This window comes from Triticum aestivum, chromosome 1D, assembly GCF_018294505.1.
Source record: "Triticum aestivum cultivar Chinese Spring chromosome 1D, IWGSC CS RefSeq v2.1, whole genome shotgun sequence".
Lineage (NCBI taxonomy): Eukaryota > Viridiplantae > Streptophyta > Magnoliopsida > Poales > Poaceae > Triticum > Triticum aestivum.
This window is the reverse complement of record NC_057796.1, coordinates 460,703,863-460,773,926: the sequence shown is the minus strand read 5'-3', so window position 1 is coordinate 460,773,926 and position 70,064 is coordinate 460,703,863. Positions and strand designations below refer to the sequence as shown.

Genomic DNA, 70,064 nt, shown 5'->3' with positions numbered 1-70,064 from the left:
TTATAAGCTTGCAGAATGGACGGGGCTCCGACGCCGACGTCAACGACGGCCGGGCCTGCCACCACCCACGCACACTCACGGCTAGCTGACCAGAAAAGTCCACTTTACACAACGATCAGCCCATGGCAAAATCACATTTCAGACATCTTTTCCCGTAGTCACCCTACACTACACACCTACAGTCAAAGACTGATTGACACGGCATCGGCGTGGTGATGGAATCTCCATAAAAGGCAAAGGTACAGCATCCTAGGACCGAGAGGGTCGGTGGAGGCCTCGTGCCGTGTCAACCCGGCAGTTGCATACTCGAAAGTAAATTCCCCTGAGGCATCCATCGACAAGTGTTGGTCCTTCCCCATACCACGACCAGTGCTTTTTAGTTCTAAATAATGTTGTATCAAACGTTCTCAAGAGAAGAAGCATTTGATTGCATGCTGTGCTCAGGTTCGGATGATATCGCCCGACTTTAATTTGGCCGTCCACAATACCGGAAAGATTGGCACGTAAGCAATACTCTTTATGTGTTAATAAAGCTATATGTTCGAACCATGTGGTTCTTGGTTAGTGACCACCCATATATCCAAGCATGAAGATTAGCTCTTTGGGACAAATCTTCATCAGAAAAGAAACAAAGGGAGGAGAAGAAGAAAGACGATGGCTGCATCATGACGCTTTACACGCACGATGGTCGTGGCCCATATATCCATTGTTCTGTTAAGCTGGCCTAGTAGCAGTAAGCACTTTCTACTTTTGTATAGACTTAGCACTTACAACTTTTGTACAGACCTAGCAATCGACATAGATAGCGGAAATTCTAACGGCACTGGTACCTACCGTCACATTTGTTGCCCTTTGTTACCGCACCAAGATCGCTGTGATGACTTGCAGTATAAAGGTAGCAAATATTTTGCTGCAGGAATACATTGTGATACACTCCGATGTGTGTCCTTGATGGTAGTTTTTTGCCTGATAAAAGTAGAGAAGGACGGAGTGCTCCATGCACACAGATTATCTCTCTCCACCCACTGAAAAACTATCTTTTCATTTTTCTATTGAGATACTAATTCATTGATATCTTTTGAATTAAAAATTATTCTAAAATCTTTTTACAGGCCATGAGAACTTTAAAACAAGATAATATTTGCATATATTTTATATGATTTTAAAAGTCCATATAATATATTTCACTCCTTTCTTAGAAATATATCTCATTCGTTAATTGAAAATTGAGAGTGTGGAAATATTCAGAACACGGATTTCATTTCAAAAACATAGATTTCACTCATTTCAAAACGAATATTTCATTTAATTCATACAAAATAGTTTCACTCATTTTCAAAAAGATCAATTTCACTAGTATAAAACTACATATTTCACTCATTTAAAAATACTTATTTCACTCATTTCAAAAGACTTATATCACTAACTTCAAAAATATTAATTTCACTCATTATCAGAGAGACCGATTTCACTCATTTTAAACAAAATATTTCACTCATTTCAAACAAAATATATTTCACTAGTTTGTGTTACATTGATTTCATTTAATTCAAAGTACTCATTTCACGCAGCTCAAATAATAATTTCACTTATTTCAAAGAATTGATTTCACTTATTTCACAAAAGAAATATACCGATGTACAATGTACAATCTCCAACTCCCCTTTATAGTAGAGATGCCTGTTCTAGCTTATGTAATGTTGGCCCCATGGTTCGTATAGGAAATGGAAGGTTTTAGTTCATTTTTGCCAATGTTTTTGTGATGAGATGTCTCTAATATTGCTTATACAAGCTAGATATCGTCATGTCGTGTTGGTGTGCATCTCGGAGTTCATCTTCATCGCCACTAGGTAAGTGGCTCTCCTACGTCTGCTCCTGTTTGGCTTGGTTGGAGTGGACAAGCTTCTTGACTCCTCCAGTTTGGCTTGGTTGGAGTGGACATGCTTCTTGCCATCAGGTGGTTTTCTACTCACTTGTACTAAAACTACTTGATGTAAAAATGGAGACCAACTGAAAACTTGGAGGAGCCAGAAATGGTGACAACCCGCTATGGTGGCAATGTAGTCGTTTCATAACTATTTGAATCCTTTATGGTCTATATGCAGAAATATAGTGAGGTGTGTATTTTTGGGTGATGTTTTGGTAAATCCAAATGGAGTGATATGACAGAGTAACGGTGGTCATTCAGTGCTTTGGTAGTTAGTCAGGGCTGTCCTAGTTATGTTTGTAGCTTTAGTTTGACATCTTGTTCTATTAATCTTAGACGTCATTGGCATGTCAAAATAGTTTTTGTTCAGCTGGGGAATCAATGAGGACCGAGACTACTTGTATGCGTGAAGTATAGTTGTATGTGCTAAAGGCTGTTGTTTCAGACATTGAATATATTGAGCAATGTTAAATCAAGATAACAATTACATGTATATGCCCCTCTTAACCATCAAGCAAATAACTTGTAGAATATACCAGAGTTCATTTCGAAGAATAGTATATCTTAGATTAATCAGAATTTCCAACCTATTTGCTAAATCTCTTGGTGCACTGCGCCGAGCATAACTTTGACGTTGCAACATGCACGCTGATGCTTCTAGTAAGGATGTATCTCTGCCTAAACGATCAATTATCTACCAAATGGGAGTTTCGAGGGGCCTGAACATTCTGATCACGTGTGGGTCACGGCGCCTCCGATGCCGATCCTGCAGACGATTGTGAGGACATCGCGGCGATCGCGGCCATGCTCGACGAGGCCGCATCCTCCCCCCCTGGCGCCACTCTCCCTCCACCCTTCCTGCCTCCGATGTGCGTATCTGAGGAGGAGGAGAGCGAGGTCAGCCGGGGTAGCATGGAGGTCCGTCCTCCGTCCTCCCCGCGGCTGGTATCCCCGATGCCAGGCTGGGAGGACTTCTTGGTGCCATCGCCTCCGGAGTCTCCCGTGGCTCCGCCCCCTCCCCCGTCTTCCAGGCTCCCCAGGTCTCGGGGCCGTCCTCGCTCGGCCTCTACTCTGGTTTCCTCTGCCCGAAAGAGTGCCAGGCTTGGGGTGGCGTCGGGACTTTCCGGGGCGTCCCCGAACACGGTGGAGAAGGCTTCACGACGTGCCGCTATCCGCAACCTTGACTCAGGTCCGTCTGTCTCCCAAGCCCCTTGCTCTGATTCTGAGGATTTCTGTGATGCATCCTTTTCCGCTCTTGCTGGGGTTCCTCTTGGTCACCTTGCCAAGGTAGCGGCTGATTCGGCTATTGTGTTCCGTGGCGAGAAGTGCCCGGCCCTTGAGCAGCTTGCGTCCCTCCAGGCAAAAGAAATCCTGGAGGGCCACCTCGCAGCCACTAGGGCCCGTGAGGCGGCAGCAGCTGCGGAAGCCCCCACCCCTCCACCTCGCCGTCCCCGTGGTTGTGTCCACCCTGAGGCCGACCCTGGTGAGGTCCGTGGTCGTACTCGGTCTCGCACTGCTCAATTACGCCGTGCTCTTAGCGCTGCTTCCACTGTTGGGTCCAGGGAGGACCCGTTAGGCGAGTGATCATGCGCGCTCTTTTTTGGAACCTGCGGGGCTTTGGCCATGATGGCCGCCGTAGGCAGCTCATAGATTACATGCGTGAGGAGGCCATTGATGTGGTGGCGATCCAAGAGACAATGCACACTGAGTTCTCTCTAGTGGAACTTGAGCGTCTTAGTAGACACCTTTTCGCCTGGCACTGGTTGCCATCTAGTGGGGTGACAGGTCACTCCGGTGGCATCCTTTTAGGTGTGAAGGATGCCACCTTTGAGGTGGGCTCCATGGACCGTGGAACCCACTTTGTTAGCATGGAAGTCTGGGAATGTGACGTGAACTTCAAATGGGAGATCATAGTGGTCTATGGTCCGGCCGATCACAGTCGATCCGCCGCCTTTTTGGCAGAGCTTCATGCCAAGATCTCCTCCGCGACCCTCCCGGTCGTGGTTGGAGGCGACTTCAACCTCCTTCAATCCGCTGAGGAAAAGAATAACTCTCGGGTGGATTTGGCCGGGATGCATCGTTTCAATGACTGGGTCGCGGATCTGGGTCTTCGTGAGCTTGACAGGGTCGGGGCTCATTTTACCTGGACTAATCGACAGGTCTCCCCGACCCTTAGCGTGCTTGATCGGGTGTTTGTCTCCCCGGATTGGGAACTTCGGTTCCCTTTGGCCTCTCTTCAGGCCATTACCCGTATTGGTTCTGACCACGTCCCCCTCCTCTTAGCCTCTATGGATGAACAGCCTCGCCCTCCCCCGCGGTTCCGTTTCGAGAACTTCTGGCTTCGGCAACCAGGCTTTGTGGAAGCCGTCCAGACTCACTGGGTCTCGGCTCGCGCCGAGCCCCATAGGCAGATGTCAATCCTCGATGAATGGCATCATTTGTCCAAACGATCCCGACAGTTCATGAAGGGATGGGGGGCGAACATTGGGAGAGATCTTCGTATTCAGAAGGCTTCCCTCCTCGAGGAGATCCGGGACCTTGACCTCCGCGCAGATATCTCTGGGATCTCCGCGGAGGAATGGATGCATAGATATAATTTGGAGGACTCCCTTATGGATATTTACTCCAAGGAGGAAGAGTTTTGGTGCCAACGCGGCTCCATTAACTGGGTGCTATTTGGGGATGCCAACACTGCTTACTTCCAGGCCATCGCTAATGGCCGTAGGCGACGTTGTTCCATCCCTCTCCTTTGGGAGGGTGGACAGTTGTTTCAAGATCCTCAGGCTATCCGCCTGCTAGTGGACGACTTTTACAAGTCTCTATTTCAGGGACGGCAGCGGAATGGTGTCGCCTTGGCCGACCATATCTGGTCACGCGACCAACAGATTTCCCCCGAGGAAAATGCAACCCTGCTAGCCCCCTTCGATGCTGCAGAAGTGGAGACCGTTGTCAAGGCTATGAACCCGATGTCGGCCCCAGGCCCTGATGGCTTGCCGGTTCGCTTTTTCCAGGCCTTCTGGCCGATGGTCAAGGATATCATCCTTGATCTGTTTAGCGAGTTCTCTAGGGGCACCCTAGACATGTCCCGACTCAACTACGGGATTATCTCCTTGATTCCCAAGGTACCGGGAGCGGCGGACATTAGACAATTCCGTCCGATCACAGTCCTCAATGTGATTTTTCGGATCCTCGCTAAAGGGTACGCCACTAGGGCGGCCCTTATTGCTCCCCGGATTCATCACCCGAACCAGTCGGCCTTCACAAAAGGGAGATATATCTTAGATGGGATCCTTGCCCTCCATGAGATTATCCATGAGGTTAAGAGCAAACACCTCCGTGCGGTCTTTTTCAAGATCGATTTCCATAAAGCCTATGATACTGTTCACTGGTCCTTCCTTCGGGAAGTGTTGCTGAAACGTGGCTTTGACCCCCACTGGGTGGCCCGGGTGATGCAATTAGTTACGAGTGGCCGGACGGCTGTTAACATCAATGGGGAGGTTGGACCTTACTTCATGACTGGCCAAGGGGTCCGGCAGGGAGACCCGATCTCCCCATTCTTATTCAACCTTGTGGTTGATGCGCTCGCCTCGATTCTGGACTTGGCCAAGCGTGCGGGTCACATTAGAGGGGTTTGCCCTCATTTGGTGACTCCTGGGGGTTTGACCCATCTCCAATATGCGGATGACACCATTATGATGGTGGAGGGATCAGATGAGGATATTCAAAACCTCAAATTCCTCCTCCTCTGCTTCCAGGAAATGTCGGGCCTCAAAATAAACTTTGCCAAGAGCGAGGTAATGGTCATGGGATATTCCCAAGGGGAGGCCCAGCGGATTGCCAACCGTTTGAACTGCCGCTTGGGGTCCTTCCCGATGACTTATCTAGGCATGCCCCTTAGTGATGCACGACTCCTGGAAAAGGATCTCCGTCCAATAGTCGCCAAGCTCCAACCTAGAATGGAGCCTTGGCAAGGGAGATGGCTTTCCAAAGCCGCTCGAGTGATTCTAATGAACTCCTCCCTTATTAGCCTACTGATGTATATCATGGGATTCTATAGCCTACATGAATCCCTTCATCAGGAAGTTACCAAACTACTCTCCCGCTTCTTTTGGGCGGGAGAGAACAATAAGCAGAAGTACCATATGGTCAAATGGTCTGAGATCTGCAAACCTAAGGACCAGGGGGCTTGGGGGTCATCTCCTCCAAGCGTATGAACATTGCCCTCCTGTCCAAATGGCTTTGGCGGATCCAAACTGAGGAGGGCGGCCTGTGGCTTCAGATTATACGTGGGAAGTACCTTCGCGGGCAACCATTAGCGTTTGCCTCTAGGTCTGGAGGCTCCCAATTCTGGCAATCGGTGATGTCTTTGTTACCGGTTCTGCGCATTGGGACCTCCATCCAGATAGGCTCTGGGGCTGCCACACTTTTTTGGCTGGATAGATGGGCGGGACCCCGCCCCTTTGCAGAGCGGTTTGTTGCTCTATTCTCTATCTGTGTTCGCCCATAGATCTCTGTGGCCGCGGCCCTAGAGAACCTAGGCGCGATTGCCTTCCGCCGCACCTTCGGGGCGGTCGAACTCTCGCAATGGGATGAATTACTTGAATGCATTGCCCTTCATCCTCCTTCTCTGGAACCGGATTCGCTCTCCTGGCACCTCGAGCCAAGCGGTAGATTTTCGACTAGATCTCTGTACCAGGCGATTGTGCCTACTCCTGGTCCAGTGGAGCTCACGGTGCTCTGGGAGATCAAACTCCCTCTGAAGATCCGTATTTTTTTATGGCAATGGGTGAGAGGACGCCTCCCCTCAGGCACCGAGGTCCGTAAGCGTAATGGACCTGGGGATGGTCTATGCCCCATTTGTCTGGTACCGGAAGATTGCAACCACATCTTCTTCCGGTTCCCGGCAGCTCAGTTCTTATGGAGTTGCTTCCGGGAGGTGGTTGGGGGCACATGGTGCCATGACAACCTCCCGGATTTGTTCGGGGAGGTCTTTCGGCTCCCCGGGACTAGGCGCGCCCCTATTTGGGTCGCGCTAGGTACCCTTGCCTGGTCCCTTTGGTGTACCCGCAATAAATTAGTCATCGAACGAGTGATTCCGTCCCGTGTGACTGATGTGATCTACAAAATGTGTGGCTTCTTGCAGCTATGGAGACCGCTTAGTAAGCGGAGCGACCGAGGCGTCATCGACAACATCATGGCGGGTCTTCGTGCCTCGGCGGCGTCTTTTGCTCCTCCCCCACCGCCTCCCCCGCCCCCTCCTGAGCCAGATTAGCTTCTCCTAGTAGTCTTATTTGGGGCTTGTCTTGCTGTGCCCCCAGCATGATTCTATGACTTATTGTACTTGAAACTGTTGTGTTGGATGCTTGGTGGTATGCTTTATAATATAAAGCGGGGGAAACCCTTTTTCGTTAAACATTCTAATCACGTGGAATACATTATAATGTTTGTTAACCAAAAGGGTGAGTTTTAATCTCACCGCTGATCTATATACAAAATGGTAAACTATAGGGGGGGGGGTTCCAAATCATGCCTCCTGAAAATTGACATCGAAAATTCACTTCACTCCCAATATGCACCCATATCAAACATGAGAGTGAAAGAAGCCCCGGTGCGAGAGTGAATTCTAGCACGCACGATATAAACATAAATAGTTTAAATCCCATTCCATCGTGGCAAGTAACGGCAATCATAACTTTGACGTTGTAATTCAACGGTGCTACAACGCACGCCAATGCTTCTAATAAGGATGGATCTCGACGTAAAATGATCAATTATCTACCAAATGGGAGTTTCGAGGGGCCTGAACATTTTGATCACGTGGAATACATTATAATGTTTCTTAATCAAAGGGATAAGTTTTAATCTCACCACTGATCTACCTACAAAATCATAAACTTTTATAAGGGTGGTTCCTAATCATGCCTCCTAAAAATTTACATTGAAAATCCACTTCACTTCCCAATATGGACGCATACATATCAAACAACTTAGTTATACTACATTGATTTCATCTCGTGAATAAAATGACAGCTATATATATATATATATATATATATATATATATATATATATAGGGATTGACTATTCGTCACCCTGGGTATGTTACGTAAAATTACAAATGTAAAAACATAGTGTAAAATGTACATAAAATACATTTTTTGACCTATATTTTTTTTGTTAATGCCAAATTTTATACAGTAAATCAATATGAATGTAACTATTTGTATTTCAAATGTAATTTATTTATGAAATGGTCGTAAGATTACCTCGGGTGAAGAATAACTTATTCTTATATATAGAGCGAGACAAGCCACGGTGCGAGAGTATATTCTAGCACTCGCAACATTAACAGAAATAGTTAAAATCCCATTCCACTATCGCAAGTGACGGCTTGCAGATTACATAGAAGGAAGCACATTAGAATAGATACACTGTCATTTCATTGGTAGTTTCAGACTGTCAACACTAAGCAACTTGTGCGTGAACAGTAATGTCTAATACTATAGTACACTTCAAACACTGTGCAGTACAAGGTGTTGACGCTTCAAACTCTCTGGCCTCGAGCCGTGGTCCGGCCGGGCGGCAAGTAAAATTAAGAAGAAGCGAGTGTCTGTCACTAGAGGCGGTGGGCAGGGACGAAGCCATCGTCGAAGTTCTGGGAGTAGCTCTTGAGGTCGTACCCGAAACTCACGGCGCATCTCACCCTCCATAAGAGCTGCCTCATGGGCACTGGCGCCTGCCGCCACTGCCCCAACCCGCCGTGGCTCTTTCCCTCCATCATCTTCCGGCTGCTAATGCTCTTCGTCACGTGCATTGATCCTCCTAGAAATGCCATTGGTCGACCTTGATGAGATGATTCGAATGGGAGGTCACGGTTGATATGATTAAGCGCCGCTCTGCTGTGATTGATTAGGTAGCTTCTAATTGCAGAAATGGGGCTCCTCAGCTTCGACAAACGGATAGGGCTCTGACGCCGACCAGAATGACGACCGGGTCTGCCACCACCCGCGTGCACACTCAGCTGACGAGCAAAATCCCCTTTACAGAGGGGAGCCCATGGCAAAATAACATTTAGGGAATCTTTTGCCTTTGCCACCCTATGCTACACACCATACAGTCAGGTTCAGATAAGTGTTGCATCCTCAAAAGTAATTTCACTTGAGGCATCCATCGACAAGTGTTGGTGCTTGCCATGTCACGGCCAGTGCTTTTTAGTTCTAAATAGTGTTGTATCAAACGGTCCCAAGAGAATAAGCACTGGATCGTGTGCTCATGCTCAGGTTCGGATATCCCCCGAATTTAATTTGGCCGCCCACATTACCGGAATGATTGGCATGTAGGCAGATACTCTTTATGTGTTCATAAAGCTATGTTGAAACCATGTGCTCTTGGTTAATGACGACTCATATATCTGATCATGAAGATATAGTTATTTGGGACAAATCTTCGTCGGAAAAGAAACAAAGGAGGAGGAGAAGAAAGTCGATGGCTGCATCATGGCACTTTACGTGCACGACGGTCATGGCCCGTATATCCATTATCCAGGGGAAGACTTGTATAGGATCAGCCTTTTAGGTGAGATCATAGGATCAACTCAAATATTTCATATTTAGACAATCCAAAACAATCTAAAAAAATGTACAACATAGCTGCGGGGTATGTCTACAACTCCAAAAAAAATCAGCTCAAAACTCGATCTACAGTTAGCGATTTGAAAAAGAGAAATTCGATTATGAATAGTATCGGCTTTGGGATGAATAGAATTCGATTTTGTCTTTTTTGTTTCTCCAAGTGTAGTTGGATTTGGGGTCTCCAATTTTTTTCAGAATTTTTAACATGTTTTGTATCTTCAAAATTATTGATCTCATTGATCTCACCTAAGAACAGATCCTATACAAGTCTTCCCCCCATTATCCATTGTTCAGTTAAGCTGAGCTAGCATCAGTAAGCACTTTCTACTTTGGTACAGACTTAGCACTTTCAACTTTTGTACAGACCTAGCAATCTACATAGAAAACGGAAATTCTAACGGCACCAGTACCTACTGACACATCTGTTGCCCTTCGTCTCTGCATAAACTTGTTGTGCTGAATTGCACTATAAAGGTACCAAATATTTTCGGCAGGAATGCATTGCAATACACTCCAATAGGAGTCCATTATAGTAGTTTTTCATCTGGTAAAGTAGAGAAGGATGGAGTGCTGGATGCACTCTCTCTCTCTCTCTCTCTCTCTCTCTCTCTCTCTCTCTCTCTCTCTCTCTCTCTCTCTCTCTCTCCCCGCCCATTGAAAAACTAGCTTTTCATTTTTTTTAGATACTAATTCATTGATATCTTTTGAATAAAAAGTTATTCTAAAATACTATTACATATTTGGATTCCGGGCGACAAGATCGTTAAAACAAGATCAAATTGGAATATATTTTAAGTGTTTAAAAAATTAATGAGACGTATTTCACTCCTTTGTTAAAAACAGATTTCATTCATAAATTAAATACAACGATTTCATTCGAATATTCATAACGCTGATTACATTTAATAAACATTGATTTCACTTATTTTTTAAATGTTACATTTAATTCAACAAAAATAATTTCACTCATTTTCAAAAAGGCCGATTTCACTAGTATAAAAATACATATTCCATTCATTTCAAAACACCGATTTAACTCCCTTCAAGAATCAAATGACGGCGACAGCATGAGAAGCACCGGTGCTGAGAGTGTATTCTAGGGCGACATAAACATAAATTGCTGAAATCCCATTCCATTGTGGCAAGTGACGGCTTGCAGACTACATAGAAGCACATAGATACACTGTCATATTTCGTTCGCAACTAGTGTACGAACAGTACTTTCTAATACTAGTACACTGGGTATTTTCCAAGTCAATTTCTTTTTTACTAATACACTGGTAGCTGAGCTAGAGGAACAAATCACCAGCCTCGAGCCGTGCTCCGGCCGGGCGGCAAGTAAAATTGAAAAGAAGAAGAAGAAGACGCTGCGGGTGTTGCTAGAGGCGGTGGGCAGGGACGAGGCCATCGTCGAAGTTCTGGGAGTAGCTCTTGAGATCGTACCCAAAACTCACGGCATGGCGCTTCGGCCGTAGCACGGCGCGCCTCACCCTCCAAAAGAGCTGCCTCACGGGCGCCGGCGGCTGCGGCCACGACCCCAACCCGCCGTGGCTCTTCCCCTCCGTCATCTTCCGGCTGCTAATGCTTCTCGTCACGCGCAATGATCCTCCCAGAAACGCCATCGGTCCTTGGTGAGTGATTAAACACGGCTCTGCTGCGCTCTTCTTTCCTGATTTGGTTGCTCCTGGTCTGAGATGGATGGTTTGCACAATGGGGCTCCTCAACAGCCGTTTTATAAGCTCGCGGATTGGACCGGGCTCCTACGCCGACGGCGACGACGGCCAGGCCCGCTGACGAGAAAAGTCCACTTTACACACGCGTACTCATGGCTAGCTGACGAGAGAAGTCCACTTTACACAACGATCAGCCCATGGCAAAATCACATTTCGGACATCTTTTCCCGTTGTGACCCTACACTACACACGTGGTGATGGAATCTCTCTCCCATAAAAGGCAAAGGTGCAGTATCCTTGGAGCGAGAGGGTCGGTGGAAGCCTCGTGCCGTGTCGACACAGATGCATACTCAAAAGTAATTTCGCTTGAGGCATCCATCGACAAGCGTTGGTGCTTGCCATACCCATACCACGACCAGTGTTTTTTATAGTTCTAAATAGTGTTGTATCAAAAGGTCACAAGAGAAGAAGCACTGGACCGCATGTTGGTGTTCAGGTTGCCCAATTTTAATTTGGCTGTCCACATTACCGGAAAGATTGGCATGTAGGCAAATACTCTTTATGTGTTAATAAAGATACATTGGAACCATGTGGTCTTGGTTAGTGACAACCCATATATCCGACCATTGATGATATAGTTCTTTGGGACAAATCTTCATCGGAAAAGAAACAAAGGGAGGAGAAGAACAAAGACGATGGCTGCATCGTGCCGCTTTACACGCACCACGGTCATGTCCCATATATCCATTATCCATAGTAAGCACTTTCTACTTTAGTACAGACCTACCACTTTCAACTTTTGTGCAGACCTAGCAATCGACGTAAAAAGCGGAAATTCAAATAGCACAAGTACTTACTGGCACATCTATTGTCCTTCGTCTCCGCATCAAGATTGTTGTGCTGACTTGTAGTATAAAGGTACCAAATATTTTGCTGCAGAAATACATTGCAATACACTCCGATAGAAGTCCATGATAGTAGTTTTTGGGAGATTTTACGGTACATCATACTACAGTATTAATTTAATCCAACGGTTGATGTATAGGGTAGTTTAGTCAATTCTCATTAAGATTAAATTTCTTATCCATAGTCGTCTTCCCCCCCCCCCCCCCCCCATCGTGTCCATCTCCCTCTCATTGCTTCATCGGCTGCTCGGCTGCTTCATAATCCCTTGCCGGTTGTTCGCCCCCGCTGCTCCTCCGCAACACATACGCGGACGCAGCGGCACCCATGCCCCTCGCCGCCAGCTGCGCTCCTCCTCGCCATGACCATGAGCTATTTAGCGCCTACTTGCAGCTAGCCTAGCCACCCACATGAGCTAACTCATGCTTCCATGGCCGAAACGCTCTGCGGTACCAATCCTGCCCATCTTCCTACATCATCGCGCTGGATTCCCGTCTCGATGAAAGCCATAAGAACTATACTGTGCAACCCTTCCCATTGTGCCCTTTTTGCAGAGAATACTACACGTCTAAGCCAGTAGTATTCATCTGATGTACCGTAAAAGGTCTCTAGTTTTTTGTCTGATAAAGGTAGAGAAGGATGGAGTGCTGCATGCACACATATTCTGGTAAAGGTAGACGGTGCGGTTGTAGATGCTCTAACAATGGTAAGATCTCAAAAACAATAGTTGATAAAAAATTATTTTGCTCAAAAAGATTGATAAAAAATATTTGCTCCCACCATCTTCGCTACATAAGCAGAAATAAAATGACAGCAGTAGCGAGAGTGTATTCTTGCGCGACATAAACAGAAATAGTTTAAATCCCATTCCACTGTGGCAAGTCACGCGGCTTGCAGACTACATACGATCACATAGATACGCTGTCATTTTATTGGCAGTTTCAGACTTTCAACACTAAGAAACTTGTGTATGAACAGTACTGTCTAATATACACTCGTAGCTGAACTAGAGGACGAGCAAATCACAAGGTGACGAGGCTTCAAACTCTCCAGCCTCGAGCCGTGGTCCGGCCGGACGGCAGCTAAAATCGATAAGAAAAAGAAGACCACGTGGGTGTCGCTACAGGCGGTGAGCAGGGACGAGGCCGTCATCGAAGTTGTGGGAGTAGCTCTTGAGGTCATACCCGAAGCTCGCGACGCGGCGCTTCGGCCGCAGCATGGCGCGCCTCACCCTCCAGAAGAGCTGCCTCACGGGCGCCGGCGCCTGCCGCCACGCCCCTGACCCTCTGTGGCTCTTCCCCTCCGTCATCTTCCGGCTGCCGATGCTCCGCGTCACGCGCAATGATCCTCCCAAAAACACCATTGGTCGACCTTGACGAGATGATGCGGACGGAAGCTCACGGTTGATTAAACACGGCTCTGCTGCTCTTCTTTCTTGTTTGATCGGGTAGATAGCTTCTGGTCTGAGATGGACGCACAGTCTGCACAAATGGGGCTCCTCAGCAGCAGTTTTATAAGCTCGCCGAATGGACGGGGCTCCGACGCCGATGACGACGGCCAGGCCCGCCACCACCCGCGCCCACTCACGGCTGACGAGGGGAATCCACTTTACACAACGATTATCGACTAGGCCATGGCAAAATTGAGGCATCCATCGCATGTTTGCTCATGTTCGGATATCCCCCAATGCCGTTGTGGCCGTCCACATTACCGGAAAGATTAGCACGTAGGCAGTACTGTCTAATATACCCCTTTATGTGCTAATAAAGCTACGTTGGAAGCATGTGTTCGTGTTTAGCGACGACTGATATCCAATCACAAAGATGTAGTCGTTCTTTGGGACAAATCTTCATCATAAAAGAAGCAAAAGGAGTAGAAGAAAGACGATGACTACATAGTGACGCTTTACACGCACAGCGGTCGTGCCGCATATATCTATTGTTCAGTTATATAAGTTTCAGGATACGGTATCGGCTTCAAGTTCGCGATTGCAGTGACACACGCCACAACACAGAGCTTCCAACAGTATGTACTTTCAACCTCTGTACAGACTTAGCACTTTCAACTTTTGTACAGACCTAGCGAAGAAATCCTCATATATAAGCAGGTTAAAGAAATACTCCCTCCGTGTTTATTTACTCCGCATATTAGAGCTGACTAAAGTCAAACTTCCTAAAGTTTGACCAATTTTATGAAAAGAATATAAATATTTACCATAACAAATCTATATGATGTGGAAGTACATTCAACAATGAATCTAATGGTATTGATTTGTTATTATATATGCCAACATTTTTGTCTATGAATTTGGTCAAAGTTTACAAAAATTTGACTTTGACCAAAGCTAATACGCGAAGTAAATAAAAACGGAGGGTGTACGGCAATAAAAAAGATAGCAAAGGCCACCTACTCAACGCCGAGCAAAATTATAAAAACCTCCACATCTAACAAGAAGTCACTAAGACTACCGAACAAGAATGAAACAACGCCGACTTGAAAAACAACTGAACACCATTGCACCGAACACACCAAACTGTCTCAGAGAACTCATGATCCTATCCTGACATAAACAATGTAAACAACATTGCACAAATAATGAAGAGCCGTGGAGGAGCTCCCAGCCAAGGTTCGTGTTTGGTGGTACTCGTTGACTGTGGACGCTTCTGAGTTGTGCTGTGAGGCCCGGTATGCACACCCGTGCGATGTGTTAGACTACTTGCAATGTTCTGGCATTGTGATCCCTCGACGACACCTCACATCTAGGAGTGTTTTTTATGGCGATGGCCCTTCCGTCTGCTAGCTAGGTGTGCCTTGTCCGGGTGTTGGTTTTCGGGCTGATTTTCCTCAAAAACGTGGTTAACTTGTTTAGATTTTATTATCCGGTTTCCTTTGTAACCTAGATCAATATTTTCTTTGAGTGAGATTAAATTTAAGTGTGGATTTACCACACCCCCCCCCCCCCCCCCCCCGACTCCCCTGGTCACTGTTCAAAAGAAAATCTATGATGACCTATCTTCCAGGTTCCAACCTCCTGGCTAAGGAGAGAAATAGTACGAGTGAACATATTCTGTAAGAGCATCTACAACTGGATCAAAATCCAGCCCCGAAACATTCACGGACGCGTTCGCAGATAGTGACCGGACACCACACAAAAATCGCCCACCGCAACCATGTACCTCAAATATGAAATCTCAAATCCATACTAACCATGTAGATAAAAGAACCTACGTACTACATACATATGTGGACTACTCATCATCGGAGATGTCCACTATCTCTGTCCCTGACTCCGGGTAGATGGGCATGTGTGGCAGCTCCGGCTCGTCGTCGTCCAAATAGAGGCGAAGAGCTCGTCAATCTCTGGCCTCTACTGCCGGATGAAGCGCCGGTTGGACTCCACATATACCTCATCTTGGATGGATTCGAGGATGGCAGTCTGTTCTGCCATCTCCACCGCCTAGGCTGACCTGGTACTCCGCCAGGATGTCCTCCATGCGGAAGCCTGCTCCCGGCTGCTCCTCCTCCAGCTCGCCATGTTGTCTGCTTCCGCATCCTCCTCCTCCATGGGTTGGGGGTCCTTCTCCACCTCCTCCTCCTCCTCCGGCTCAGGCGAATCCGGAGGCAGCCCGGCAGCGACACGAGCGGCGCGCTTGGCCTTGATCATCTCCTCGATCTGCAACCGGTGTTCCGGCATCAACATTGCATAGGTGGTGATCCTCTGCCGGGCCATGGTTATGGGACGGTGGGAGGGAAAGGGAAGCTGGCGGGCGGGCTAGGATTTTGTTGCCGCCGTCCGGCTTAAATAGATGGGCTTGCTCCCTTGGACGGCACGCCGGAGCAGCGACACACGGCGCAATGAATGTATCCGCACCAAGAACCGGAGGAGGCGCCCGTTGGACCGCCGATCTATGCGTGTGACCGCGGGGACCCTAGCGGTCAATCCAACGTGGCGAGCATTCCCGGGGCGTCTGGGATCTCCCCATATCCGCCCCATATATGGGCCGGATATGGGGTTTACGGGGTTGCCGGTCAGTCCGGGCGTTTGGGCCGGGTATGGGGACCTTGGTTGCGTGCGTTTTTTTCTGACCGGGCAACCCGTCCAGGCGTTTGGGACTAGTATGGGGTCCGGTTGTAGATGCTCTAACAACGGTAAGATCTGAAAAAACAATAGTTGATAAAAAAATATTTGCTCCCACCATCTTCGCTAGCATAAACAAAAATAAAATGATAGATAGCGCGACATAAACAGAAATAATTTAAATCCCATTCCACTGTGGCAAGTGACACGGCTTGCAGTCTACGTACATAGAAGCACATAGATACATTGTCATTTCATTCGCGGTTTCAGACTTTTAACAGTAAGCAACTTGTATATGAACAATACTGTCTAATATACACTCGTAGCTGAACTAGAGGAGGAGCAGATCACAAGGTGACGACGCTTCAAACTCTCCAGCCTCGGGTGATGGTCCGGCCAGGCGGCAAGTAAAATTGAGAAGAAGAAGTAGAAGACCCTGCGGGTGTGGCTACCTAGAGGCGGTGGGCAGTGACGAGGCCGTCATCGAAGTTTTGGGAGTAGCTCTTGAGGTCGTACCCGAAACTCAGGGCACGGCACTTCGGCCGCAGCATGGCGCGCCTCACTCTCCAGAAGAGCTGCCTCATGGGCGCCGGCGCTTGCCGCCCAGACCCTGACCCGCCGTGGCTCTTCCCCTCCATCATCTTCCAGCCGCCGATGCTCCTCGTCATGCGCAATGGTCCTCCCAGAAACGCCATTGGTCGACCTTGATGAGATGACGAGGAAGGGATCGAGCTCACGGTTGATTAAACACGGCTCTGCTGCTCTTCTTTCTTGGTTAGGTAGCTTATGGTTGCACAAATGTGGCTCCTCAGCAGCCGTTTTATAAGCTTGCCGAATCGACGGGGCTCCGACGCCGACAGTAACGACGGCTGGGCTCGCCAGCACCCACGCGCACTCGACTCATGTCTGACGAGAAAAATGAACTTTACACAACGATTAGCCCATGCAAAATCTTATTTCGGACATCTTTTCCAGTCGGCACCCTACACTAGCTACATCTACGGTCAAAGACCGACACCGCATCATAAAAAGGCAAGGTACGACATCCAAGGAGCTAGAGGGGTTGATCGGTGGAGGCCTCGTGTCGTGTCGACACAGGCAGTTGCATAGTACCACAAACAGAAGTATTTTTGCTTGAGGCATCCATCCACAGTTGTGGTGCTTGCCATATTTTGGTACTCATACTAAAATGGTTGTATGCATTTTTAGTTGGTGCAGAAGCCGGGAAGTGAAAATATCTCCCATTTAAAGGTTTTGTTTTGGCAGTTATATTGGCGTGCAGGTCTCGGTGAGTTTGACCCGACCCGACCCTCGCGCCGTCTCGCCTAGGGCGAACGTTCACGCTGCCGGAGACCCTCGCGCTGCTGCTTCCCCATCTGTCGGCGCCGAAGGAACCGGGATCTGAACATGGCGGCGATCTCCTGGTACGGTTGGGGCATGGCCGGGAGGGAGCTGCGCGCAGTGGCTAGGGCGGCGCCCCTGGTAGTGCGGTGGCCGCGCTACCCTCTATGACCCGCGGGATCTAAGGTCTCCGGCGATGGTGCACATGGCGGCCGCCATGGATCTGGATCACACCTAGATCCATCGTCAACTCTTCATGTGGATGGTTAGCGGCGCGATGAGGGCTCCGGTGAGGGGATGGAGGATTTCCACAGGAGAATCGGTGGTGGCATATGCCTTCATGGCGAAGCTCCACGTGGTTCCAGCCAGCCGCGAGATCGGGACAACGCGGCTTCCGATGAAAACCGCGCCTGACTGCGGTCTTGGCGGACGATGGCAGTGTCTTTGACATCGTTTCCTTCTCGAGGCATCGTTGTTGCATGTCACATCAACTCGATCAGGATGTTCTGGGGGAAACCCTAGACCTGGGTCTACCGGTTCGGACGATGACGAAGCCTTTGGTGCCATTCTCCATTCTGGGGGCATCATTTTGGAGCAAGTGCTGGCTAGATAGGACAAGAGGAGGAGCGGTGTTACATCTACCGCAAGTCCGGCGGCGGATCCCGGCGGCATTGGCGATGTGGAGTTTCAGCGACGGGCGTGTGTGGATGGATACGCGCAGGACGGTGGCGTCGACAGCGGGCCTGGCAAGGTTGGTGCATTAGTACCTGCTCTGGAGATGGGTCGGTGAAAGACGGCGGCGGCAGCCTCTGAGAGTGCGTCGGACCGATTTATGACCCAGTCCCGGGATTGTGGCTTGGCTGGGGCATCCGGCTTTAGATGTTAGACTTTAGTGCGACGTCTGTTTGATATTCGGTTCGGACATTCGGCACCCCTTCATCAAGGAAAAAGGAGTAGTGAAAGGTGTTACCAACATAATGGCTTCAGGCGTTTTTATGGATAATTGATAAAATAGCTACATGCATCCTTCAAATACAAAGGCCGAAGTATATCCGGTTTTTTCTAAAAAAAAGAGAGAGAAGCACTGCATCGCACGCTGGTGCTCAGGTTCGGATATCCCCGTTGCCGCAACGCGTGCGTGTCCCAGTCTTTGGCCGTCCACATTACCGGAAGATTGGCACGTAGGCAGTGCTCTTTATGTGCTAATAAAGCTACGTTGAAACCATGCATGTGATCATGTTTAGTGACGAGTCATATCTGATCATGAAGATATTGTTTTTTGGGACAAATCTTCATCAGCAAAGAAACAAAAGGAGAAGAAGAAGAAGAAAGACGTTGACTGCATCGCCAGGACTTACGCGCATGGCGGTCGTGGCACATATATCCATTGTTCAATTAAGTTTCAGGATACGGTGTCGACAGCGAGTTCGCGATTGCAGTGACACACGCACACCGCAACACAGAGCTAGCAACAGTAAGCACTTTCAACTTTGTATAAACCTAGCACTTTCAACTTTTGCACAGACCTAGCGATCGACAAACTCCTTCATCTCGAAACAGTTTCGTTGAAGAAATTCTCATATAAGCAGGATAACGAAGAATGGCAACCGAAAAAATAGAGAAGGCCACCAACTCAACGCCGAGCAAGATTACAAGAGGCGGCACACCTAACAAGTAGCTGCCGAGACTACCGAACATGAATGGAACAACGCCGACTTGAAAAACCACTGGACACCATTGCACCGAACACACCATTGCGGTGGAACAAAGCTTCAACCTTTTGATTCTGCTTCAGTTCTACCTACAGGCCTAGCGATGGTAGTAACATTACATATAGGATATAGCACTATCTGCCCAGCGACCAACTTTTCGACATCCTACTAACCTTGTCTCGAAAGTAGAGAGTTAAAGACAGAGCAGTAGTGTTTGAACTGATTTCTATAGGAAGCTGCCCATGCAGCATAATTCAATTGGCTAATCGACACATCACATAAAGGACAAGGGTTGTTGGTAATATGGGATTGTGGTGCATATATCCAAGTCATTTGTGACCTATCATGACCAGTCTTCCGAGTCTCCTAGCTAAGGAGCGAAATAGTACGAGTGAAGGTATTCTATAACAATAGTAAGATCTGGAAAAGAAATAGATGATACAAATATTTGCTCCAAAAAACTTCTCTAGACCATTCTCTTATTATTGTTTCTCTATTAAAACCATGCAATTTAAGTCCAGGAAACTGAAACTTCTAGCGACGACAAGAACATGTCAGAATCACCTTTCAATTAGCAATTCTCATGGATTTGATAACCTAGGTCACCTATAGAAAAAAAAAAGGGGGGGGGGGGGGGGGGGGGGGGGTAGGACTATCTACACGCGAAACCGGATCAAAGGTAATGAGAATGCCTTGGGCATCCCCAAGTTTGAACCTCAGCCGTTCTGATTGCTTGTGATTGTGATGGCTGTTGGAGCTGAACCAGGGAAGAGATCAGGCGATGTACTCACACACACACGAGAGAGAGAGTTCTTTTGCACTGCGTACAACTTCTGCAGCTTTTCTCGTTTTCTCGTTTTATTAACAGCTCAACTAACTAACAGATGATCCTAATCTTGCGCCATGACCAAGCTAAGCGGACACGCCATCCCACGTCCCTTGACCACGCGCAAGGCGTCGTGCTAACGACTTAGCTACTGCCCGATCCAGCCGTGAACAGGCTCACGTTGCATGGACCGGCTTATTTGCTGAAGAACAAACCTAAGTGACTAGTGCGACAGGATTACAGAAATTCCAACAAATCACCACCTAATCCTGTTGCCTACGATTCCTTCACTTCGACAACGCCAAGCCACTGACGCAGTAAGCTAAATCTGACGCGCCCTAGTGCCTTGGTGAGCAGATCAGCAAGTTGTCTTTCAGTCCCAACATGCTCGACCTGCACCTTTCCATCCTCGATGCATTCACGAATGAAATGAAAACGTATGTCAATGTGCTTACTCCGATCGTGATGCACCGGGTTCTTGCTCAGCGCGATTGCTGACTTGTTGTCGATGAACAGCTTCACCATCATGGGGTCATGCCCGGCAAGCTCGCCGTAGAGACGGCTCAGCCAGATGCCCTGGCACGCCGCCGTCGCCGCCGCCATGTACTCTGCTTCACAAGAGGAGAGGGCGACGACTTTCTGCTTCTGTGATGTCCATGTGATCGGGCTGCCATTGAGGAAGAACACCACCCCAGTTGTGCTCTTGCGATCGTTGACGTCGCCGGCGAGGTCACTGTCGCTGTACCCCACCAGCTCGGCTTCCTCCATGGTCCTTCTGTAGCAGCATCCATAGCCAGAGGTCCCTCGGACGTAGTGGAGGATCTGCTTCACCGCCGCCCAGTGCGGCGCGCCCGGCGCCTCCATGTGTCGGCTGACGATGCCGACGGCGTGAGTGATGTCCGGCCTAGTGTTGCAGAGGTAGCGTAGGCTCCCAACAACACTCCGGTACTTGGTGACGTCGATGCCGCCGCCGGTGTCGCCCTTGATCAGCTGCAGCCGGTGCTCCATGGGCGTGTGGCTCGGGTTGCAGTCTTTCATACCTGCCTGCTCCAGCACCTTCTCTGCATAGGTGCTTTGACACAACGTGATCACGCCCTCACGCTGTTTAACCTCGATCCCCAAGTAGTAACTCAGGAGACCAAGGTCGCTCATGTCGAACAGCTGGTGCATCTGCTCCTTGAAGTTCTCGATCTCCTTCTCATCAGTGCCGGTGATCACCAGATCGTCGACGTACACGCCGACAAGCAAGACGCCCGCTTCAGTTGTCCTTCGGTACACGGCGTGCTCCAGGGGGCTTCGTTCGAAGCCCAGGTTGGTGAGCTCGCCGTCGAGCTTGGCGTTCCAGGCGCGCGGAGCCTGGCGCAGCCCGTAGAGCGCCTTGCGCAGCCTGAGCACCTTGTTCTCGTTGTCGGAGTCGATGAAGCCGGGGGGCTGGTGCACGTACACTTCTTCGACCAGCTCGCCATTCAAAAACGCGGACTTGACGTCCATGTGGTGGACTTGCCACCCGGAGTGCGCGGCGAGCGCGAGCAGGACGCGCACGGTCTCCATGCGCGCCACTGGAGCGAAGACCTCGTCGAAGTCCACCCCCTGCCGCTGCACATATCCTTTCGCGACAAGCCTCGCCTTATGCTTCACAATGTTGCCAGCTGGATCCTTTTTGACCTTGAACACCCACTTGAGGCCAATGGCGACGTGACCAGGCGGGAGCGCGGCGAGCTCCCAGGTGCCATTGCTCCTGATCGCGTCCAGTTCATCCTCCATCGCGCGCCTCCAACTAGGATCCCCTCTTGCCTCCTCAACACCGCCTGGTTCCTCCGCGGCTAGCAAGCAGAGGTGGTTCACCTCCACCTGCTCCTCCTCCCAGGCGTCGTCGAGCTCTTGCTCGATGCTAGCCATGCGCCTGTACCGCAGCGCAGCGCCGGTCGCCGCGTCATGCTGTCCTGTGTCACACAACGGTGGCGTCGCCCAGCTGTGGGCGCGCGGGGCCGGCGTGTCCGGCGTTGCCTGCGGTGAGCTGTCCAGGCCCGGCCCGTCGGGTGTGCCGGGCTGCGGTGTTGCGCCCATATCGTGGTGCCCGCCGGTCGGCAGGTCACGGTACACCACCTCAAATGTGGTGCACGGCGTAGGCGTCGCGTCAGCGCCGCCGCTCCAGTCCCATCTCCGGTGCTCCTCGAACACCACGTCGCGCGTGACGCGCAGCTGCTTCGTCGCCGGGTCGTACACCCGATAGGCCTTGGCGCCGTCCTCGTAGCCGACAAAGACCATGGGCGTCGAGCGATCGGCCAACTTGTCGATGCCGGGGCCGAGGCGCTTCACATGTGCTACGCATCCAAATACACGAAGATGATGTACCTTGGGCTTCCGGTTGTGCCACGCCTCGTAAGGAGTTCGTCCATCCAGGCTGCGTGTGGGCGCGTGATTCAGCAGATAGACCGCGGTGCGCACGGCCTCGCCCCAAAAGATCGCCGGCACGCCCATGCTTTTCAGAGGACAGCGCGCCATCTCCACCACCGTCTGATTGCGGCGCTCGACGACGCCGTTCTGCGGTGGTGTGTAAGGGGCGGTGGTGCAGTGTTTGATGCCGTGCTCGTCGCAGTACTCCCGGAACGCGGCGGAGTTGAACTCGCCACCGCGATCGGAGCGAAACGCCATGAGCTTCCTGCCTGGCGTCGCCTCCGCGAGCGCCTTGACCCGCTTGAAGCGCTTGAACGCCTCATCCTTGGACTTGATCACCTCGATCCACATGAAACGGCTATGATCATCAACCATTAACAGGAAGTACATGTTGCCGCCCGCCGTGGCTGGCTTGATCGGCCCGCACAGGTCACTGTGGACCAGTTCGAGCCCACGCTCGGCGCGATACTTGGACGCCTGCAGGAACGGGACACGGTGCTGCTTCCCAAGAGCGCACCCGTCGCAGAATTCTTCGACGCGCTCGATCGATGGCACGCCCTCCGCCATGCCCTTCTCGGCGAGAGCGCGGAGAGAGCGGAAGTTCAGGTGACCGTAGCGTCCATGCCACAGCCAGGCCTCGTCCTGCATGACAGACAGGAGGCACACGGGCGCCGCCATCTTCAGCCTGATGGTGTACAGCCTGTTTCTGGAGCGCGCCACCCGCGCGAGCAGCGCGCGATCGCGGTCGAACAGCTCCAGAACGCCACCCTCGACCACCGTCTTGCAGCCGAGCTCGTCCAACTGGCCGAGGCTTATGATGTTGCTGCGCAGCCTCGGGATCAGGTACACGTCCGTGAGCGCGCGGTGACCCTTCTGGCGGCATTCGAAGACGATCGTGCCGCGCCCACAGATGCTGACGAGCGATCCGTCCCCGAACTTGACCGTGCCCTTGATCGTTTCGTCGAGCGTGGCGAACAGCTCCTTGTCGCCGGTCATGTGGTTGCTCACGCCGGTGTCGAAGTACCACACCCCGGCGCCCGTGTCCACCGGCACGATGCGCTCCTCGTTGAGGTTCACCACCTCAGTCGCGCCCGGACTGTTGCCGCGGCTGCCGCTCGTCGCCAACGCCATGCCTGTTGGGGCGTCATCGCGCGCGCCGTTCTCCTCCGGCGCCGCGTCATGCACGACCTCGTCGCACACCTGAGCCAGCAGGATTGTCGGCTGGTCGTCTTCTCCTTGGGCAAGGTGAGCCTCCTCGCCGCCTTCACGCCGCTCCTAGCGCGGCTTGTGACACTCGCGGGCGAAGTGCCCCCACACACCGCAGTTGTGGCACTTGCCATTGCGCTTCGGCGCCTTGTCTCGCCCGCTGTTGTTGCGCCCACCGCCACGGCCACGGCCACGTCCGCCGTTCCCACCGGAGGAGCTGCCGCCCTGCTCCCTGTCTTTCAGACGGGCGTACCACTCCTCTTCAGTGAGAAGTAGGCGGCCACCCGAGCCGCCGTCGTTGTTGTCCTCCTCCAGGCGATCCTCGACGACGCGCAGCCGGCCGGTGAGCTCATCCACCGACATGGTCGTGACGTCGAGCATGGTCTCGATGGCGATGGCCACCTGAGAATACTTGGCAGGAACAACACGCAGGAACTTGCGAACGACTTTTACCTCTTCAAGTGTGTCCCCGAGCGAGCGGAGAGAACCGGCGAGCCCTAAGATGCGCATGGAGAACTCGTCCACCGTCACGCCATCCCGGAACGAGATGGCCTCAAACTCCTTGCGGAGCTTCTGCGCGTTCGCCTCGCGGACGGGCTCAACGCCGACGCGCTGAATCTTGATGGTGTCCCATGCCATCTTCGCCGTCTCCTTGGTGGCGAGCGACGCGTGCATCTCCTCCGGCGTGGAGCGCAGTATCGCCGCCAACGCACTGCGATCCTCGCGGACCGGGGCATCCCCCGTCGCGACCGCGTCCCAGAGCATCTTCGCCTGCAAGTTCACCATCATGACCACGGACCACTGGGCATAGTTGGTCCGCGTCAGCATGGGCCAGACGACGTCGCCGTCGCCGACCTCCCTGGTGCTCTCCCGAACGACCACGGCGCGTCCTCCACGCCGCACGGGGCTCCGCCCGCGGCTCTGCGTGCGGGCGCGCTGATCCACCACCGGCGTCCGCGCCTGCGAACCACTTCCGCCGGCCATGGTTCTCAGCCCTTGATCGGAGGCTCTGATGCCACTTGTTGGAGCTGAACCAGGGAAGAGATCAGGCGATGTACTCACACACACGAGAGAGAGAGAGTTCTTTTGCGCTGCGTACAACTTCTGCAGCTTTTCTCGTTTTCTCGTTTTATTAACAGCTCAACCAACTAACAGATGATCCTAATCTTGCGCCATGACCAAGCTAAGCGGACGCGCCATCCCACGTCCCTTGACCACGCGCAAGGCGTCGTGCTAACGACTTAGCTACTGCCCGATCCAGCCGTGAACAGGCTCACGTTGCATGGACCGGCTTATTTGCTGAAGAACAAACCTAAGTGACTAGTGCGACAGGATTACAGAAATTCCAACAATGGCATCCCTAATGAATTTAACCTCAAATACAAAGTATAGCTCAAGGTAGCAGCGAGTCCGTCTTAGTCCATCAATAATTATAAAATAGTTCTATTTGTTGTATGTAAGGCATGGCAATATGGTAAAACATTAGCTAAGTAAAGAACACAATCATATGCCCACTTGATCGAGGAGGATCCAAAACTATGCAATTCTATATCAATTATAACAGTTGCACAAGAATCTATCGAAACATATCAGCAGGTAGACACATATGTGTCAATAAAACAATGCTAAGTTGGCTAAATCAAAGCAAGCCTCATGTATTAGTAAGCCTTGCCTCTCGCCGGCTCCGCCGGTCCGCCTCATCTCCTATGGTCCTTGGACCATGGAGGCACGGTGGATCTCGGCCCTTGTCGGCAGGAGGGCTCCGTTTTTAGATGCTTTTTTGAGTTTTGTTAGGGTTTCTGTCGTGCTCAAGAAGACGAGGCGACGGGGCCTTCTTGAAGATGGAATAAGGTCCTCCCCGCCTAGCCTCCGTCCCGGTGATGTTTCAAGCATCGTTGGAAGGCGTGTGGAGGTTTGTGTCCGGCGGATCTCGTGGGATCCGGTCGGCGTTTGTCTTCGGTGGATCCGACTGGATCCGGTCTTCGTTCATCTACGTCTATGTGTCTGCAGGTTGGATCCTTCCGGCCTGTGTTTCTCTTCATCGGCGGCGGTTGTTGTTCTGGTGCGCTGGGCCTTAGCACGACGACTTTCTAACTGTCTACTTCAACAATGTTTGCCCGGCTCCGACGAGGGAGGGGCGATGACGGCGGCGCGCCTTCGGCTCGCTCCAGTGCTTGTAGTCGTCACTAGGTGGTCTACGGACTTAGATGTAAATTTTACTTCCAATGTTTTTTGTACTACCTTGACAGTTAATGAATAAATCGGAAGTTTTCCCGCAAAAAAAAGTTGGACACATATGTACTTGGTGTCTACTTTTATTTAATACAGCTATGCATTTTCCATATATAGCAAAAACATTTTGTTATACATGATTATCATTAAATAACATTTTCTAATATATGTTTGGAGGTTTACTTTCCTTTCATACATATTGTACATTTTTCATATGGAGTAGGAACATTTTTTTATACATGTTATTTTTTTAATACATGATTAATATATTTTTCAGATATATGTTTTGATGTCTCGTTTTTCGAACAGATTATAAATTTTCCGTATACATAAGAAACATATTTCTTATACCCATTTAACAATTTTTTAATAAATTATTAAAAAGTTCAGATATTTGTTTTGATGTCTACTTTTTTCATACATATTGTACATATTTCTTATACATAAGAAACATTTTTCTTGTATACTTTCAGCATTTTGCAAGTACATGATTAACATTTGTTTAAATATACATTTTGAGTACATGATTAACATGTTTTCATATACATTGTATATTTTCGTATGCACCTAAAGCAATTTTTTATACACGTTAAACATTTTTTCCAAATACATGATTAACAATTTTTTGAATGGTATGAATACATTTGAATCTTTGAACAGTTTTTTTGAAAATTTTAACATATATAAGGAAAAAAATAAACAAACGACAGAAGCGACCGGGCGAGCAGCGAGCGTCCGAGCTGCGGACGTTTTTTGGGCAGAGCCCATGGTCGCATAGGGCGCGGCCGAGCGACCTGGCGCCCCCCCCCCCCCCCCCCCTGGAGCTCAGGGCGTTCGTATGGGCCGGCCCATATCTTGTTCCGTTTTCTTTTCGTTTTTTCTTGAGTTCTCCTTTTTCTTTTTCTTTTTCTTTTTTCTTTTCTGTTTCCCTTTTCTTTTTCTTTTTCTTTTTTATTTTATTTCCAAATTCGTGAACATTTTTCTGAAGCAAAATCAGAAAATGTTCATCAATGTGTAAAAATGCTCAATGATTCACACAATGTACATAAAATTCCCTTTTTATTCATCGGATTGAAAAAATGTTCATCAAAATTCAAAATTTGTTCATCGAATTCAAAAAATGTTCATAAAATTCGAAATTGGTTCATTGATTTCAAAAATTGTTCAACTAATTCAAAATTTGTTCATCAATTTTAAAAATCTGTTCTTCATCGTTTTCAAAAAAAATACCACATTCAAAATTTGTTCAAAATTTATGAACATTTTTTTGTATAAAATTCAAAAAATGTTTGTCAATGTGTAAAAATGCTCATTGATTCAAAAAAATGTTCATAAATTACCTTTTTTGTTCATTGGATTGAAAAAAATGTTCAGCAAAATTCAAAATTTGTTCATCAAATTCAAATTTGTTTATCGATTTCAAAAATTGTTCACCAAATTCAAAATTTGTTCATCAATTTGAAAAATTGTTCACGAAATTAAAATTTTGTTCGTCGATTTAAAATTTTGTTCATAGTATTCAAAATTTGTTCATCCATTTTTCGAAAAAAAATCTTGAATACAAATTTTTTTCATCGAGTTTATAAAAATTTAATCGTATTCAAACTTTGTTCATCAAATATTAAAAAAATGTTCATCACTATTTAAAAAATGCTCATATAAATTTGTACGTCGAAATAAAGAAATTTTCATTAAAATTAAAAAATGTTTGTTATTTTGAAATAACGAACACTTTTTTTATAAAATTCGTTTTTGTTGAAATGTGGAACTTTTCTAAATTACGAATTATTTTGAGAAAAAACGAAAAGCAAGAATAGTAATAAAAAGGGGAGCGCTACGCGTCTACCGGTAGACGTCTAGTAAACATCCATTACCTCGACAGCCGTCGGATCTCCACGCGCGAGCCGTCCGATCTAACTCCACGCACGCGGCTCGTCGCCTTCCCGACACACTAATTCCTGAAACAACAAACCAGTTGCAGAAACAACGGCCGCATTGCAGAAACAATCTTGAAACAATGATTGCGTTGCAGAAACAATTCCTGAAACAACGGCCGCGTTGCAGAACCAATTCCTGAAACAACTGTTGCGTTGCAGAAACAACTACCATGTTGCAAAAATTTGGAGATTGCAGAAACAATTCCTGAAACAACGGCCGTGTTGCAGAAACAATTCCTGAAACAACGGTTGCGTTGCAGAAACAACTACCATGTTGCTTCCATCGAATGGTGGTGAGAGAGGAGCGACGACAATCTCACCTCACCGGCGAGGTGGCGCATCGCACGCGGCTGACCGTCATGGTGGAAGCGGGTGACAACGGCGACGATGGTGCGAGGCCTGGCTACAACGGCGCACCGCCACGGCGGCCGGTGACGATGGCAAAGGCCTGCCTAGCCGGTGAGGATGGCTGCTAGCATGTGGCGGTGGCGAGCAAGGGCACACTCATGGTGCAGACCACCATCTTGCTTGTCACTGCTAATTCAGGAAGGAGATTGAGGAGATGAGGATAAGGTACGAGCCATGGCTGTTGCAAAGAATGTGCTGGTGCGGTCCACAGGGGACGCGTGGCAAGCAACCGAGGGGGCGGACGCAAACGTGATTATCCGCCGGGTGATGTATAACGTTTCCCTAATAAAAAAACGAATTAAAAAAACTGAGGCGTTCAGCGCTGCTCATGGGCCGGCCCACTAGGGGCGCAAGGGAGCGGAGGGGTGCGCGCTGGCATGTTCCCTAGCGCGTCACGCGCCATATAGGAGTACGTCACGCGCCATATAGGAGTACCCGCGAGACGTAGCGCTGCCCAGATATGGGGACTTGGACCTTAGTAGCTTAGTGGGCCAATTGGAACGCCCAGATATGGGGGCCTTGCTGCATTACCCCAGTACGAACGACTACACGAAAAAGAAAATCATGTCAAAAAAAAAATCCCTATCGCTAGTTTCAGCAGTCGCAACAGCAATACCGCCGCCGCATGCCCGCACACGCCGTCGCATGTCTGTGTCCATGCCGCCGCACGTTCATGTCCGCGCGCGTATGCATCGCGGGTCGCCAGATGGATGCCGACGAGAATGTCGAATAGATTTCTTTGCTCCCCTTTTTGGCCTTTCCTTTTAGAAATTTATACACTGCATTGATTTCATTGCTCCATGGCCATATTATTAGAACTTTAGAGCCTAGGACACAACTAGAATTTATAATGTAGACTAATTAATTCAATGTCAAATTTTGATATTGTTGAAAATTCGTGAAGTTTGTGTCCCTCACGTATTTAATAAACTAGCTCAAGAGAGATCTTCGAAATAGGCTAGGTGATGATTGACTCGGTGGTCTACTATGTTGAGCGTGAGATATCTGCAAAAATCGAATACAAGCAGATTATGCTATGGTTTCATGCTTTCAAGAATCACCGATGCAATCTACCTTGACAACCTCGTGGGGTTTTGTTTTTTGTTTTTTGCGGGTACTCTACGACCTTGTGTTATTGAATCAACTACAATTTAATGGTACAATATTATCTTACTGGAAGATACAAATATTATTACACTTGTGTTAAGATTTTAGATTCATTCATTCATAATTGTTGTTGCTTCACATATTATAGGCCTCACTTGGAATTTTGGGATGACAACATTATGCAAGCGTGGTCGCACGGCAGACATGAGAAAATTATAGTGCTTCCTAGGTCTTTTTTGGTGTGTTTTCTCATGCTCTCGTAATTGTATTGACGGAAAAAAAATTGAATCATTTGTTTGGTTGAGTAGACTTGCATTGTGCCTTACAAAATTTAGACCTCAAATGTTCGCCCCTGTCCGGCTTGGCTCAAATCCTGGCTCGATCTGCCACGGATTATTCGGGAAGAAAGTGAAAAGGAAGGAAAAAGAGGGGCCTGTTTGAGCCTACACTCCATTTTATTCCTAGATTTGCCACTGGCCGGCAAGAAGAGGGGCCTTTCATCAGTACAGTCACTTGAAGTTTAGGCAGCTCTTGCTCTCTCGATTCAGGAAGGAAACAGCCATGATGTAATGAAGAGGTGACAATTGTCCAATCACTAGTTTTGTATTCAATCAATCTGCCATGTCAATTAGGCTTGCCAGTATGGAGAAAATATGCACCAGTTAATCTGATGCTTGGACAGACTCACTTCCTTCAGAGCCAAAAAAGTTTGATACCATGTCGAACCAAACAAACACATCATCTAATTAAGAACGAAATTACAGACGCAAGAAGGAAGGAAGGAACTAATTCCTTTCTTGCCCTGCCAAAAAGGAAAAGGAACACATCATCTTTTGCCTTGTTCAATCCAAGAATCCCTTCCTTGCCCTGCAGAAAAACAAAAAGGAATACATACCCTGCCATGACGCCCATTTGTGAAAACAAAGGCATCATCTTCTGGATTTGTTCATCAAGCTAAATCTGGAGCTTCCACATGCAGTTTAGCCCACGGGTAGTTGGTCTGGAGCTCCAAACTCTCCTATCGATTCAAGGTAATTAATTTCAGCTTCACTAGATAAGGCTAGCTTTGTTGTTGCTTCCTAGCTATTTTTAGTGTAAAACAGATGGTGCCCTCTGTTGTATTTCGAGTTGCTATACGTGATATTCATTCGTGGTTCAGTTTTGTTTTCACGTATAGCAATGTCATTCTTCTTTGCAAGCCATATTTTTCATTTGCAAGCTATTCGCTGGTGAGTGAATCCACAGCACGTTCGTTTTCAACAGTGAGATGTATGAACCAACTCTTAGAATGTGATTGTTGAATTAAAAAGTTGTTATAAAGAGGAGTAATTTTACTTGCATGCACTATTTTCAGTATAGCAGCTGCCCGGGCAAATCCTGCGACATGGCGGTGGTTTTGGGTGCTTTGGCATCGTACGTGACCAACATGCTCGCCCAAATGGCAAGCGAAGACATAGCCATGATGATCGGGGTCTCTAGTGAGATCAATGAACTAGGCGCCAAGCTCAGGGATCTCAAGAATGTTCTTGCCGATGCCGATAGGAGGACCATCACCGACGAGAGTGTGCGGGGGTGGGTGGAGGAACTGAAGCGTGCCATGTACCAGGCCACCGACATCATCGACCTATGCCAGCTCAAGATCATGGAGCAAGGTCCATCCACGGACACGGGGTGCCTTCACGCGCTCCTCTTTTGCATCCGAAATCCCCTGCATGTCCATGATATCGGCACCCGCATCAAGAACCTCAACCAAAAGTTGGATGACATCTGCAAGTGGGGTGGCAGTTTCAATTTCATCAAGTTAGAAGCCTACCAAGACCGGAAGGCAACTCGATCTCTTGCCACTGATCGCAAAACGGATTCATTGATGGAGAGGTCGGGTGCGGTTGGCGAGAAGATCGAGGAGGACACAAGAGCACTTGTGGAGGTGCTTACAAGGGAGGCAGCTGACAAGGTTGATCACCTCATGGTGGTCGCCATTGTTGGTGTAGGCGGGATTGGCAAGACCACTCTCTGCAAGAAGGTATTCAATGACGAGGCTATCGAAGGCAAGTTCGCTAAGAAGATATGGCTTAGCATCACACGAGATTTCAACGATGTTGAATTGTTGAGTACGGCCATCACTGCCGCTGGCGGAGACTTGCCTGGAGTGGGTGGGGCTCGAGACAAGGCCCTACTTGTCGTTGCTCTCATGAATGCCATCAAGGACAAAAAATTCTTTCTTGTACTAGATGACATGTGGGGTGTCAGCGAATGGGACAAACTATTGATGACTCCCTTTAGCTATGGCGGCCCAGGTAGCAGAGTCCTCATCACCACAAGACATGACACTGTTGCCCGGAGTATGAAAGTTGTGTATTGCCACCATGTTGACAAATTAGGTCCTATAGATGCATGGTCATTGCTCAAGAAGCAGGTCAGTACTTACGCATTCTCGATATAACACCCGTATTTTAGCGTCATGATGTTAATTTGATTTTATATACACTAACATATCACCACGTTGTTAATTTGATCATATATGAACTTGCATACGACTACCACACAGAAGATTCCACATGTTTTTTTGGGAGGGGTGTGTCTGTGTGTGGAAGGGGAGAGGGGATAACATCCATTCATTTATCTAGCATTGTTCATTACAATCTAAGTGCGCACATGTTGCTATGTTAACTGGTAGAGGGTTCCACCAAATGGCAGCCACTCCATTAAGTTGGGAAAACTCCGCTTTCTTGTGTGCAACGGTGTTGTTATTTCTTCCCATCTTGTTCACCTCAATTAATTGTATTCCTCTACCAAAGATCATCAATCTCCATGTAATATCTCTATACCCAACATGTTTTCTTTTATTGACTTCATGCTCGTGATCACCGCCGAGCATTAAAGTCCGCATAGTTTTATTGCTTTTGCCTTAAAAAAATTGTAAAACGAGTTCACCAAGATGATAAATGAAAAGGAATAAAAATACAACGAAAAATATTTTGGTACGCCTTCATATGCATAATGTAATCTTTAGAAAATCAATATGAAGTTGATTCCACACGTATGTGTGGCAATCTAATTTATCATAGCGCATGCCTTTTTTTATCTATTAGCTTATTTTCTTGGTGATCTAGTGCACTGCTTGTAGTAAATAAAAAAAGAGCACACACCTAGCCATTGCCAACATATCATGTACCCTCGTTAACTTTATGTGTTATAACTGCTTGCAGGTACTCACATCAGGAAAAGATGAACCCGAGCTTGACATGCTAAAAGATATTGGGTTGCAAATTATAGCAAAATGTGATGGTTTACCACTTGCTATAAAAGTTATGGGGGGGCTCCTATGCAAGAAGGAGAAAACACGACGTGATTGGGAAGACATCTTGAATGATGATATATGGTCAGTATCTCGAATTCCAGAGGAGCTAAACTATGCAATACATCTTAGCTATGATGATTTGTCCCCTTGCTTACAAGAATGCTTTCTGCACTTCTCCCTTAAACCTAAAAAGACAATACTAAGTGTCAATGAAGTAGTGTCCATGTGGATTGGTGAAGGGTTGGTTAATGGAGGCTCGGGTATTCTAGAACTTGAAGGAAAAAGGTACTACAATGAGCTCATATTAAGGAATCTTATTGAGCCAGATACAAACTATCCTGGCCAGCTTATTGGAAATATGCATGATGTCATTCGCTCATTTGCTCACTTTGTCGCTAGAGATGAAGCGTTGGTAGCTCAGAGTGGAGCTACTGCTAAAGACAAACTTGGATCACATAGTTTTCTTAGGTTGTCCATAGAAACCAAAGGAGTTGAATCAGATGAATTTGAATGGAGAGATTTAACAGGGAATAAATTATTGAGACTGCTAATGTTATCTGGGAACTTCAAAATGCAGCCCGGTGATTCCTTGGTTCCCTTCTCAAGCCTACGAACTCTATTTATAGAATCCGCAAATTTTACAGCATTGCTTGAATCTGTGTGTCAGCTGAAGCACTTGAGGTATTTGTCATTAAGAAGTTGCACAGATATATCAAGACTGCCAGAGAACATCCATGAGTTGAAATTCCTCCAACACATTAACCTTGAAGGTTGTGGAGGCATTGTAAAACTTCCTGATAGCATTGTTAAGCTACAAGGATTGAGGTATCTTTCAACTAATGACACCCATGTAAACAGTATTCCTAGGGGTTTCCGTGCTCTAACAAATTTGTGGGTACTATTTGGATTTCCAACATATATGGATGGTGATTGGTGTAGTTTGGAAGAGTTGGGGCCTCTTTCTCGGCTTAAGGAGCTTGGATTAAAGAGTCTAGAGAATGTATTAGAGGCCTCGTCCATTGCAAAGGCTAGAGTAGGTGCAAAACAATATCTGACTGCACTTACCTTAGAATGCAGCAGCAGACTAGGAGATGATGGGTTGCTCAAAGCCCGAGTCTCTAACGAGGAACACAAAAAAATTGAGGTGGTGTTTGATGTGATATGCCCTCAGCCTTGCTTAGAGTATCTTGACATTAAAGGGTATTTTGGGCGTCAACTTCCAGGATGGATGATGTGGACAACAAAAGTACCACTTAAGAACTTGAGGACTCTATGGATGACAGATCTATCTTGCTGCACCCAGCTGCCTGATGGATTGTGTCGACTCCCATTTTTGGAGTTTTTACAGGTCAATCGCGCTCCAACAATCAAGCGTGTTGGTGATGAATTCTTGCAACCCCGAAGTCAGCGTCACCATCATTCATCTCAGGCGATGGTTGGCTTTCCAAAACTGCACACACTGATTTTAAGTGGAATGCTGGAATGGGAGGAGTGGGGATGGGAGGAGGAAGTTAAAGCTATGCCCGCTTTGGAGGAATTTTTTCTGAAAAACTGCAAGTTGCGGTATATTCCTCCCGGTCTTGCCACCCATGCAAGGGTTATGAAAAAATTAACCATCGGTGGCGTCCAGTGCCTCCAGTCGCTAAAGAACTTCACTTCTGTAATTCACCTCATCCTGTATGACTTACCCGACCTGACTAGCATGTCTAATTTTCCCAAATTGCAAAAGCTTTGGATCAACCACTGCCCAAAACTTGAGTTACTACGTAAGATGAATTCACTTCGGAGGTTCGTGCTTATAGTTAACTACAATGAGAAACAACTCCCGATGTGCCTACGGACTATACAACCAAGTCATTTGTTGCTGGACTGCAGTCCAGAGGTGCTCGCTTCCATGGCTTTGGGAAAGTGTGGCCCCGAGTGGGATAAGTTCCGTCATATCCAGCATGTCGAGGCTTATGCAGATGATGAAGGGATTGAAAAGAGATGGCATCTATTTTACTCAAGTAAACCGTACGGCATGGAGACAAACATCGATATGCAGGTAATACATATTGTTGATCGTTGCTCTTTTCCAATATATATATATATATGATTAATCTTTGTTTTCTTAATCTCTAGTCATCTTCCATTCCATTCTAGTAGCTCATCACTATGCTAGTGCCTAATACTCCCTCCGTTCTGAATTACTTGTCTTAGATTTGTCTAGATAGATGTATCTAGACAAATCTAAGACAAGTAATTCGGAACGGAGGGAGTATATACAATTCCTACCATTCATTTTGCTTGCCAGGAGTGGTCGCACGGCGTAGCCGCCATCCGAGCTAAAGCCGAAGCAACGGGGAAGGAACGATTTATGGCCACCGCTCGTGCTGAAGCCAAAGCAATGGAGGAGGCGCGCGTCGTGGCCGCGGCACACGCCGAATCCATCGCCCTTGCCAAAGCTAGAACAGCGAAGAAGGAGCACGATGTGGCCGCCGCCCGCGCTGAAGCCAAAGCAGTGGAGGAGGCGCGCGCCGAAGCCATCGCCGTTGCCAAAGCCAGAACAGGTAAGAAGGAGCACGGTGTGGCCGCCGACCGCACTGAAGCCAAAGCAGTGGAGGAGGCGCGTGTCGTGGCCGCGACACGTGCCGAAGCCGAAGCAGCGGAGGAACAACACGCCGCCGCCCGTGCCAAAGCCAGAGCAGCGAAGGAGGAGCACGATGCGGCAGGCTCCCGCGCCAAAGCCAAAGCGGTGGAGGTAGAACAGGCCATGGACGCGGCCAGTGTCGAAGCGAAAGCAACGGAGGAGGAGCGGTGTTCGCCGCACCCCACCGAAGCGAACGTAGCGGAGGAGGAGCGCAACGTGCCTTCCGCCCACGCCAAAGTGAAGCCGACACCTTCGAGGACCACGCCGCCGCCGCTGCCACAACGCCGACCGATGTCTAAAGAGTCTCGCCTTCGTTAGCCAGTTAAACCATGTAAAAGATGTCGATAAGCAATGTCATTCCCAGTATAGCCTAGTTCAACTATCTAAATCTCGTGTGTGAGACATTTTATCGTGTAAGTTTCATCTTATCTACTCTCTCCCTATCAAATACAAGATGATGTTTTTTATAGTGCCAAAAAATGCCTTATACTTTGATACAGAAGGAGTATATATGAACGGTGTGGTTTTTAGTTCTAAATTTGAAATTGCTTATTTGCAATGATGTGAACTTGCAAAAAAAAAAAGACTTGTGATGTGTCATTTTGTTTTGTTTGAAGATATAAGAAACGCACGTGCGGCCTCCGCGGAGAAGAAACCACGAACAGCGCTGGGTAGGAGAGAGAGATCCATCCATGTACAGGGACGGCGCCGCCGCCATTGTCGCGATTATTGGCCAACAGCCTGAAGGCCCGATCGTCAGTCGCCATCCATCCTCATCCTGGGCTCCCCTCGATCCATCTTCCCTCCCTCTACACGCACGAGTGCACTGTGCTGCCCACCGGAACGTGTTGACTACGGCTCGCCAGCCACAGCCTGCCAGGTGCCCCCTCCACGCCTCGCCCATTTCTTCTCCCAATCGGACAGCTGTCCGCGAGGGTGGGCTTCATTCACCGTGCGTGCGAGGAGTGGGAGCCCAGGAGGAGGAGGGAGGGAGAGTGCTCGCCGTCGCCCGGTCTCCGGGCCCCTTGGTCGTCGGCTCGTCGCCGTCGTCGCCATCGTGCGAATTGCGTGGGTGAGTGCTGTCTGCTTGCTCCCAAAATTTCTAGCCCTGGGGAGGCTGCTCTGCTCTGCCCTGCCCTGCTTTCTCAAGACCCTCTGTTCTGTTCAAAGCCGGTTCGGCTGCTAGATCTGCTAGATTTGTGTCGTCGCTCACTTTCAGCAGCTCGCATCTGAAACCATGGCGGAATTCCCTTCCATGCCTAGGCACACTCACCGCACATCACGCTGTAATAAATCGTGAGGTAAACCGACGTTGCTCCTCTGAAGTTGCCACAGCATTCCAAGTGGCCGACTGACTGATCTACATACGGTCCTTCAACCCTCATCACAGAAATTCCAACTCCACCAATCACCAATTCACCACAGTAGTACCTTTCCCAAGTAAAAATCCATTGCTTTCACATATAATTCTTGATCCTGAAATGTTTCTGCCACACCATCCATTCCACCCATACTGTTGTTCTCTGCATATGAACAATCAGGACAAATTTATCAGTTCAGTGCCGGGACAAGCTTTGCTTTCCTTTCGTGCCCTTTTGGGCTCTATCTATTCCCCGAACCATGCCGCCTTTTGGACTTTGGCAAGGAAGTGTACTAGTACCCGTCGACGAACATCATATCTAGCAGGTTAGTACGTACCAGAGAAAACATTCCTCCTTCACATCACAAGGAACATTCTATGGATGGCTTCTTGGTGGGCTGCCTTCTGTGGTTTTCTGGACTTCCTCTTGCCCTGGAATGTTTTGATATAGAAACTTCATCTGTCACTTGGTAAGCTAGTGGTACCTTGTCCAATTTAAATCGCCCTTTTGAGGTTGTAGTACGGGGTTCTGCTTGAGTTGCTCTTCTTTACTGGCAACAGCCTAAAATATACTCCCTCCGTTCCTAAATATTTGTCTTTCTAGAGGTTTCAAATGGTGACTACATACGGAACAAAATGAGTGAATCTAGAACTTTAGTTTTTTTATTTATGACTGCGAAGATATTTTAAGTTTTAAACTTTTAATACAGCATCAGGAAACAATAATAGGTTCCTTCAAATCATCCTGTCCGCTATTCCGTTAAATTTTCATATATCTTTCCCGTTTAGAAGGGTTCGTTATGTGTACTCAACCAAACTGTTGTTGTCTTTGTCACACTTTCTCTGGTTAGAATATTTTTTACACCCTATTTTTCAGATATCGAAACTAACATAATAGCAATTGTACTTTCACCCCTTCTTTATGTTTATTTGTTACCGATGTGTGTATCATTCTTTTGCAAGGACTTGGGATTTCAATGTGTAAACTCATATATCTCTCTCATGACTTGCTATGATATTTTGGGACCCTTTCGTATCTGAGTTCAGTTATGTCACATATAATACCTAGCGATCGTGGATTAATCCTAGTTAAGGTTCACCAAATTGATTGCTAGATGTTTTTGTTCATTTGCAAAAAGTTCTATTGTATTTAGTTTTTCTATGAGATTTTTAAGTTTTAATGGAGCATACCGAAGTGGTCGGACCCTGCGCAAGCAGGAGCTACGTGCACCAGGCTGCCATTCTAATGGAGCATCCCGAGAAAAAGATTCCTTCAAATCATCCTCGTCTGTAGAAGAAACTCATTTTTCTTAACTTTTCAGATATCTTTCCCTGTTTGTAAGGGTTCATTACATGTATTCAACAAAACTGTGGATGTTCCTGTCACACTTACTCTGGTCAGAATGTTTCTCACACCCTATTTTCCAGATATGGAAACTAACATAGTTACAATTGTAATATGATCCCTTCTTTATGTTTATTTCTTAGTGATTTGCATTCTTTTGTCAGGAATTACTCAGGTTTCATTGTGTAAACTCATATTTACCTTTTCTTTCAGACTTTTGCAACTAGTACTGTAATTCTGTAAACTTGTGAAGAAAGGCTACTCGACCCAGTAACTCAATCATGTCAGACTGTGCCAGGAATAGATTCAATGAGAAAGAAGACTTCCAAGTTGTTTTGGGCAAAGGAAATCCTGGAGAGTCATCTTGCCAGCAACATACCAAGTGGATGGCACACTGGACCAGAGCAAGCAGCAGTCCATATGGCAAGAGCTGTAGTCCTTTGGAGGATGACAACAATAGGACCTGCACAAAAGATTCTGAAACTTCACCTTTTGAGCTTAGGAAATCCACTGTGGCCGAAAGGCTAATGTTGGGAAGAAACCATGAAGGAATTTCAATGAAGAATGTGCTGCGGTTAGACCCTAACATGTGGGATGTGGGGCATGATGCTTGGCAAGAAGCTGAACAAACCAAAACTGAATGGCGAGATGGGCATTTTCAAAGCTGTAAGATCCAGATGCAGAAAGATGAAAATTTCTATGCCAAGAGGGTAGTATCAGAAACACTTTCCGTTTGCAGGCTTTCAGACCTACCATTGGATTTTCAGAAACTTGTGAGCTCAGAAGAGAACCCTGATGATTCACATTGGAACCAGATTCCTATGTTGTCATTCAATAAGAAAGTTGAAACTATACTCAGACCAAAGCGGAAGTATGCGACCGGTACTGTGTTCGATGATCTCTTTGTGCCACAACAAATTCCGAAGCTAAACGTGGCTCCATCTCGAATGACTGACATGGTCATGGATCATTGCAAACCTTCACGGGGCATCAAATATCTCCTAGAAGACCCTACCTGTCTCGTTTCTGATCATTCAGGGAAGAAACTAAAAGTAGACAGTAACTCATCATCAGATTGTGGAATGGATGAGCAGGGTACAGGTCACTATTTTGCAAACCCAAATCAGGAGCCACTCGGCAGATGTGGCGAAAAGCAGTTCAATCTTTCAGAAAACAGTGACAAGGGCCAAACAGTTGGAGGTGCGCCTCAGAATCACAAGTCAAGAACACCTACTAGACTCAGAAAACATGAAGTTGCTGCAGGAGTCATGCTTTCCGCGCCAGCACTTGGTAAAGAATACGAGACCATACCAATCAATTACTTTATGAAGAGCAAGCAGGATGATGAGGACTTTTATGTTGCAAGTCATTCGATATCTGATAAGCACCATGATCTGAATACCCACAGAATGGAATATGCAGCGAATGTAACGGACTCCTGCATGTTCCCTGATCCAGCTGCAAGCATACTGGCAATGAATAGTAAGGGTGGCGCGGTGACCCGTGAAAGACAACCGGTCGACAGATTTACAGATTCTGTTGAACAAAACGGTCCCTGTTTATTTGAAATGCTGACAATCCCTTCCAAATCACAGAGTACGTACCCGATAGATTCGCTGTCTTCTTGCAGTCCTTTATTTGGAGCCCAGAACCAATTCTCACCTAAAGCTAAAACGATGCGTGGAGATTCACAACATGTGTCAAAATCCTCAGCAGGTGAGGGATTATCCTCATATAATGTAATACTATAATAGTATTAACTAAGAGTATTTCTTTGGTACACAGTGATAGCTCAAACTCATTTTTAGTCATTTTTGCTGTCATAATGTGTTTTTTGGTAATATTGAAAACTGAAGTATCAGTCAAATAGTATCGCTCACTTTTTTGTTCTGGTATTTTGCAGGCACCGCTTCATCGTTGATGCAAAAGGTATCAGTGCTGCACTTGCATATCACACTAATGGCCTGTCTTGGGCATAAAAATGAAACACGCTGAGCTGTTTTTGCTAGGGCCTGTTGTTATACTGTTATTTATTATATGATGAAAACTCATAAGACTTTTATCTTGCATGCAATTTTTCTGCATCCTCAACTTTGCTTCTCAGAATTAGCACTTTGGTTATATATCACAACTTTCTGCCTGGAGTATAATTCTACTTGCTTGGACCGTCTCATCTTGCACCTTGTATGCTTGCTTACGTATTACTTCATACGATTCAATATGGCAGTTCCTTAAAAGCGGCGTACTTCTCTGTAGTTTTGGACCTGTATCAATTAGTTCACACTGGAAGGGTTACCTTTTATTGATACTGATATTCGCATTATGAACAAATGTACTACAGGACAATGGCTGCGCAGAAAGAGCAAATGAGCAGCTGGCAACTCTGTCCATAGAAGGATCGCCAAGATACAACAAAGAAAACATATTTCGTAATGTCAGTGTCAATCACTCGATGCCGGAAACAGAAATCATGGACTTGGACCCCCCGCTGTTCCAAAGCAGCACAAGAAATCAAGTCCCCAGTGACACGGTTCGGTCGTCGGCGGGTGCCGATCCAAGCGAGAAATGGCTCAAGCGCCTGCTCCATGACACCGCGGACCCTCATGTCCACCGTTCCAAGAGGCCCAGAACCGGAGACTATCTTCCGGTTGGAGGAGCAGGTGGAATGTCCGGCACCGACATCGCCGACCATGTTGAGGCAAGGTGTGTTCGCTGCTGGATAGGAAGGTTGTGCCGGGGTGGCGTCGCCCCTGTTCCGCACGGAGAACAAGGGCAGGGAACGAGAGCAGCAGCGGAGCCTGACGTCGCGGCCAGGGAACTTGGAGGCCATTTCCCGAGCATCAAGGCGATGGCGATGATCGGGCGGATGATGAGCAAGGCCCGGCCATTGGATTATCAGAGGAAGGGGCCTTGTGTTATGTGGAAGGCAGAGGAAGGAGCCTGAGTGGCTGGCTAGCTTTTTAGTTCTTCTGTTTTGTGTGGTGTACTGGTGTAATATTTGCCGCTACATGTCATGTGGTTTGTTCTAAAGAATGTAAATAAAGTGTACAGTATATGTGTGTAATGTCAGCTATAGCTCGTCATATGACCATTTTTTCCAAAGGGCCATTGGTCAAACTTTATTAGCGGCCTAAACTGCTATCCTGACTGTACTTTTCCCTTCTCGCTAATAAAGCTTGACCAATGGCCCTTCAAAAAGAAAATAACATTCTAAATACAGATCAATGAAACCGGATGCAAGGCCAAGTGAAACTGAGTTTACGCTTTGGCTCCACAACGGTTCATCCTCAAAACTTCAAAACGCAACGCACTTGACATTAAACTATCGATTTCATTAATAGTCGCATTTAAAAAAAGTACCATTAGAAAATGTTGATGACATTTAGAAAACTGTAACATTTAGAAGAATTTTTTTATAAAATGTAGGAAGTAATCGTAACATTTAAAAAATGTTCATTCGTTTCAAAAATATGTTCGTGACATTTTAAAAGTATTAAGAAAATTACAAAAAATGTGTTGTATCATTCAAAAAAATGTTGAACATGTATTTGTAAAATGCTTAACTTGTATCAAGAAAATGTTCAGAACATCCATTTGAAAATTTTACAACATGTATCAAAAACATGTTCCAGATCTATATGAAATATATATGCTTAACTTAACACCAAGGATATGCTGGTTAGGAGACACTGGCGTTCGAATCAGGATGATAATCTTTGCCTCATCTGCAGTGAGTTGGCGTATGAGAATAGGATACATCTATTTTTTCACTGCACCTTCAGCTGTAGAATCTGGAACTATTTGGGTATTGATTGGTCTGGAGGTTCAGATATCCTGCAATGTCTCCTGCACGCCAGGTCTAACTTCACACACCCTTTCTTCGTTGAAGTCATACTCACAGCAGCCTGGAATATTTGGATCCGGTGAAATGGCAGAATTTTCAGAGCTGAGAGAGCTACTTTCAGCGCTTGGAAGTGTAATTTCATCCATGACATTTCCTTGCTTGCTCACAGGGTGAAGGATTGTAACAAGCCGAAACTTTTGGCTTGGATTGATTCTTTGTTGTATAGTAAGTACAGTTAGTTAGCTAATAGGTAGACTCTTTCCCCTTTTGTTTTCCTTCCTTGTATAGTTTGTTATACTTGTACAGTGGATCTTTTTTTAATAAAGGGCTGTGAGGCTTTGCCTCACAGTAAATATTCAAAAAAAAGGTAAAAATGAAAAGTAAAAACATAAATAAAGAAGCACAGAAAACCAAAAACCGATGAAAACCAGCATGGAAAAATTGAAAATAAAACCGTGTGGAAGCTAATTGGAATTGGTTACAGAAACTTGTTAAAGCTGCTCCCCAGGGACCACAATGGGCCGGTTCATGTGGCCCAATCGCCTCACAGTAGGTGAGATTCCTTGGGCCAGGCCTGACAGTTGATCGTTGATACTTCTTCTTTAGCCGAAAAATGACAAGCACGCCGTGGCCCACGCCTTTGCTGACAGTACTGTGCCATTGCATGAAATAGCTCCGCACCGTACGGAACTGGGCTAGAGTACGCCCGCGTACAGCACATAGAAACGACACAACACAATCACTCTGTCGCTCGTACTAGGACGGAGCTGACACGGCCACAGTCGTTGGTACAAATACTCGAGCCGTGCCCGTGTCGCCTGCACTGCGCGCCACGTGTGCTCCGCCGTGTAACGGTAGGAAAAGAAGAGGAGGAGAGGAACCCTCGGATGCCGTCGATCGCCGCACGCTTTTGGGGTTCTTGACCGGACCGGAGGCCGCATTGCACACGGCTTGAGCTGGCTTCCAGAGGCACGTCGTGAGTCAGTCGTCAGTTTTTCCTAGCTGGCAACAGCAAGAAGACCGGGCGCGTGCGTACGCAGTGGCACCTACCAACACACACGGCCACAGCACGATCCTCCCCGCTAATCAGCAGGGAGTCACACAGTAAGCATGGCCAGCCAATCATCCCAACTGCCAGAGTTGGACGGGACACGTCAAGAGTCCACCACGGCATGCATTGCCACCAGGCCACGCTCTTTTTCCTCCCCCTACACACAGCATTTCGTCACCGGTACAGTAGTGATGGAGCAGGTGGTAATGGATGGATCCGGTGCTGCGCCTTTGGGAGGGGAGGTTCTAGACTGTGCCCGTGTGTAGTGTAGGGTGGGTCCCATATAGTATGTTTCGAAATTTGAACGGAGTGGAGTGGATTAGTAGTGATGAGTGGTGGCAGTACATGACATGACGACTGCATATACATTGCATACATACATACAGTGGTGCGGTTAAGAAGCAGACGAAACAAATACTCCAACTCTCTCAATCAAGAAGAAAAGAATTCACTCACTCACCCTTCGGCTCAGTTCAGTAATCAGTAAGTAATTAAACTTACACACAACCCCTTCTCCTGCTGTCACTTTTTACACTAGCCTATCTCTCTCTCTCTTGGCGATCTCGGATTCTCGGTGTGCGTGGCCCCACCGGGCGGTGTCGGAGAGCGGGCGCCGCCGGGACCCTCTGAAAATCGGCGGTCAAAACCCTCCACCACCAAAGCCTTCCGTCCGGTCCGTCTCTCCCACCCAGAAAAGCACCAGCGGCTCACACCACCATGTCGCAGCGTTGCATCCTTGGCAGCCGCATCAGCAGCGGCGGCGCCGACGGCTCGTCCACGCCCTTGGCGGTGGCGGTGGCGTCATCGCCGTGACCGTGTGATGTCTGGTCGGCGAGGAAGGCGCGGATGGCGGCGAGGCCAGGGCCGCGGACGTCGCGCTCCCAGGATGCCGACTCGGCGGCCGGGCCGGCGCCGGCGAGCCGCGCGCGGATGGTGGCGGAGGCGTCGAGGCGGCGCACGGGCCAGCCCCAGGCGTCGGCCATGCGCCGGATCTTGGACACCTGCGCCGTGGCGAGGAGCCTCGTGTTGGCCTTGATGTCGTCGACGGCCGCGCGGAAGCTCCTGCGCCCGGCGAGGTACTCGCCCAGCTCGGGCACCCCGATGGCCTTGCCCAGCCCGGGGGCGTGCGCGGCGCGCTCCTGGGCGGTGGTGGCGGCGAAGTACTCCCGGAGCTCCTCCACCATGCCGGCGCCCACCATGTCGTCCACGCGCCGGTCCAGGTACTCGGCGAGGAGCGCCTCCTCCACGTCCACCCAGAGGAGGCAGCAGGGGTACCGGAGCGCCGGGCGGTAGCAGCGGTCGAGGGAGAAGGGGTCCTCGGGGAGCGCGTCGTCGTCGGCGTCGGGGAGGTCGGCGAGGAGCGCGTGGATGAGGGAGTTGGAGCCGCCGGCGACGACGGGCAGCAGCCCCCTGGCCGCGATCGAGGCGACCTTGGCGGCGGCGAGGGAGCGGAAGGAGGAGGGCGGGAGCGCGCCGGCCTCGGGGGGGACGGCGCCGAGCAGGTGGTGCGCGACGCCGCGGCGGTCGGCGAGGGGCACCTTGTTGGTGGTGACGTCGAGGCCTTGGTAGAGCTGGATCTTGTCGGCGTTGACGACCTCGCCGCCCAGCGCCCGCGCGGCGTCGATGGACAGCTTGGTCTTCCCGGTGCCCGTGGCGCCGACGATCACAACCAGCCGCGGCCTCCCCTCCTCCCACCCCGATCCGCCGCCGCCGCGGGAGGAGGAGGAGGAGCAAGAAGACGAGGAGGAAGAAGAAGAGGTCATTGCCGCGGCGCGCCAGATCCGCAATGGGCGGCGGCGGGGGCAGCGGGAAGTGGCGAGCGCTCCTCCTCCGCGCGCGGCGGTGGTGATGGTGGTGGTAATAACCCGATTAGCGAGGGTGGTCATGTGGCTAACGCGGCAGCCAGGGCCCCGAGGGATCCTGATTAGCCGGGAATCACCCTGTGTTTGTCCTTTGCAAAATACGCCTCCCGCTCTCAGCCCCGACCACTTTATTACGGACCCTAATCGCTCCGGCCGTGGGTGGAAACAGAATTTGCGCGCAGCGGGAGTTTGATTTTCTGTTTTGCCGCGCGGCCGATCCTGCTTTTCCCGGCGTTTTTCTCTACGGGTTTTGGGGGGGTTTCTGCTGGGGAGACGCCGAGATGGGGGTCTGTGGGCAGATCGCCGCGGCTGCTGCTGCCGCCCGTGTATATATACCGGAGAGCGGCGGAGGGAGGCGGCAGTGGATGGGATTTTGCTTTGGAGGCAATGTCGTGGCAACGATGGACATGACAGCAGTGCAGCACACGTCGGGGATCTTAATTTAAACAAGAAACAAAAACACTTGGGTCTGTTGTGTTTTGTTTTGCTGGGGCTTGGGCCATCTCACAAATGATTGCGTCCGGGTCATGCGTCTTGGGCCGCAGGGAGGCAGCTTCTGCGACCAAAACGTCGTACCCCGCCGGTACTATGCGGAGACAGGCGGTTAAAATAAGCGGGAACATTCCGTCCAGGTCGGGCGTGCGGTGGCCGGTGTCGCATGTCCCGGCGCCCGGAGCTGTTGAACCGGCCTCGCCTGTTCCCGGCGAGAGCACGCACGCACGGCACGGCACGGATGTCCCCGCCCGGCGAGAGCAAGGCGTGGGAACAGCGCTGCTGATTCGGGGCGGGCCAGTGTGCCCACTTGGGTGGTGCCACCCCTGGTGTCGTGTCGGGTCCGCGTGCCTGCGCTGCGCACGGTCCCGACGAAATTTTGTTCGGTTCCCGGATCGATCCAGCCCAAGTTGGCATGGAGGTCGCCGCTTTCCCCGGCCGGGTCGGCCTCTCCCGCGTTCGCACCGCAATATGCCGCTCGTTTTCCCGCCATCTCGAGGGCGACGGGCAACGTTCGCCTTGGGATGCTTCGGTTTTGTTTGCGGTGCAAGCAAAGGCAACGCACCGTCGTACGGTGCGGTGGTGCGACCTGGGTTGGCTGGGTCCTCGCCGTCGGTCGCTCGGTCGGTGACGGTGATGGATGCCGTTTGCGTTTGACCTGGCCACATGCATGGTCCACTCCGCTGGCGGATCGGACCGGACCGGACCGGACCGTATCACATCCTCCACCGCACCGCCGGGGCGAGAGGTCCAAATCAGCCGACGACCTTCGCTTGCCACTGGTGGATGGATTCGTACACGTCTCTCTGGGCAACCTTTCTTTTCTTCCTGCCATCCTATACGTTTCCCTCGCCCGTCTTCTTACCCCTGCATGTCTAGGGAAAACACTTGTCATTTCACCATCTAGAGAGATATGCAAGTAGAAAAAACGTGACTCCCTCCATCTAGAAATGCATGCATAAACTCCCACGTTTCTTAAGATTGTAAAGTTCAAACAAAAACGTGAGTCCCTCCTCTAGAAATGCATGCATAGACTTCCACGCTTCCTAACATTGTACACGTACAAGTCTTCAAAACAACTAATCCCTGCATCTATACTCTAGTCTAGTCTAGACTATCATCTTATTAGGTCAAGAATATTATTTTGCAAAAAAAAACATTATTTTATTAAGAAAAAAGGGGGAAACTATTCTCCATGGTAGAGGAAGGAAAATAGTGTTGATTTTGCATGTAGAGGAAGGAAGTTGCTTTTTGTACCCATGGCAAATTTATATCATGGTATATTCGGGGTCCTATAAAGACATACAAAAATTACATTTTTGTACCATGGCAAATTTACTTTGTACTCCCTTTGTCCCATAATATAAGAGCGTTTTTTACACTACTTTAACATACATGGCAAAATTACTTCAATCGGTCATGGCAAATTTACTTTTTACTTTTTCATGCAAACTTTTACTTTTATTGTCATGGCAAATTTACTTTACAACCATGCAAAAATATTACTTTCATCGTTCATGTGAACGTTTGCTTTCATAACACCATGGTAACTTTACTTTATGAAACACAATTTATGGTGCACTTTTATGTTCTACATGATGCCAAATTTAATCCACATTTTTTGTGTCTTCATGTATGTAATTAAAATACCTTATAAATTAAATCCACTTTTTTTTCCAGCGAGTACATATGCAAAGTTATATAAAATTATCTTTTGGGCCATTGCAAAAAGAAAGTTGAGCATGATTTTTCTTTTTTTGCTTTTAAAGACGATGGCAAAAACAAATCCATGGGCTATGGCAATTTTCTTGTTTGAACCATGGATTTTTTTACTAAACAATCCATGGTATCTTGTTCTTCATTCTCTATCATGTCAAATATACTTTTCTTTATTTTTAGACCTCGGCAATTTTTTCCATAGCATGGCAAAAACTGGGCTTCATTAATCACATCAAAAAATGGCGAAAACTGGCCTTTATTAATCACAACAATAACTAGGATTTGTTTCCCCTTTTTTATTAGTCACAGAAAAACTGACCTTTCTTTTCTGGGGGGAGGGGGCATTGGATCACGCTGGAAGCTGGTCGAAGCGAACATTTTCGTTCGCTCAAATGATGAGTTCCCAGGATATCTCCATATCAAACGTCAGTGCCATATTAGGGTCCATCTATAAATAAAGGAAATATACTAACCCCCACATCTAGAAGTACAGAGACCCGCATGTTTCTTCATAACGAGCATTCTGCTCAAGAGGAAGGGCGGTAGTAGAGGCATCATTGTGAGATAAAACAATTATGGTCTGCTATATGGAAGCTGAAAGTATTACCAAAAATTCGGGTCTTCTGGTGGCGTGGCGTGCATAGAGGGGCATACTACCGGATCTTATGACACTAAAACACCGTCATATCAAGGAAATCGACAGTTGTGATATGTGTGAGGCGATGGGAGAGGACCTGATGCATACTTTGATTTCATGCTTGCATGCTCAAATGTATTGGGATGCAGCAAAAGGAAGTTTTTCATTTGAAACTGCCTTTACTCCACCCGCTGATGTGGGTGAAAGATATTACATTGCACAAGATATTCACTGATCAAGAGTGATTTCAAGTCATCACAATTATGCATGCCATTTGGACTGCTTGAAATAAATGGACTCATGTCCATGAGACTTCTGATCCAAAATAGGCATTGAAGTGGCTAGGGACGATCTTGCCATGATCGCTTTCCCTGTGCTCGGTACTAACATATTTACTAGCCATTGATGGAGACCACATGAAGCAGGTTGGATCAAGATAAACACTAATCGGGCACTGGATGTTGAGGCCCGTAAGGGAGGTGGGGGAGGTGTGGCGCGATCTCACCTTGTCTTTGTTGGTGCTTGAAGTAAACCTCTCCCAATCCCGGGTGTGACACACCCACTGGTCAGCAGACGCTCGCCCTTCGCGAGGGAGTGATTTTTGCTTAGGTTTTGGGGTCCTCGCAGGTGGAGATGGAGACGAACTACTTAGCGGTAGTGAACCTTTGGTCACGGCGCAATAGCGATCACTCTGTCGTAGAGCATATCCTTGATGAGATAGGGAGAAGCATCATCATTTGCTTCTTTTGTCGGTTCCGCTTGTTGGTAGGGAAGCTAACTCTGCAGCAGACTAATGTGCTAAGCTAGCATGTACACTTGATCTGTCTGATTTGTTGGTTGTCTGAGAGCCCAGACTTCCTTGTTCAATGCCTAAGGGTGATTGTAACTAAACTTTTGTTAAGTAATAAAGCTCCCTAATTTTGACGCGAGAAAAAAGATAAAAAAAGGCTAAACACATGAACGTTTTACAGGGTTGTTATGGAACATTCCAATAATACTCTCCCCCCTGATTTTCACCCGGGTGGGGCCTCAGCCTCCCCCTTAATCCAATTAAAAAGCGTCAGGTCAATCTCAGTTCGTAGTCCTTAAGTAATCTTCCGTTGATGTAGCATTCCTCATAAAAGATTGTACACATACAAGTCTTGATAATACTAAACATTGCATCTAAAAAAAGTTTCGGTTCTATATCAAATAGTTCATGAATAATCAAGTTAACCCTCAGTCAAAGTTAAATCTTCATATAGTGTGTTGATGGATCCCGCACATCTTCCTCGCCAACTTTATTATGGAAGGCTCCGTTTTGACCCCAAATGCAGGTTATTCTCTCTGCCCATCTTGCATAATAGAATCCTCGTGATATGTATGATGGTTATGAGTGGATGAACCTTCATATGGTCAATCTTGCCCGAGGGCCTCAAGACCGCCTCTCGTTTTGTGTAGAGATTGCCCCTTCACTAGGGAGGTTTTGCAAGTCGTTCTCTGATGGGCGGACTATCAACTCCTTTGTGGTGCATCGTTGGCACCTTCCTTTGATCAATGTTTGGTTGGAGGCGGCTCTAAACCACGCTAACAAGAACCTTACGCAGAGTGCATGGCTTGCTAATTCATAACGCCGTGCGAAATGCACATAATGAGAGGAATCTTCGTATTTTTTCAGAGGTGAGGGGGCGGGAGGGTAATTTACGCTGAAAGTTGCCCACCTGGCTTTTGAGGACATATCCGGGGGGACCTTGCATTCGGTTTGTTCGTCGTTAGGTGTTGTGAACAGCTACGGGCGGTAGTTCTGCATCAATTGATGACATTTTCCTTTTCAAGAACATATGATTTGATAAAAATAAAACAAAGAGCATACCATTCGTTAACGACAACCCAGTAAAATGTTTTGTTTCGATGTTTCTATGAAGGAAGCCATCACCGACTGCTTTTTGTTTTTTGTTGTCTGTGGTTGTTTTCAAGAAAACGTTTTTGTCCGTTGATACAATGTTCAGTGACAAATAAAAAATTAAATCATCTATTTGGACAGAAATTTCGGCGAGGAGCGTGGATGAAAAGCAGGAATTGACACAAAAGGAGTCATCAACGCGGCAGTAACAAAAATTACTAGACGATGAGTAGTCGCTTTTCCGACGGCGGGCGATCCAAATGAATGCGTGCAGGAGGCCTTGGATTCCGTGCGTTGAAGGGAGCGAGCTATAGCAGGCTCGCTGGCCATTGATCGGCGTGCAGAAGCCTCTTCCCCCATAGACAGATCACGGACGGTAGATGCCTATCCTCCCAACAAAAAAAGCAAAGGAGTCTGCGCGGAAGAATCTGGATTTCTCCGATGAGCCCCCGAAACGATGCTACGCTACGCACGGACCCATCACTTCGTGTTTTCCCAGGACACTACACAGTCATTCATTCGTTCACGTGGATGCCCAACAACTATTCATTCGTGCACCCGTACGCCGTAGCTGCAGCCTGCAGGCAGCCACTCAGGCAGGGAGGGAGAAGCAGGGTATCGTGCTGCTTCTCGTCCTTTGGGTGGTACACTCACCGGGGCCCAGACTACGCAGGCTCTCGGCCATGTGTTCCTTTCTGCTACGCAAGACAAGTCCCCAAGCTTCTTTCTACCGGTGGTCCGACCCTGGCTTGTACCGGAGTGTTTTTTTACAGTAGCACGTCGTTTTCACTTTCAATGAGATTTGGATGATTTTTAACACATCTAGTTGTTTTTTAAAGATGTCACATCTAAGCTCCTATAAATAACGCAGCAACAAGGAAAAAAAAAAGTTAAGACAAAAAAAATAGACCACAAACATAATGGACACAAGGTTAGATGTGACATAATTATGTCACATCTATATGTGTCCTAGACAGAACCTTTCAGTATTTGTGTTTCGGCCAAAATATCTCAGTCATTTCAGTCGTACACAAGAACTCAAATATTCTCAAAAATATTTTTAAAGTTTTCAAAAAAAAAATTGAATTTCAAGTGAATCTTTCAGTCCTTTGGCTGAAATGCAAACTGAAATTTGGTAATTTCAGTGGGTGCTGAAATATTTCTCGAACAGAAATTTAAAACCATGGGACTGCACAAGTGATGTGGTTATTGTTTTAATTTAGAGTATAGTATACTACTTTACTTGCACGACGGCGACAAAATAAACCCAACTATAAAGTGGAATATTAGGTAATTCATTCTACAGCATCATACAAGATGATGATGCAAGTAGCAAGATGAGATATGCGAGGACTTGTGCCTGTTGACCTTTCGAGGGCCGACAAAACATGGTACGTACTACCGCACTTGCAAGAAGCAGCATCCGTCACGCGGAGAACATTTGAAAATATTACGTAAACTTGGCTGGAAACCAGATTGGGCATATCTAGCACGGTATCAAAATCCGGTGGGAAAAGGAGAGAAGAACACCAAAGCCAAGGTTAAAAAGGCCTCCAAGTTGGAACCTGGAGGCAAATCTAGTACCGCTACTATGGATTAGGTAGGGTACACAGTCAAAATGCGCACAGTACACAATTAGTCGTGAAGAGAGAATGCAAATGTTCATACGCCACAAATTAAGTACTCTCTCCGTTTCAAATTACCCGTCGCAGAAATTGATGTATCTAGAACTAAAATACATCTAGATACATCCATACCTGCGACAAGTAATTCGGAACGGAGGAAGTAGTTATTAAGCATTGTTCAAAAATCTCCAAAGTGGGATATTTACGCGTGCGTGCGGGGAATATTTGTGGTGTTTGGCAGACAAATTCTGCTATACCAAAATTCATGTGGAAAGACGGTGGCCGTACACCGGATCCGATCATACGAAAAGTGAGAGATATGATGCGATCACGGATGTAGCTAGGCCTTGCTTTGATGTTCATCAGTAGTAGAGAATATATGGTGCATGGTATTTATGCATGTGCTGCTTTTTAGCCATGGATCCAAGTGATAAAGCACGCATCGCCAAAAAGGAAGTACTATGGCTATGATTCCTTGCGGCCCAATTTGTTTTGTGCGGCCAATCCAATATGGAATGGAATCAGGATGTGAATGTCAGTGTCTTCTCGTTGCAAGATCGTCGCTCACGTGACTATCACTGGGACACGTTTAGAAAATAATTCCTCTGCCTTAGCTCAACTATATATGAATGTCTTATCAGGATTTCACCTTTGTTGTTGTTGTTGTTGTTGTTGTTGTTGTTGTTGTTGTTCTGATTGGAGCGTAGTTTCTGTCTGACTAAACTCAGAACAGCGTCCCAACCGTGGAAGCACCAAAGATCCGAGTACCAGCCCCGTCGATGGAGGGGGCCAAGATGGGCGACCGCACAGGGCCCCCCAAAATTTGGGGCCCCAAATTACCAGGTATTAGGCTTAGGTGATTTAATCCACCAGCAGCTAACCAAGCAAAGGCCTAGGAAAAGCGTATAGAGAGCCCACGCAGCAGCAAAGCCAGCCCACAGGTCCTCGTACATCTATCGACCTGTCATCGATCGCTAACCCTAAACACAACACGCCGATCGGCTTTGCTTCCGCCAATCGCCGAGGACGCCGTCGTCTGCTGACTGCCTTCCACCGATCGGCCAGGACGCCGTCGTCTGCTGACTGCCTTCCCCCTCCATGGCTGCCCCCAGTCCTCCAGTACTAGTCTACTAGGTATAAATGTCTCATCTGCTTAAGCCCATCCCTCTCTTTGATTACTAATACTTGATTAAGCTTGACCTCCCCGATGCTAAGTTAGGAGTAGATGAGTAGGTTAATATTATTTGTCCACGGCGCTAGGTATTGGTACTCCAGGCTGGCACTAAATTAGGTTGACAGGGACCGAATTAGGATGAAATTGAGATTGTCCATGGAATCTTTGTCATGAATTTATTTGTCAACAAAGCCAAGTTAGGAGTAGTATGGAATTAACTTTGTTCCTGATCAGTGGTAATAAAGTGAGAATTTGTTTTAGTTATATTAGTTCTTCTATCGTGTGAAAATTTTGAAATAATTTTAGGCCCTATTTTGATTTTTGCCCCGGGGCCCCGAATTTCTGGAGACGGCCCTGCCAAGTACGTAGAGCTCCAATCCAGCCATACAAATTATTTTTGGGAGATGTCTTTTTTTCGAAAAGGAGAATTACCCCCGGCCTCTACATCAAACGATGTGCACAACCATATTTTAGGGACATGTTTGGTTACATCATATATTATTATCGACTTTGGGTGATCACCAACTCAAAGCTTACACGGATGGAGACGTGCGTATCCAGGATAGATAGATAGATATATGAATCTGTTCGACGTACGTAGCAATGTAGCATCTGCCCTAGCTTCCACTTGCTGAAAGCAGCTCTTCGTTCTTCATTTTTATTATTTGATGGGATGGTGAAAGCTCTTGTTAACGACAAGCACACGGAACAAACTAAAATTACATGTCTGATTGAATAATAATTTCCGGTACGTGTCTATGTCTCACCTCTGCATCACGCATGCGTAATTCAGTTAAGATGACAAAAGTTGCCGATATTTTCTTCCTTTTGAAGTTTTGGGTACTTAATAATTTAGCTAACCGATCGATGGATCGATGTCACGTACGCATGCGTGCGTGCGGGCTGCAGTTGAAGCCATTAATTTACAATCTTGTATGCACCGTCATGTCCCGTAAATAGCAATATTTATCTGACAACTGTCCAGTGTTATGCTAGTATACATTATATATGTGCATCGATGCAAGCAGCTAAGCTAAGCCAAGCGTGCCCGGATTAGAATATGGAGGTTGCTAATGGCTTGTGACGGCAATAGATCGCTTTGCCTAGTTAACTGTGGCCATCATTCCCTAAGTGTCGAGCGTACACTGGCACTCATCTATTAGAAAAGAAGATGCATAAGCTTTTGAATCAAGTTGGAGCTAGCGTGACCGATTTAGCTGATTGGTAACCGGCAAAAGGAGCATATAGTGTATATTATCCTTCTGAGGGCATTATTTAGAAGAAAAAAAGGCTAAAGATTTGTGATATTTCACTATCAAGGACAAGCGGTTTAAGTACAGGCAAGCGTCTCTTCTTTCTTGATGTGGGAGAAGATAGTGGTAGGCATCACGAGCCTGTTCCGGAAGACCCTAGCATTACGCTCATTCCAAATTTCCCAAGAGACCGGCATGATGATTGAAGCGGCGGATTTAGAAAGGTAGCATTGCGGTCTGAGACCGCCTCCCACCGTCAAAGACAGAGTCAAGGTACTACCAAGAAGCAGGGTTAAGGGCATCTCCAATGCTGGGCGCTTGGAGAGGCGCCAGGGATTTTTTTCTGCTGATATCCCGGTCGATGGGCAGTTGGAGCTGTCAAATCCTGGCATCGGAGGTTGCGTCGGACGCTTCCTTCCTTTTCTCCCTCGCATGGGCCGCATAGTCAGTTTAATTAACGTACAATTAGCGTCCATGGTTAGCATCTGGCGTTGGAAGGTCAGGCTCTTAGATTTTTCTAATTTAATACTATTATTTTGTTTCCTTCGTAAGCGCCTGGTCAGGCGCCTGGCATTGTAGATGCCCTAAGGTCATTGCCAACCAAGCCAAAGTTTGATCATGTTCCAAACCCGCACGGAGAAGCCGCATTTGAAAATAAGGCGAGACGCGGTCTTCGGATCACGCTTGAAAAGTTGATAGACCCCACAATTTGGCCATCCTTGTCTCTTTCCAGTTGTGCTGATCCCCTGTAGAACTGGTAGTTGTTTACTTACGAGTGCGGCGAATCTGCACCCGGACTCAGCTGCACCCGCGCTCACGGAAAAAATCAAAACAAATAAAAAAAATTCAAAAAATTCCAATTTTTTGTGTGATAGATAATTAGATGCGTGAGGTTCGCTGCAAAATTCAACTTGTTTGGACATTTGAGCGAGTCTGTGCAAAAAAGACAAAATCGGGGTCTGTGAAAAAGTTTACTGTTCACGAACTGTTTTGACCGATTTGTCTTTTTTGCCGAGACCTACTCAGATATCCAAATGAGTTGAAATTTGAAGCGGACCTCACGCATCAAATTATCTACCACAAAAAAAAAGAAATTTCTTGAATTTTTCTAGTATTTTTTTTAATTTCTTGCTGACCGGGTGCAGCTGAGCCTGGGCTCCAGGATGAATTATCGTTTACTTTACCAGTAATGTATACTATATAAAATGCGCGGCTAAGACTCCGGTCAGAAATGATTGGCCACTTAGTTAAGCATAACAAAATCGCCTATCAATGACAGCACGTACATACATGTTTTTTTTTTGGAAGACGAATTATCCAGTTGAGAACACCATTGACTCTCCATGGAAGAAGAAAAGACATGGAAAGAGAGGCGCGCATTATAAAATAGAGTACCAACAAGATGAAGAAAAAGTTTGATGGAACTGGTCAAGTATATATGATCCGGATGAGGCCGGCCGGTCTTAGTATAAGTGGTTGCGTCGGGTCAGTGGAGGCAGCCGTCATCTTGGATGCGTTGGCATGTCCCTGGCCCCATCTCGGAACATCACACATTGCGCACAAAGTTAAACCTATGATGGGTAGGAGGAGCACTGCCGTCTGTTAGTAGTAGACAGTAGACACTGATGCGCTGTGCTGCCCCCTCCTGCGCTTGGACCCGTGTTCTCTCCGGGCAATTGATTTTGTGATCCGTAGCCACCCGCTTTATTATCGGCTCCCTTCGTCTTCTCTGTTTTTCGTCACAAAGAAAAGCATATCACAACATGTCCGTTTTGATCGGAGCAGATAACTCTTAAGTCTCTGTAGGGGTGCTTGCTTGATGACCTGCACTGCATCAACTCTAGCACTCCCTCCGTCGAAAAAAGCCCGCCCTTCAAATGGATGTATCTAGTTAGTGCTAGATACATGTATTTGAGGAACAAGCTTGGGACAAAAAATTTCGGACGGAGGGAGTAGCAGTGAGTAGTTAGAATTCAGTAACCTTTATTGTGACGATAGAGCGGGGAAATTATCTCCAATCTACATTCAGAAGAACGTTCAGTTATCTTGCTCACGTTCCTTTTCATTGAGGCAAAACCCATGGATTATCTTGCCCATGTTCCTTCTCTTAAAACAGAGAATTCAAGCTATGGAGCTCCTGTAGATTCGATCAACCACCCATGCAAAGCCGGTTGGTATATTGATACCATGATCTGGGGTAGGGTAGTAGCAACACAAAAGATGAACCCGGGTGAAGGTATCAGTCAATAATAACAGTAAACTGAGTTCAAAATGCTCAACTTGGGATCGCTTTTAAAAGAATTCTTCCAAACTCACAGCCTCGTAAAACTCCGTAATCACCCAACCATGTTTTTACAAGATCCCTACAGGTTTCTGCATGGCATTTCTTCCCTGTCAACCATTCACAAGAGAACATCATTCAGTATTTTACTGGGCTAGGAGCTCAACCCTCACTCACCTTCCAGATTCTGGTCAAGGTAATACGTGCCTAAAAACATTTTTAGTTAGTACTGTAAGTAATAAATACGATAAAGGAACCCCTGTGTCCACACAGAATCGGTTCTTTAAGAACGAACAGGCTATACCAAATGTTTGTACAGATCCTACAAAGGCTAATCATGAGAGTCGACAACTAGGAAGCGGTCCATCTATCGACTTGCAGCAGCCTATTGATGTGAGGCACTTCTCTGGATGTTGCTTCACATCAAACATACACAGGCTTCAGATCAGGCCTCCCGATATAGCGACCCAGAGAAGGACATGACCGCGCCGCGACCAGTAGTTATAGTTGATCCTCTTGTGCACTGCTGAGGCTGCTGTGTGAAGATGAAACCACACACCATTAACTCTATATTGCTCTATTGTTGGGAACCATGTAGTCCATATTGTGAACACACAAAACAGACTGTCTGAACATCCAAAAAAAAATTCACTGCCGTGGCAGAGCGTGCGATTCCACCTAGTTGTCTTCATCTTCTGAATCTGATTCATCCTCTTCCTCTTTATCGTAGTCCTCCATACCCTGATTTGTTCCACGTAAACATCAGGACATCATTGACCAATGAATGAGATGAACTAGGAAGACATGATACGATAGGATACATAATCATTACCTCATCATAGCCCGTTGTATCGTCTTCACTTTCTGAACCTGATCCATCCTCGTCCTCTTCATCGTAGTCCTCCATGCCCTATTTTGTTTCGCATCACATCAGAAAATCATTAATCGATGAACGAGATGTACTAGGAAGACAGATACGATACATAATGCTAGTGTAAGTATAGTCATATGCCTCACTGACTCTAGTATTATGCAATTTATGTTGCTTCAAAACCAGTTATTATGAAATTCCAGAAGGTTTTGAAGCACAAGTTAATATGAACATGGCTTGGAAGCCAGTGTGGAAATCTTATCTGCTATTGCGTTGCTAGTAAAGTGACAAATAATAATGGAGTGTCTTTTCTACAACTCAAACAACAAATTACTAAATTTGGATGAGACAGTTAGCCAGTTATGGGTGCGGAGGGTATGGCCTAACATAAACATACTGTCTTAATGGACAGAGAATAAGAAAAATTACATACCAAATCACGCTTCATCTTCTTCATATTGATTTCCAGTTGCTCTATATGCTGGCTTAGGGCCTGCATGACAAGTCATGAGTTTAAAGAAAAACAAAAGGAAGTCAACTCTTTTACATGGCAACCTAACATAAGTGAACTTACCTCATGGCGTTGCATTGCAACTGCGCGTTTCAATGCCTTAGCCTTTGTTAAGAGATTTCTAGGCCTTATGTTAATAGGCCTCCTATAATTCTTTCCACGGTAAAAAATAAGTGCATGGCCCTTGGGAACTCTTTCGATTGCAACTAGTATACCACCACTCTCATACTCTAGAAGTCGTGCTGTCTCCTCAACAAACGCCAAGGTCTTTTGCTTTGTAATCAATTTGACAACTTCCCTGTGCTTCCAGTGCAAGTGCATATTTTCAATGACGCCATCAAAGACACCACGGATTCCTAATGTAAATAAAGAGGATAAATCAAGTACTCAATAAAAATGGTTAATCATGTTCTAAGGTGATTGTTCAAGAAACTTACCAACAGGCAAATATGCTTTCATTTTCAGACCAATTCTACGGAAAACAGATCTCTCCTCAGCTGTGATCATTTCTCGGTCATCGGATGGGTTTGCAAGGATCATAGAAGCTTCAATCTTTGATAATAACTTCCCTGCTCTATGTATTTTTGCTTGAGCCTGTATATTTAAAGAAGAAATCAAGGAAGAACAAATAACTAAGGTTACAAGATTATGTCACACTAGCATACCTATAAAAGATAAGCAAACTCAACTTCATAATTACAAGAGCAATACAAAATAAACATTTCAATACAATGATATATACACTGAAAATGAAACATTCCAATTTAAGTGGAAGCCCATTTTGCCTTCTGAAGCTACAGTTCTTATCTAAGAACAACATATATAAATTACTTACAATGGAAAGCTTGTGTTCGAGTCTTCTGAAAAGCTTTTCCTTTTCTGATCTAAAAGACGCTTCTTTCATCTCTTGTTGCTCCTTAGAAGTTACATTTCTTCCCCAACGGGCTTGCGCCTCCTGAAATTCAGCAAGAGTTCCTACAAGAGCATGCCCATCAAAACCATCCTCCGAAGAGTGTTCAATGGAAATGGATCTTCTCTGCTCCTCTAGATTCTGGATATCTTTTGTCAACTCCTCTCTTTCAGCCAAGGCAGCAGCAACAGATGTAGGCAGGAAGTCTTTTCCACGATATATTACAATGTAATATTTATTTCGAAGAAGCAGGGTACCCCCTGTTAGATTCTGGACGTACAAAATTGGGAAAAATTAGCAAATGCATGAGAGCTTGTAGAGGTTACAAAAATAATAGAAGGACGAAAATGATCTTTGGAAACATGCTTTTGAACTCATTGTAAACACCACTAACATGTAACATGGGAATATAATGCTAAAGTGTGCAAGTTCTCAAAGAAAATATGCTCTTATTGAAGCATGATGCTCTATGAGAACACTTCATCAGCAAGACTATTTTATTGGTACAGGATCCAGGAAGCAAGTTCTATTATGTGCAACACGATTTTGCTGCTAATATTTTATGATTCAGTAAGTGCTGGGCATGGTTCAATCCTTTCTACATGTTTACTTGAGCTGAATTCTGATGGTGATTTTTAGGAACTCTTGATATTGCTAATTGCTTTGGTAGTGAAAAGATAAACTTCATAAGAGACTGAAATCAATGAAACTTGTCTTGGACAGTCTTTTAGTTGCACTTATCATGCCTTAAAAGTCTTTAGATGATATTCAGTTGGGACTCAGCTTAGCTACTAAGGACAAAATACAGTCTGATAAGAACAAGAGTTTCCAAGGTCCATTGATACAACTTTTACGAAGTAGCCATGCCTATCAATGAGAGGGAACAACAATAAGATGGTATCCAAACCTTTATTTCGTCTGACATTAGCTTATTATTTGTGTTCTGGATTCCACGTTTGACAGCTATTTTCACCACCAAACTCTTCTCCCAAAGCTTAACAATAGCCGCGGCCAAGCCTTGATGATTCCGGTTTCTCCCTTCAATGAAGATTAGGAAGCAATAAGCAGTTGTTTAATGCCAGCAATAAAAGCTGTGATGAGGAAATGATATTCGCACTATCGAAAAGCAATACCTAGAGCAAAATGACAAGGGAGGTTCCTTGCTAACTTTCGCAAATTAGTCAGCTCTGAGTTGGTAAGGCTTGTGCGCATTCCAGTTGGAAGAACTCTAAATGGCGCTTTATAACCTGGAATTGTTTGAGGCAGCAAGTCGGCATCCACAGGTAAAATTCCTGTTCCCCACCAATCCACGAAACGAGGGCCCAGCTCATCAAGCATTTGATTGAACTCCAGCTCTTCTTCCGTCATGTCCTCTGTATTGTGCAGATCCAATATGGGTGCATTATCATGTTGAGCAGTTAGATCCTTCCCCTGATTATCATTCTCAGCAGTGCTCGAGCCATCGGGGATGAACAATGTACTATCTTCACCCTTCCTCGGTGACGAGGTACCGTCAAAAGGTTGAGATTTCAGAGGCCTCGTGTAATTGCTCCCGCGGTAGACAACCATAACACTCCCAGCCCTCCATATGATCAGCCCTCCTGTCCGCCGCTGATCAATAAAGACTGAACATCAAATTCACTGGAACAAACAGAAGATTGCAAGTCCAATTGCGACAACCAATAATTAGACTGAACATCAAATTCACTGGAACAAACAGAAGATCGCAAGTGCTGCATTATTTGATAATGCAGGGGCAGAGTACCTCGACAAGCTCATGGGCAGTCTTCATGTCGTTGGCGAGGTCCTCGTGGAACTTGAGTCGGACCAGCTCCGACTTCCTCCAGGCGTCGTGGATCTTCTCCGTGATGGCCTGCGTGACCCCGGCCTTGGGCACGGTGATGCGGTCTTTGAGGGTCATGCCCATGCCCCGCAGGCGGCGCAGCTCGACGTCGTCCATGGTGAGCTCCGCCAGCGAGGGCGCCCTGACCCGCTTCCTCTTGACCCCGTCCACCTCCTCGCCGTCGCTCTCCCGGTCCCTCTCCCACGGGAGGACGGCCTCGTCGAGGCCGGAGGCGGCGAACTGGCGGTCGGGGCGCGCCCAGCTGCGGTCGAGCAGGTCGCCGAGGCGCTCCCTGCCGTCGAGCGGGGCGTCGGCGGGGGAGGAGGGCTCGTCGTCGTCGGTGCCGAGGCCGAGGTTGCGGAGGCGGTGGACGATGCGGTCGATGGAGGTGGAGGGCGCGTGGCCCGGGGAGGGGGCGGGCGCGGGCGCGGGCGCGGAGGGGTCGGCGGGGGCCCACTTCTGCATCCATGGCGCGCCGCCGCGGCTGGGCGCGGGAGGGGCGCGGTTGCGGCCGGACGAGGAGGGGGCGGCGGCGGCGGCGGCGGTGGGGGAGGCGGAGGAGGAGGCGGGGCGGGAGAGGGAGAGGAGGCGGAGCGGGAGGAGGGGGCGGGAGGAGAGGCGGAAGGAGTGGTGGAGGGGGAGCTCGGAGAGCGCCATGGTGGTGGCGGTGGTTGGTTGACCCGTGTGGGTGGGGTTGGGGGTTTGGCCTAGCGCGGTGGCGCCATGGATGGGGGTGAGAGGTTTTGGGCCGGCTTGGTTCGGTGGCGGATAAGGCGGAGGGGAAAGGGAAACAGGGTGGGGATATTTTTTTAGCGGGTTTGGGCTTTTGTGGATTTAAACGGGTTTGAGCACCTGCTTGCGACGTTTGTCTAAAAAAAAACCTCTTTGCGACGTGGGCAGTTCAGAACGAGTGGGAAAAAAAAAGCCACCGAGCCTGCCAGAAAATTGGAGAAGGTTTCGAAGGCTTGTGTGAACGTGATTGGAGATGGTACCAACTCTTACTGGTTGATGAGCAAAGACTGAAACCAAGGACCCCCTCGGGCGGCACGGGTGAACCCTAACCGCCACCCAGCAGGGCCCCCTCCGCCGCCCTCCTCCGCGTCGTCGCTGCCGGAGGGCCGGCCGGCGAAGCCGCGCCGGACCCCAGGATGGTGGCGGCGGGGCGGATCTGACGCGCTGCACCCCCTCCTCCCAGAGCTCCCACCCATGGCGGCGCGTGCTTCTTCCCCGAGCTCCTCCCGTGGCCACGCGAGCACACACCCCCTTGGTCGCTGGCTGCTCCGGTGGATGCCGTGTGGCTGCCTTCGGGGCCCTTCCTCGCGCCATCATGCGACCGCGTCCCTCCCCTGGTCGGGATCTGGAGCTCTGTCCACTGGCCGGCTGCGACGTTCCCCGGCCAGCTGCGGCTCCTCCGGCGGCCGGGCGCACCCACTGCCATGCGGCTCCTCTCCCCCACCCCTCGCGAGCATCGGGTCGGCCCCCCTCGGGCGACGGCCTTGGAGGCGCGGGCGGGATTTGGCTGCGCGCGTGCTCATCACCACATTCCGAGTTATTTACCCAAAACCACCACACTTGAGGCTAGGGTAACAACTTGGTACCATATTGAAGGTAGGGCACAAAAACCACCGGAAATGCGTCTAACCTGTAACACAAAGCATTGATTGTCTGATAAGCTCATGCAAACAGCTAAACTGACAAGTTGGCCCCACTTGTCGGGCTGACGTGGCAAGGACTAAATGCAAAAAATAGATTAACCAATTTCCATGGCAAATGAGCTGGCAGAGGAGGCGTGGGTCCCACGTGTCATCCACTCTTCTCCTTCTTCCTCCTCCCATCTCTCTCTCCCCCCGACGCCACCTCCTGGAGCTCTGTCGTACGGGCGCACCGCCAGTGGCGGGGCCCTGACCGCAGGCAAGAATGGAGCCCCGACGCGGACAGGGGAGGACTACTCGCAACAAGCATCTTGGCGGCGAGCTCGCTCTGGGCGCAGGCGACCTCGCGTCGTCGCCGCCATCCCCGGCGGATCCATGGGCATCCTTCTGTCCGGGCGTGAGAACCGCCGCTGGTGCTGGAAGGAGAGGCGGACGAGCCCCCCTCCCCCGCGGACGCCACCTTCCGGAGCTCAGGCGTATCCGTGCGTCCGAGGTCAGCCATGGCTGACGACCAAGGTCAGCGCGGGAACGAGCTGCTGCCGGATCTCGCGGGAGTTATGCTGGGCGCGTGTACGTGCGTGCGTGCTCGTGGAGTGGAGCGCGGGTGTAGGTGCGTGCGTGCTCCTGGCGTGCAGGTATGTGTTTGCTCGTGTTCGGCTGCCATGGCCATGGCGGCCATGGAGCTCTCAGCTCGCACGGGCACTGATAGCTCGGGCCTCCACGCCGATGGGAGCGACGTCGGGCTACGAGGCCTCACCCCCGCCCCACCACGGTGCTCGCCGGTGTGGGCATAGTCGCCGGCGTCCGACCGCCCACAAGCTGCTCGATGTAATGTCGCATAGAAAAAAAAGGATGAAGATGATCATGTAGTTACAAATAGGCAGGGTCCGCGTCTCATTTTCCACCTCAGCTGGTCAAAGCTTTTTTTATGCTTGGTCTTTGCCACATCAGCTCTGACAGGCGGGCCCCACCTGTCGGTTTCACTGTTTTCGTGACCAAATTCGAGCGTCAGTGCTCCGCGTTACGCATTAGGCTCATTTTCGGTGTTTTTTGTGCCCTGCATTCAATGTGGTACCAAGTTGTTACCCTAGCCCCAAGTGTGGTGGTTTTGGGTAAATAACTCCCACATTCCCCACCCCCCGGCAGGGGCGAGTTCTGCTCGGCGGACATGGACCTGCGCCCCTTCCTGTGTCCATGGTCGGCCGGGGCGGCTCAAGGCCCGGCGCACCTTGGGAGCTGCGCTCCTTCCGACTCCCTTGGCTCGCCGGTGCCTCGATGCCTTCACACCCCCACCCTGTTGGTGATTTGGTTGGCCGTCCATCCCGGTGCGCCTTCGATTCCGGCATACTCCGGGAGCCGCGCCCCCTTCCGGCTCCTTGGTTCGTCGACGTCCTTGCTGCTCCGGTCCCGGCGACTTGGATCTGCGCTACCTTCCGGATCCTGGTTTGCTCGGGCCTCCGGCCACCGACACATCATCCACCGTCTCTCATTCCGCCCAGCCGCCTACCTGTCCACCTCCGTGCCCTGTCCGTCCCTCCGCCGCTTCGTTGCTCGTGCTTCCAGCGTTGCTCCTCTTCTTGTGGTCATGGTTCAGTCCTATGCCCGACTTCCTCTTCTCCGATTCGTGATACGTTGGCTTGGGATTGCTTGAACTATGGCCAAGGCGAAATCCCTGCATCATTTGCTGGCAGCGGCGACACCTGCGGGTGCCGTACCCTTCTTGGAAGCGCTATCACGGCCATTATCTGTGCCCCTCCTCGAGCATCAGGGGAAACCATAGGTCCGGTTATCCGGATCGGACGGCGATGGCGTCTCGGCGTCGTTCTCCTTCGTGAAGGCGCTGCCTTGGTTGCTCGTGGCGTCCTGGATTCTGGATCTGGAGATGTTGGTTGACGTGTCATTGCCCTTGCGTCCGTGTCATGTGTTGTACCACATCGTGTACTTGTTCTAACTCCTTCTATCAATGGAATGATACCCAAGCTTTGCGTATTCGAGAAAAAAAAGGTCGATGGTCACCTCCATAAGATCAGGCTTATGATTGATACTCTTAATCAAAACATTGCATAACTTGAGCTTTTGACCCAGGTTGTAGACGATCAACAGGCCATGATTGAGGAGATGAAGGCGAACCATGGTATATGTGTAGATGTTTCATCTGCTCAACGGGCCTAAATTTAGCTCACTGTTTTGTGATTTCCCTAAAGTAGGTAATTAGTGATGGACTCTATCCATTAAATCTCAATCATGTGTGTCAAAATCCAGAACATGAAGCATGTATGCCTATAGCTAGCCCCTACAAAATAGCTGGAGAAAGACAGATCTGTCAGTGAGAAATAAAATTTCAGCCGTGTAAGTTTCCAGCCATATCAATCCTCGCTTTGAAACTTTCGACAGAGATCGATCAAGGAGCTACAGCTGTCTGTCAGGCTCGAGAGCCAGCAACACAAACGGCAGGTACGTACCGCCAACAACAAGACCAATGATGCCACGTTGGACACTAATGATTTTAGACCAGCGATGACTGACAACATTCGAGATTCGTCGTCTTATAAGAGGAACATGCTTTCTTGTAAGTTTGGACCAAATATTGAATTGCCAAATATTTGAATGAGGATGATGATGCAGATAGCTTGAAATTCATCCTAGTTGGTCGAACAGGGTCGCCGGAGTAAATATGGGACTGACATGTTCCGCAAATAACCATTGATACTTGGTGAAGCCATCCACGTAACCTAATTCCGCCTACAAAATTCACATATTAGCACCCTTTTGAATTGACGACAGATTACCCAAACTTCTATATCACATGTACCTTCAAGAATCCCTGTTTCACCGCTTTAGCAGCCAACCCCCATTTCCTGCCACACCGACCGCTCTAGGTCAGAACCAAAGTAGCCTCCTCCTTTGCCACCATTCTGAGCAGCACCGCCGGCATAACCCCTATGCTTGACACCACCCCTTGATACGTCCATTTTGCATCATGTTTTCTTACTGTTATTTATAATGTTTTTATCCATAATAATGCTTTTTGGAGTAATTCTAATGCCTTTTCTCTCATAATTTGCAAGGTATACATCAAGGGGGAGAATTCCGGTAGCTGGAAATTTGGACCTGGAAAAGCTACGTCAGGCCACCTATTCTGCACAACTCCAAAGAAGCTGAAGCTTCACGGAGATTTTTTATGGAATATTTAAGAATTATTGGAGAAAATAACTACCAGAGGGGGCCCACCAGGTGGGCACAACCCTGGCGCTCCCTGGTGGGTTGTGCCCTCCTCGGCCCACCTCTGGTGCCCATCTTCTGGTATATTTTGACCTAGAAAAAATAAAGAGATGACTTTTGGGACGGAGCGCCGCCGTCTCGAGGCGGAACTTGGGCAAAAGCACTTTTGCCCTCCGGCAGAGCGATTCCGCCGGGGGAACTTCCCTCCCGAAGGGGGAAATCATCGTCATCATCATCACAAACAACTCTCCCATCTTGGGAAGGGCAATCTCCATCAACATCTTCAACAACACCATCTCATCTCAAACCCTAGTTCATCTCTTGTGTTCAATCTTGTTACCGGAACTATAGATTGGTGCTTGTGGGTGACTAGTAGTGTTGATTACATCTTGTAGTTGATTACTATATGGTTTATTTGGTGGAAGATTATATGTTCAGATCCATTATGCTATTTAATACTCCTCTGATCATGAGCATGTTTATCTTTGTGAGTAGTTACTTTTGTTCTTGAGGTCACGGGAGAAATCATGTTGCAAGTAATTATGTGAACTTGATATGTGTTCGATATTTTGATAGTATGTATGTTGTGATTCCCTTAGTGGTGTCATGTGAACGTCGACTACATGACACTTCACCATATTTGGGCCTAAGGGAATGCATTGTGGAGTAGCAATTAGATGATGGGTTGTGAGAGTGACAGAAGCTTAAACCCTAGTTTATGCGCTATTCCATAAGGGACCGATTGGATCCAAAAGTTTAATGCTATGGTTAGAATTTATTCTTAATACTTTTCTCGTAGTTGCGGATGCTTGCGGGAGGGTTAATCATAAGTAGGAGGTTTGTTCTTGTAAGAACAGCACCTAAGCACTGGTCCACCCACATATCAAATTATCAAAGTAGCGAACACAAATCGAACCAACATGATGAAAGTGACTAGATGAAATTCCCGTGTACCCTCAAGAACCACTACAAAAAAAAGACACATCCGTGACATTTTGGGCCGAACGAAAAAAAATTCTGTCATACTTATGACACTTCTATGACGATAATTGTGATAGAACCCGGTATCATCGTAGATGTGGTGGGCTCCTACTTTATGACAAAAAATCATGACAGAAAATGGGCTTTTCGTCCTGGGCGGGCCGGAGACGCAGTTGCATGACATTCTTTGGGCTGTCCATGACGGAAAAAACCGTGGTAGAAGCGAGGGCTAGGAAAATATCGGGGTGTTCCCGGTTACGGTGGGTGGTCGGGGCTGAGCGATGCGCATTTCTCTCATACACGCACGCGCGTGGGTGCGAGGCGTTGGGCTCTAACTGAACCCGAGCGAGGCGTTGGGCTCTATCTGAACCCGAGCGATTGCACTGCAGGCTACGCGTTACTGAACCCGAGCTATCGATCGATGGCTGTTAACTGAACCCGATCGAGCGATTCCTTTGCTACTGCTGCTAACTGAAGCCGATTAATGCTGCCTCTGGATGAACAGTGAGCGTTGCTGGGGGGGTTTGGATGAACAGTTCCCGGTGGGGGTGGATGAACAGGACCCCGTGGTGTTGCCTCTGGATGAACAGGACCCCGATCGATCGAGCCGGTTGGGGCTGGATGAATAGGACCCCGTGGAGGGCTAGATGAACAGGACCACCCCGTGGAGGGCTGGATGAACAGTAGACGTGGAGGGCTGGATGAACAGTAGCCCGTGGAGGGGTGGTTGAATAGGAGCTCGTGGAGAGGGCTGGTTGAACAGTAGCTGGTGGAGTAGCGCGCGGTGGAGGCTGGATGAACAGGAGCCCGTGGATGAACAATTGCAGGTGGAGGCTGGAGGAGGTCGACGGTGGATGAACAGTAGCCCGTGGAGGCTGGAGGGGGTCGATGGTGGAGATGAACAGTATCCCGTGGAGTCCTGTTTTGCGGTACGCCACACCCCTCCCAATGAACAGGACCCCCGTTTTGACCGTAGCGCTCCAACACAAGTCCATTTCCTCCGTTTTGCGGTACGCCACACCCCTCCCGATCAACAGGACCCTCGTTTCGACCGTAGGAGGTCTGTTTCCTCCGTTTTGCGGTACGCCAGACCCCTCCCGATGAACAGGATCTCGTTTCGAACGTGGCCTTTCGAACACAAGGCCGTTTCCTCCGTTCTGCGGTACGCCAGGCCTCGTTTCCATCGGTTGTTCCGTCCAAGCCCTCCCGATGAACACGACGACGCATTCCGTTCCGACCCAGCCAGTTGTCTCCCCATGAACATGACGACGACGATGTTTCTCCGTTCTGACCCAGCCATGTACACGAGCCCTGGCCGTACGTATGCGCGAGTAGGCGTTCGAGACCCTGCCCGTATGTACGTGTGTGGCTGTATTTTCTTTCTTGCACACCGGCCGCTGTACGTACGTGTACATGCTACGTGCGCGCCTCTACTGCGACACGTGCGCGCCTCTACATGGACCAGTATGTACGTACACGTTCGCGACCAGAATGACAACGCTACGTACGCTTCGACCAGGTGGGTCCCGACTGTCAGGCACTTCCTTGCGTGCGAAGATGTAGCTGGTGGGTCCCAGCAGTCAGGGGGCAAATCATTTTTTTGCCCGGACGCACTTCCTTGCGTGCGAAGATGTCGCTGGTAGGTCCCAGCAGTCAGGGGGAAACATTTTTTTTCACAAAATACGGTTGCCCGTCCGGTGGGTCCCCACTGTCAGGTGCAGGAATAATTATTTTGCGCGTAATAAGGAGGCACTTCCTTGCGGTTGCCGTGGACCCAGCTGTCAGCCTCTCCACGTACAGTACTCTTCCGATGGAAGTCGATCATTGACCACATTGACCACGCCGCGCCGAGAGCACCAAGGCGGTGGACGACGGCGAGGCCTAGGAAGGGGACGACGCGGAGCCAGGGAAGACGCGGCAGTGGATGCCCACGCGGAGAGGAGTACGAGGGTTCACTGGTTCGGCTGCGGTGTGAGGCTGCCGTCGCCGCAGAATAACAGGGGGTGTGGGTGAGTAGAGGGATGGCCTGGCCAGCGGTGGGAGTAGTAGGGGGCGGTGAGGCCTCCGCGGCATCGCAGCCGGCCACGGGAGGCAGGAGCACGAGGCACGACCAGCGCTGGTTTGGGCGGCTGGAGCAAGAAGACCAGAGGTTGAAGAAGCACTACGGCCGTTGGATGGACATCGTACGGTCACTGGAGCTAGAATCGTGCATATTGACTAAGTTGACAAAGCCCTCCGTCCCCGTCAACTTAGTAGGCCCACAAGTCAGTCTGCCACTATACTGGGTCCCAGCTAGCAGGGGGAGTATTCCTTTTTTTTGTAATAAGGAGGCACTTCCTTGCGTGCGAAGATATAGCTGGTGGGTCCGAGCTGTCAGCGGAGGTAACATTTTTTTCGCGAAATACAGAGGCCCTTTCGGTGGGTCCTAGATGTCAGGTGGAGGAATCATTATTTTGCGCGTAATAAGGAGGCATTTCCTTGCGTGCGGCCGTGGACCTAGCTGCCAGCCTCTCCATGTACAATCCACTTCAGATGCATGTTGGTCGTCGACCACGTTGACCAGGCTGCGCCGAGAGCACCAGGGCGGTGGACGACGGTGAGGCCTAGGAAGGGAACTACACGGAGCCAGGGAAGACTCGGCAGTTGTTTCCCACACAAAGGGGAGTACGACTGTACGAGGGTTTACTGGTTCATCTGCCGTCGTCGGAGAATAACAGCAGGTGTGGGTGAGTAGAGGGATGGCTAGGCCAGCGATGGGAGTACGGTGGGGCGGTGAGGCATGCGCGACAGCACAGCCGGCCGCAGGGAGGAGGGAGCAGGCAGTCCCGCCGGCGCTTGTTTGAGCGGCTGGAGCAGGAAGAGCAGAGATTGAAGAAGCACGACGGCCGTTGGATGGACATCCAACAGTCACTTCTTGTGCGTCAACCTTTTTTATAGGAAAGCCTCAAATCTGTGGAAAACAGCATACAACCCATCTGCCATTATTTTAATAATTTACAGCCCATTTGCTAATTCTTAAGGTTTTTTTGGAGCCCATATTCTTTTTGTTAGCATTACAGCCCATATTGTGGCCACGGTTAAAAAATTATACGAAATTTTGCATATTTCGGTGCGGTCCGAACTGTTTTTAATCCCGAAATTTCGAGTCACATTCAAATTGATTTTAAAAATAAATGTATATCAATATAAAATCCAACAAATTATCCACGCATAAAAATCAATGCAATTTAAAATCTCAAAATGAAAAAAAGAAATTTGAAACTAATTGCCGGTTTGATGTGTTTTAAAAATGTACAGCCCATTTCTCATTACTGATAGGCCATTTTCTCGGCCAGCCGAATGAAGCTCTCCTCGTCTTGAAAGATTTGCAGCCCAACAGGCCTGACAAAGCGACTTACTTGGCAAATCACAAAAAACTGGGTTGTGGCCGTGGACCCAGCTGTCAGCCTCTCCACGTACAGTACTCTTCTGATGGAAGTCGGTCGTTGACCACATTGACCACGCCGCGCCGAGAGCACCAAGGCGGTGGACGACGGCGAGGCCTAGGAAGGGGACGACGCGGAGCCGGGGAAGACGCGGCAGTGGATGCCCACGCGGAGAGGAGTACGAGGGTTCACTGGTTCGGCTGCGGTGTGAGGCTGCCGTCGCTGCAGAATAACAGGGGGTGTGGGTGAGTGGAGGGATGGCCTGGCCAGCGGTGGGAGTAGTATGGAGGCGGTGAGGCCTCCGCGGCAGCACAGCCGGCCACGGGAGGCAGGAGCAGGCGGCACGACCGGCGCTGCTTTGGGCGGCTGGAGCAAGAAGACCAGAGGTTGAAGAAGCACTATGGCCGTTGGATGGACATCGTACCGTCACTGGAGCTAGAATCGTTCATATTGACTAAGTTGACAAAGCCCTCCGTCCCCGTCAACTTAGTAGGCCCACAAGTCAGCCACACACTATGGTGGGTCCCAGCTAGCAGGTGGTATTCATTTTTTTTGTGCGTAATAAGGAGGCACTTCCTTGCGTGCGAAGATAAAGCTGGTGGGTCCGACCTGTCAGCGGTGGGAACGCTTTTTTCGCGAAATACAGAGGCCCTTCCGGTGGGTCCCTGTTGTCAGGTGGAGGAATCATTATTTTGCGTGTAATAAGGAGGCATTTCCTTGCGTGCGGCCGTGGACCCAGCTGTCAGCCTCTCCACGCACAGTCTACTTCCGATGGTGTCGTTCGTTGACCACCTTGACCACTCCGCGCCGAGCGCA

General features: G+C 48.4%; 6 protein-coding genes across 7 annotated transcripts; 2 read left to right on the top strand and 4 right to left on the bottom strand.

Moving 5' to 3' along the window:
- Positions 1-10,685: 10,685 nt before the first annotated feature.
- On the bottom strand, positions 10,686-11,246 carry LOC123175504 (uncharacterized). Its single transcript, XM_044590221.1, has one exon. It carries the CDS (start codon positions 11,178-11,180, stop codon positions 10,938-10,940), a length of 243 nt encoding a protein of 80 aa, XP_044446156.1. The 5' UTR covers positions 11,181-11,246; the 3' UTR covers positions 10,686-10,937.
- Positions 11,247-12,977: 1,731 nt separating this feature from the next.
- Positions 12,978-13,820, bottom strand: LOC123175487 (uncharacterized). The gene has a single exon (XM_044590217.1). It carries the CDS (start codon positions 13,792-13,794, stop codon positions 13,255-13,257), a length of 540 nt encoding a protein of 179 aa, XP_044446152.1. The 5' UTR covers positions 13,795-13,820; the 3' UTR covers positions 12,978-13,254.
- A 16,191-nt stretch (positions 13,821-30,011) lies between these two features.
- LOC123175471 (putative disease resistance protein RGA3) lies at positions 30,012-35,607 on the top strand. The gene is made up of 5 exons (XM_044590216.1): positions 30,012-30,409; positions 30,733-31,794; positions 32,588-34,723; positions 34,973-35,286; positions 35,391-35,607. The coding sequence occupies exons 2-5, from the start codon at positions 30,763-30,765 to the stop codon at positions 35,605-35,607; spliced, it is 3,699 nt and encodes a 1,232-aa protein (XP_044446151.1). The 5' UTR covers positions 30,012-30,409; positions 30,733-30,762.
- A 568-nt stretch (positions 35,608-36,175) lies between these two features.
- Positions 36,176-41,082, top strand: LOC123182946 (uncharacterized). 2 transcript variants are annotated; one of them, XM_044595647.1, is made up of 4 exons: positions 36,176-36,380; positions 38,227-39,729; positions 39,917-39,942; positions 40,355-41,082. In XM_044595647.1, exons 2-4 carry the CDS (start codon positions 38,295-38,297, stop codon positions 40,955-40,957), a joined length of 2,064 nt encoding a protein of 687 aa, XP_044451582.1. In that variant the 5' UTR covers positions 36,176-36,380; positions 38,227-38,294; the 3' UTR covers positions 40,958-41,082. The 2 variants fall into 2 exon arrangements, with proteins under 2 accessions (XP_044451582.1, XP_044451583.1); XM_044595648.1 differs by lacking the exon at positions 36,176-36,380 and adding an exon at positions 36,434-37,138.
- Positions 41,083-43,340: 2,258 nt separating this feature from the next.
- On the bottom strand, positions 43,341-45,383 carry LOC123175463 (adenylate isopentenyltransferase). Its single transcript, XM_044590214.1, has one exon. The coding sequence runs from the start codon at positions 44,792-44,794 to the stop codon at positions 43,616-43,618; it is 1,179 nt and encodes a 392-aa protein (XP_044446149.1). The 5' UTR covers positions 44,795-45,383; the 3' UTR covers positions 43,341-43,615.
- Positions 45,384-56,097: 10,714 nt separating this feature from the next.
- LOC123182945 (CRM-domain containing factor CFM3, chloroplastic/mitochondrial) lies at positions 56,098-60,723 on the bottom strand. Its single transcript, XM_044595646.1, has 9 exons — positions 59,891-60,723; positions 59,259-59,736; positions 59,033-59,163; positions 58,051-58,395; positions 57,653-57,809; positions 57,279-57,571; positions 57,138-57,197; positions 56,666-56,743; positions 56,098-56,574 (listed from the first exon to the last, which is right to left on the bottom strand). Exons 1-9 carry the CDS (start codon positions 60,623-60,625, stop codon positions 56,512-56,514), a joined length of 2,340 nt encoding a protein of 779 aa, XP_044451581.1. The 5' UTR covers positions 60,626-60,723; the 3' UTR covers positions 56,098-56,511.
- Positions 60,724-70,064: the final 9,341 nt, after the last annotated feature.

Coding starts and splice junctions, on each gene's coding strand:
- LOC123175504 (XM_044590221.1), bottom strand. CDS start 11,180: ATGGCGTTTCTGGGAGGATCATTGCGCGTGACGAGAAGCATTAGCAGC.
- LOC123175487 (XM_044590217.1), bottom strand. CDS start 13,794: ATGCGATGGATGCCTCAATTTTGCCATGGCCTAGTCGATAATCGTTGT.
- LOC123175471 (XM_044590216.1), top strand. CDS start 30,763: ATGGCGGTGGTTTTGGGTGCTTTGGCATCGTACGTGACCAACATGCTC. Junction 31,795..32,587: donor GGTCATTGCTCAAGAAGCAG/GTCAGTACTTAC, acceptor AACTGCTTGCAG/GTACTCACATCAGGAAAAGA. Junction 35,287..35,390: donor GCCAAAGCAGTGGAGGAGGC/GCGTGTCGTGGC, acceptor ACGATGCGGCAG/GCTCCCGCGCCAAAGCCAAA.
- LOC123182946 (XM_044595647.1), top strand. CDS start 38,295: ATGTCAGACTGTGCCAGGAATAGATTCAATGAGAAAGAAGACTTCCAA. Junction 39,730..39,916: donor TGTGTCAAAATCCTCAGCAG/GTGAGGGATTAT, acceptor GGTATTTTGCAG/GCACCGCTTCATCGTTGATG. Junction 39,943..40,354: donor CTTCATCGTTGATGCAAAAG/GTATCAGTGCTG, acceptor AATGTACTACAG/GACAATGGCTGCGCAGAAAG.
- LOC123175463 (XM_044590214.1), bottom strand. CDS start 44,794: ATGACCACCCTCGCTAATCGGGTTATTACCACCACCATCACCACCGCC.
- LOC123182945 (XM_044595646.1), bottom strand. CDS start 60,625: ATGGCGCTCTCCGAGCTCCCCCTCCACCACTCCTTCCGCCTCTCCTCC. Junction 57,810..58,050: donor TCGAACACAAGCTTTCCATT/GTAAGTAATTTA, acceptor TTAAATATACAG/GCTCAAGCAAAAATACATAG. Junction 57,198..57,278: donor TTGCAATGCAACGCCATGAG/GTAAGTTCACTT, acceptor CTTGTCATGCAG/GCCCTAAGCCAGCATATAGA.